Here is a 72,089-nt window from a genome sequence, read left to right as displayed (position 1 = left end):
AAATCAAATGTTGAATTTTGACATGGTGGAAATCCAAACTATTAACAAGTCCCTCATGAATACTGGGGTCGTGGACTTTTTGCGGAGTAATTTCCTAAAAGGAAGTTCTAGACTGTTGTTCTGTAAGCTAGAGCAACGTCAGCTGTAGGTGCGCGATATGTCAATAATGCTTTAGATGCTGCATTCTACGATATATTACAAGCGCCGTTTACAATTCCTAAATTCATGGCTGAATGAATCGCCGTTGCAATAGACCAAGAATTGGTTTATAAACGTACCAGGACGTGGAAAGCGATAGAATTTGTTAAAATATTGTAAAACTCTTCACTTTCTAACCTTTTCTACAGGTGTCCATCTTACCCTTCATGGTGTCCATGTTTCCCATATCAGGTGTCCGTCTTACCCGAACATTTCAAAACTGCACGAAAGAAATCATGTTTTTCATTCATGAAAAAAACGCAAAAATCGATGGAAACTTAAAAGTTTCAACACATTTTCTTATAAAACATGAGTGTAAGATAATGTATGCACATTTTCATGGTCGTTGCACTTATATATCCCTAGATTTTTCCCATTTCCCTTAACGTGTCCGTCTTTACCTACCTTCCCCTACAGAAAAATAGTAAAATCATTTAAGATAGGTATGATAGTTTTCTCTTTTATTTTAATTTTCTCTACCATGAATTGATTGTTTCTAAAACAATAACCAATGTATTTGATTTGTCACATCCACACGTCACGAATTCATTTAAAAAATCTTTTTGTACTTCAAAGAGCAGTGGGGTTCACAAATTTAATTATTGCTTAAGGAAAACAACACATGCAACGAGCTTGCAATCATTTAACTGGTGTAACGAAGAGTTGCTAATTCCACAACTATACCTTTGCCTATCAATCAATTTATTAGATTTTCACCCAAAACACGTAACCCAAAAAGGCAAATTTGATATTAAATCTTCATGATCAAAAGTCCCTCCTCGAATCCAGATAAATCGCTTTAAACGCTGACGCAAAATTAAAGAAAATCCCTCCTAAATAAAAATAACAACCACAAAAACATCTACACACACACATGCTTTCATACACATATTCCAGGAAGGGAGAAGCTTAATCTTATTGCCGGTCGGAAATCAACAAGCTTTTAAAGCGGAGCCGTTTACTTCGGAGCAGCAATTCTCGCACACTGCTGCCATGATTCACATTCCCACGACCGTTTGGAACAAAGAAACACTCACACAGACGTAGCTCTCCTTCAACGCTGCTTTGCACGCAGACGATGAAGCACAAACAATACGATTCGTGGTTTGATGCTGAAAACTGTCACAATTATTTGACGCCCCTCGGAGAGCACCGGTCTTTCCCGTACTGCATAAACGTCAAAACGTCAGCCCCAGCACAGTGCGTGGGGATGGAAGAAAGGATGGAAACGTTTACGAATTTTGCAAGAACGAACAAGCCACCGCGCAAACGGATTGGCAGATTGGAGTGGAGTGGAGCTCGATTTTTCAGAAAGCTCCCGAAATGAGACAATACACAAACTTCTCCTGGGACAATTTGTAACATCGTAAAACAACTCCATCAATCAGGCAGCACAGCACGACCGTGCACGGGTCTGCCGGAATCGTTTGTCCACTGCTTATTCCCTCTCTTGCCATTGCTGTGTGTGTGTGTGTGTGTGTGTGTGTGTTTGTGTGTGTGTGTGTTTGTGCATTAGTTGCCGTTTTATTTAAGCTGAAGTTTTCTGATTGGAGAGCTGAATTTCCTTGGTAGCGGAATTGTAAGGGACAGCAGCAGCAAGTAAAAATGTTTTAATATAGAACGATTCTACCCAACGATAGTTCTTTACTGGCCACAGCAATTGTGCCACCCGGAAAGATAAAACACCAGCCGCATACACACACACACACACCCAATAAAGGTTGCCACTTCAACGGGAAAGCACACTTTACGAGTGGATACGATGGAAAGTGCACCGGGTCTCGCCGTCTCTCGCCAACTCTCCAAGGGGCAAATCCATTTAGTGAGCTTAGGAAATTAGTATTAGTTTGCGGGAACGTACCACTGCGCCCGGATTGTTTTCGCTTGACCCGCTGCAGAACGAACGAACGAACGAATGGGCCACTCAGCGTGCCGCTGTGTCCCAGTGGGGACGCAGGAAGGGGAACAATTGTTTCGACCACGATCGTAACCGTTGTGGACAGCAACCAGCTTGGAAGTAGTTCCGCAAGGGTGGCCTTACTTTCGACTCGCTCAACTTTGTTCAAACGAACGGCTGTGGGAGAAGGTACAAATACTGTGCTTTTGGGGGATGGAATCGAGTGAAGCTTATTTGTAAATAATATAAAGCACTTCCCAGTGTAGGTGAACAATATAATGGCATGAGTATACTGTTGTCATGCTGAATGAAGTTTTGAGGAAAAATAAATTAAAAAGGACCCTTTTTTAAAGGTCCTTTAAAATCGATTTCAACTTTTTGATTTGAATGTCGTACGAGCATGAGCATGTTAGTTGTGTCGTATAAAGCGGTTCGTCGCCTAGCTCGATTGCATGGAAATACAGCACACATTTACACCCTTTTTCTGAATTCTCTTGGGATTACTTTTTCGTGGCAAAATTCCCCCAAAAATTGTGCCATTTCCCAACGCATTCAAAAGCGCTATTCTTTCCCACTAATCCTCAACCACTTAAACATTACCTTTCACAACCAACGATCGTGTATGGCACAGGCTCCTTCGAACCCTGTATACTGCAGTCTACTACAACAGTTGGAAACGAAAAAAAAAAAAACATTGGACACAAAATGACAAAACACACATAAGTACGGTTGCCTGACCCTGGCATCCTCTTTCTTGAAGTGTGCACTAGAAGCGTCGTCCCCGGAACTTGGCTCCCGCAAGGCAACATTTCGGCATTCTTCAACACGCTTCCGCTCTTCTGCTTAATCCAGCTGCTTTCTGTCTATCGGTTGACCACCCCCGGGAACGCTCCTAGACACAAACACACATACGGCTGGGAGGGGACCGTTGGAGTGGTGTCGGTGTGATATACATTACAAAAAGATTCCCGCCCCCCTCCCCCCGTTGCCCACCCTTCCCGGAAGGAGGATAGGGATTATGGGGGAATGGCAAAAGGGGGGGGGGGATAATTTAAATAACAATGGTTACGTTATCCTGTGACCGAGCACACATCCGAGCGCCCTGTAATTTCTTCCTATTTCCCCTAGCCACGACCGTGCTGTAATGCTTAAACTTGAATTGTATGCGGATGACACTTGCTCGCCGTAACGCTCTTAATCGGGCACAGGGAACCGAATAAAGAAAGAGAGCGCAGGACGAAGTAGGAACACAGCGAATGGATAAAAAAAAGTTTAAAGGTTGATTGGAAGGCAACACTTAAGAGGAAGAGAGGAATATCACAAAAGAAATGTATGCCCGAAGGGGGAGAGAGAGAGAGAGAAAGCGTGAAGAATCGTGTGCGCCACACTTGTCCCGGTGAGGGCAGTGGGCGCTTCCCGGTGAGTGATAGAAGTGTCCCTTGGCTTGGAATATATGCAAGCTTATATTTAAATTTTTAGTCCCAACCGTTCAAAGGACGTTAAAAAGTTAAAAAGCTTCGGTAGAATCGATAGGGAGAGGATGGAGCAAAAAAAAAAGAAATGCAAATATGCCGGTACCCGGTTACCGATTATCGGCATACGATTAGCATGGATAGAGCGGCCATTGTCATTCCTACCCGTCCTGCCTGTCTTGCCCTTCCAGGTACGGTGCCTTGCCACCCACACATTTTCCATCGAATGCGGGGCAAAGGGAGAGAGAGTAACGGGGCAAAAAAAGGCACACGCGATCGAGCGAGTCTCGAAGCAAAAGTGCAATCCAAGGCTATGCGAAAGCCAAAAATTGCGAAAAGTGTCCCCAGGAAATGTCAGTAAATTGAAAGGAAAAATAACGGAAACGATCCAGGAAAGGCGACGTTCCGTACACACACACACACACACACACACACACACACACACACTCTTGCAGATACAGCCACACAGAGACACATTGTTAAGGGGGCTGGAAAATAAATCTTTTCCCAATCGAATAGCGAAAGAGCGTTCAGCAGCAGCAGCATCAACAGTGGTTCCATTTTTTGAGTCCAGTTCTACGAAACCGGGAAACATTCACCGCGCGCTGAATGCGACCGAACGGGAGGACGCCTACTCACCGGGGTGGGTGATGCAGGTGATGTGCAACAGGGCAACAGGAAGCTGTCAGCTGCTGGAATGCAGGGCAAATTTTAGATTTTCCTCTCGTGCTTTTTTTTGTTGTTTGGTTTGCGTTCGCTTTCCCACTCGCGTTCCAGGCTGCAGTGAAGCTTTCCGTGAATCATTCCATTGCTTTCGGCGTTACATGCACCATTTCAAGCGATTCGGGTCGTCGCTACTGGTAATACGCATACACTCAAACACGCTCCAATACACACGCACACACATTAGCGCTAACTACGCATACTGTTGCTGTCGCGTACACGTTTGCGCCCATTGCAAACGGTGGAATAGAATGGTGAAACCAATAGCGCGGTGGCAAAGGAGGGAATAAGAGAGAGATGAATAAAAGTATGTATTGTGCGGCCTCGCAGCACCTCGGCACCGGTGCTACACATTGGCGAACTCGTGGAGCTTTGACATGACTTTACCATTTGGACCATGCTGGCGACACACAACACAATGCCTGTGCCGTGGTGGACCGCTCGCAGCGGTCCGCGCTGTACCGCTGCTGGACATTGGTGAAATGTTTTAAACATAAAAGTGTACACAAAACAACAACTTTCTGCACCTCTTCGCATGGTGAGCGGGCGGACGGGTGGGTTGCGTGGTGTGGCATACGAAAAAGTCAAACCACTGGCTAAAACAGAGCGTGAAGCTGGAGGGCAGATGGGGACGGTATTGCCGGTGTGAACAAGGGCGCAGATTCGCGGGCCGATCGTATCCTTGGGTCCGGCGATATTGCTATCTCGGTAAGCGGAATGTACATTAAAGTGGGGAGCATTTGCAGGGTTTGGCAGACGCTTCTGGATACATTTTGCATAAAATGTTGGAATGGTACAAAAATTCAATATTCTCAAATGGAGGTATGTAAGTGATGAAGTGTTTTCATTATGTATTTGTTTCCCCCCAAATCAATACTGATAATATGGTAATTAGTACTAAAATGGTAGTTAGTAGTACTTTCACTGCTTCAAAATTGCCAATATAGAGAAAAATCTGCCAATATCCATGATATTGCGTTAGCAGTTTGTGGTATACTTCAGCTGAATGTATTTGTCGTAAGTTTTTTTTTCATTAAGTAAAGATAAAGATACTTGGAGTATCGGAAACGTGGAGGGGATACTTGGAGTATCTCAATCATTTATTTTCCATCGAAAAAAGCAAATCCGAAAGATGGAGGCTTGGGGTTTATATGAATCGTAGTTGAGAGACGATAAATTTGTTCCCGTTGAGAGAAACTAACCTCGTACATCAATGGCAAATATTTTGAGCCACGAATAAATAACCGCTTTATAAAAAATGTCAAAGTTCATTTTGACAAGCTCTGGGGCATTTTTGTGATAGCTATGAGCTATGAGGAAGATGCTCAGAAGAATACTTGGCCCCGTATGTGTGCATTGACAATGGAGGAGCCGCTATAATGACGAGCTATACGAGATGTACGGCGACCTCACTGTCGTGCAGCGTATCAAGCTCGCCAGGTTCTGGTGTTGTACGCATGGAAACGGACGATCAAGCCCGTAAAGTCTTTTTAGGCCGTCCACAAGGGCTTGGTAGGCCCAAACTGAAAGTGACAAGATGGCGTGGAGGCGTCCGCCATTAAGGCCGGCAGACGAAGGCCCGAGATCGTGTGCGGTTTCGGACGCTCCTGATTCAGGCCAAGACCGCAAAGCGGATGTAGCGCCGGATAAGTAAGTAAGTAAGTAAGTAAGTAAGTAAGTAAGTATGTGTTACGCTGCTTAATAAAAAGGTCAAGTGCTCTCTTTTTGGCCCTTCGAACCGGATTTCTTCATCTTCGTTTCAGCTTAATGTTTGAAAATATTAAAACTGTTGTTACGTGTGTATGTGAGTAGCGTTATTTTTACTTTCTTAGAACTGTCGTTCGCATATGGATTTTCTTAAATCAGTCTGAAAAATTAGTTTGTCTTCTTTGGGATTACTTTTGCTACTTGACCTCACAAGACCCTGTTTTGCGACCGCTGGCGAACTTTTTCCTAAGTGGTCATATTTCTGGTACGCTTGTAGTTTCCCCTTAAGGGTTATCTTTCTGTCTCTGTCTGTCTAACAGCGCCATCGGGTGTTTTCCTATTACACTATTCGAGCTATCCTTGACAGTTCGTTGTTGTCATCAACATTCGCTTGGCTAATCCTAACGAGGTCGATATCGTGCCAACAAAAACAAAGCAATAGCCGGCATCGCAAATAAATGAACTTTTTTTAACAGTCGTTTAAAGTTCATTTTGGTTTAACTGAGTTCATTTGTTGTTCATTCCTGTTAAAATAAAAGATCGTCAAAACAGTTAACGACTGCTCGATATCGCATATAGGCAAACACGGGGAAAAAAATCGAGCAGTATAATTAAACGACTGTTAATTTGTATCGCACACGCTCTTGACAGTCGTTTGTTTAACGACGGCATAGGACCAGTCGTAAAAATTAACAAATGAACTCAATCCGTTCGCGATGCCAAATTGTAGCAATTTTTAACGACTCTGGTTAATTTTTAACGACTGTTAATTTTAAACCATTTCTTTCGCGATGCCAGCTAATGATTTGGTGTTGATTTTCTTGCTTTCATGCGAGGTATTCAAAGTTTCTACTGAGATTTTTCATACACTTCAGTGGTGCATGGGTTAAATCAACGTGCGAAGAAATATAAAATAAGGGAGAAGTAGTCTAGCATTATTGATCAATTATTCGAAAATAAATTAATGCAATGCAAAATAAAGTGTAAGCAAAGCAAAACAGAATAAAAGAGAACGTTCCACTAACCCTGCATTTTAAAACTCAGTGACTCCGAAATACATGCCCAACCCCTGATGTCCCAGTTGTGCTCCGGGGAACCCACAGCAACCATTACCATTACATTTTGACAAACGGCATCACATCCCGGGGCAACAACCTTGACTAGGAGCTGCATTACTTGCCCACCCTGCACCACAAGCTTCACATAAACGGAATGACGTGGAAGAAAAAAAAGCCCCCTCAAAACAAAACACCCCAAAAGGATGCAAATCAGCTACCGCAAAGGTCGATACGGATGCTGCTGTTGCTGCTGCTGCTAGCTGTGCTGTGCGTATCACCGCAAAGCTGCCTGCAGCCTGATCAAATACGCCGCGAACAATTTGTGTGGTAAATGCGCAGACAAACATTGATTCACCAAAATCATACCCGTGCCGAGCCCGAATGTTTGCTTTAATTAAATGCGTGTGCATGGCATTCGCGCTTGGGCGGTTGGCATGGAGGCAAAAATTATCGCGGTCAGTTCATCGGTCAGCATTTGGTCAGCAGGCTTGATTGTGTTCGTGTGTGTGTGTTTGGAGTGTTTTGCCGGTGGAATGTGAGGATATTAGTAAAAAATATCTGTTCCGAGCAGTGGCAATGGCTGTTGCAGATCAAACAGTTGCAGCCTGTATCGAGATACAAGTTCGAGAATGCAAAACTGCATGAAAAAAAGTGCAAGCTCCTCCAAACCCTTCCCGATTTCGGTTTATTAACTATCTGTCACTATGTAGCTACACATTATCCCGGTTTTGTGTGTTTAAGTGATTCAAATGAATATCGCACATGTAAAGCAAATCGATAATGATCGCAAATGAACCGCTGGTCAGGCGTGCGCGGGGGTCAGTTCAACCCCAGCCGTGCGCACTCTACGGTGCGGTGGATGCGCACGGCTGGGCAAGCAAATTGGTTCCTGTTTCCAATTCGGCTTAGCCGTATTATCAAATTAGGACGAGTAAACTTCCGCACAAAGTGAAATTCATTACCGTGCAGCCGTGAAAGCGCTCGGTCGCGCGTCCGTGTGTTTGTGTGTGTGCGTGTGTGTGTGGGGGAGGAGGAACAGGCGCTCGACCGCGCTTTGCTTTGTGCTGGTGTAAACAACAATAAAATGCAGCCATAGCATACGGGCAGCTGGGAGGAGAGAGGTTTTATGAGGGAGGCGGCGGTTTCAATGAAGGACGAAGGACGCTGTGCGCGCGGTTTTCGCTACGCTTCGCTTGGCCTGGCGTAATGCAGCAGTTTGCGCTTCGGTTCGCGGGCAAACTTCATCAGTAAAAGTGATTTGTATGTACTTTGTACCACCGATAGGGTGCAGCTAAATCCCTTCTGTTTGTGAGATGGGTTGGCGGGGGTTGGGGCGTGAAGCTAGGAAATGAAAATGAATGTTTCACCTGCAAGTGTTTGCGCGCGCGAGATCGTTGTCAAGGCCTGGGCCTGGGCGGGCCCGGCTGCATGCATCGAGTGCACTTGAAATGGATGTAACCACATAAGTGCATATGCTAAGCAGCTTGTTAACGATGTGTTGCGAGTGTGTGTGAATGTGTGTGTGTACAATGAGATGTCCCGCTTATCAGCCCGGTCGCATCGCTCTGCCAAGGTGCCAGTTGGCATTATGTTACAAGTGGACATCAAAACACCCATCGAGAGAAGGCAAAGCCCGTTTGCGACATTGTTTGCGATGTGGTGCGATGTAAAGCAGCATCAGCCACAACCCTCTTGGGCTCTCCATTCCATTCCATTCCCAGGATCCATGCCACCGTCCTGGTGGGTGTAAAAATGATACCAAAACGCGGCACGTCGCACATGTTCGTTTGATGTTTGCATTTATTGGCCTTTGTTTCCCACTCACTCACAAGTGGATGTACTGCTTCTTACCATCGCGTCGAATGCACTTTTATGTATACCCCTTTGTTTCTGCATTCCCAACCATTAGATATGGGGTTGGTTGTGGGTGTGTGTATTTTTTCTCTTCCTATAATTGTTTTGCTTCCCTTTAAACAATTACCTCCACAGCGCAACACTCGAATTGTACCAGCTCAACAGTTAATTAATCATCCGTGCGCTCATCGGACAAGTGGATGCCGCTGCTGGTGGATTGCTGGCAGTAATGCAGCGGAAAAGAACGACGACTGGAATGTGTTCCACTTGAGAGCAGATCAATTAATTCAAAGAGGGGGAGAAAGGAGAGAACAGACGTTTGGATGCATTCGGAGGTGGAAGCTTGTTCGGTGCAAGAAACGGGTGCGTTACATTTTATCCGTTTGAACTCATTCTCGGTACGTTGTGATCGATGATGTGTTTGTATGTATGTGTGTTTGTGTTTTTTCTCTCTCTCCTTTGTTCTATTTAAGCCGCTCACAGTGAAGTGGTTGTTGAAAGAAGCTCAAGCAGAAGGTTTTGCAATCACTGCTTAGGAAAGGATTTAGCATCTTTTTTTTGCCCCGGACAATAGCTACTGTAATTAATTTTGCAATGCAATAAAATGCACTTAATTATCGACAAGAAATGGTTGAGCTTTGTTACGAACCGAAGATAGATACTGTTACTCGTCTGCTGACTTGCGAGGAAGTAATGTAAAAAAATTGAAACTTTTAGAATTTGTTTGGCAGAAGGAGATAATTGTTGCAAATTAAACAATACTTCACTTAAAGATAATTCGTGTTGAACGTGCTTTGTTTGGCAAAACTATCTTAGTTTCAGTTAAAAAACGTTATGTACTGCTAAATTTATCGCACGACAGATTTGTAGTATATATACTATATATATACACATGCGTAATTATAGCATGTAACTAGGAGTTAGTGAGATCGGTGTTATGGTTCAAGTTATTGTAAAATAACTGGATATGGTAAGTTCAATAAAAGCAATAATGGTTGAACCACGTAACAAGATTACATTTCAATTTTTATAAAGTGAGAAGGAAACTTGTTCGGTTTGAGATTTGAGGAAGTTGCACCTGTGGAATCATGTCTTGCTTCTACAGCGCTTACCACAACTATATGGACAGCCGTTTTTCGCGATTTGCAGAAAATCCATAAGATATAGATAAAAACAGTCAATCTATGAGTAGTGCAGAATACTATTTCACATCTTCCTATATTTTTTCCAAATTTTTTAGCACATTTTTAGACGACTTATGACGAAGGCGGCAGTAAATGTTTTGGAGGAAGTGCATACGAACACGATATTCAATTGCAACGAGCCTAGAGTATTATTTTTCTGCGAAAAACGACTGTCCATATAGTTGTGGTAGGCGCTGTATCATAAAATCGGAAGAGAAAGGAATTCAAAATCATTAAACTAAATGGGAATCAAACAAAAGCAGGAATGCGTTGTCAGTAGCAGGAAAGTTTTTTTTTATAATTTGCTTCGACAATTTATGGCTCTAGTACTACATATACTAAATGACCCTTGCCACTTAGTTTTAGGTATTAAACTAATATATCCTATTTCCAAGTGCAAACGAGTCCAATATCCTAGTTTTAAAGCTCTTCTTAGTCAAATGAAAGTCAAATGATTTGATATCAGAATCGAACTGTCTGCACATTGTCAATAGAGGGTCATTGTATGAGGTTGTATGAGGCTGAAGTTCACCTATACTCATTGTGCAGAAATGTACGTTGTCTAGCGTCGTTGAGTTCTAGCTGGTGCGTAAATGGGAATATTTTTTAGCAACTCAGGTGCATCAAACTCATGCCTCAAGAGCTTGGCTTCAAACACACTTAGTGCAACTACTTTTCGGCGCTTTTCGAAAGTTTGCAGCCCAAGCAACAAACAGCGCGTGCCGTAGTCAGGCTTATTAAATTAACTTCCTCTCCTAGATTGGCAACGCACCGCATCTATAGTAAATCCACGTTGCACAGATACCATTTTTGTACAGAGCCCTATTGTTTGAAGACACCACACTACACAGCTAATCTCAAGGATGGATCGGACTAGACAATTATAAAATGACTTTAAACAAAGAGAATCTCAGGAATTCAGTAGATTGTCGGATAATTATAGCCAAAATGCACTGTAGAATAATTCAATAAATAGAATCACCGATAACTGCAAAGAAGAAGTAGAATAGTATTGGCAACAATTTATCAAAAAACTTGTAGCTTGTAGCGATAGAAAGCTATCGCTATTTTCATTTCAATTTTTAAACGAATAATTGGCAGACGAACCATCCATCGAACCATTGCATAGCATCAACACAATTTTCAGGAAATCAAGAGTTTCTTAGTAATTTTTCTCGCTGTTACGCTGAGCCATCGTTCACTATATCGACAACACAGTTTCAGATGTAAACCTGCATGAGGATGCCTCTTTTTTATACATGAAACAAAATACACTAGCGAGAATTTATAGCTGTTGCTATTCTAGCACGAAATCAATATATTCCGTTTTGTACAATAGATGCTTTTGGAAGCTGGAAAATTTTCAATGATAAATGGAATGTAAATCCTGAATGTTGCTCCTGCCACCGAACTGCCATGTCCATGACAAGCGATTTTTTAACGATAAACTTTCGTAGTATGCATTCAGTTGTGTTTTTAGTGGAACGTGTGTTCGATTTTGAATGCAATATGCAGTCGTTGAATCGTTTGAATGCAATATGCAACAAGAAATTTGCTTTAAGTGACTACTCTCTCAGGCTACTCCCGTCGTTGCTTTTGAATGGTCCATGGTGCAAACGACAAAAAATTACTTAGAATCAATTTAAACCAAACTTGGAAAAAGCTCTCAAAACACGTTAAGCAGTCTGAAACTCATATCCGGCCGAAACAAAATTAAAATCAGACCACATCAAATTTCCTCCCATTCAGTTTTCCTCTTACAAAAACTACTTTATGCCACTGCAATGCATAATGCACACTGGCATCATATATCGCATTCAGGAATTAATTTTTCCTGCGCATCAAAGTTTTCGTTGGCGAAATGAAGCATTTCGTAACCGTTTGCCAGCACCCGACACGGCTGCCCATGCACCACGAGCCTTACCGCGAGCTGTTTTACATTGTAATAAAGTTGTTCGTTTGAAATACAAAACCCCCCAGCAGCAGCAGTAAAAGCCAGCGAGCAATAGTGAGCTTTTCTCGGTGGCATGGAAGACGGGGAGGAAATCAGATCTGGCGAAAAGGGTGCTTGATCGATGGGACTACTTTCGTGATTGAATTTTTAATATCACTTGCCGTGCACACCCACCTCGGTGCACTCCATTTAACCCCGCTGGGGATGAGCGGGCAACTGCACTTCGCTTGTCCGCTTTGCTGCGTAAACAATATTCTCCCTCCCTGCGTACGTTTCGCACGCGCCACTTTACGCAAAGGCGATACAATTACATCAACTTAACAATAAATTAAACGCAGCATCCGATTTTGCTGCCCTTTTTTGCGCTGTACCGTTGTACCGTTCTGTGCTGCGCTTAATTGTGGGATTGTTTTGTTTAATTTCATTTCGAAAGCGAAAGAGGGAGCGCTTTTCTGTTTTGCTGCTTTTTCTTTTGCGCGCGCGCGCTCGGCTACCCACTTGCGGCAAGCTTGTCATGGATGTGCATTTTCCGGCACCCGTTGCCCGTACGCCCGGCGCGAAAGTTCGTTGAGTCGCTATTGTTCTCGGTGGGTTTTTTGTTGTTGATTTTTATTTTCGGTGTCATCGTCATGTCCATCCGAGCAAGCGCCCCCTTGGGACTGCATTATAGGGAGACTCCATCGCACACACGTGTGTCCACACCGCGTGGATCAGCGATCGGATAGTGTGCGTTCGCCTTTTTTTGCCATTTTGTCGAGCGTTGGGATGCAGTTGATTCGTTCGTTCGAGGGTTCGCTATTCATTTATTTCTTAAACCACCGCGCGCGCTCGTTAACCGTCACAAATCAAGCAGCACAAAAATGGCGCAGAAAGTCGGACCATACTCTCTGGACACAGGCACGAGGCCCGAGGGCGACCGTTCGAACCGGGATGGAATGTAGCTTTTCCTTTTTATTTCTGAAATTTGTTTTCGGTTGTTGGCTGGTTGGAATTTGCCATTTTATCCGTACCCGGTTTCGCTTGTTTGTTTCTGGAACAGTTTTGAATGTTGTGCATTTTTGGAAAACTTTCCCTCGCCAAAAAAGGCCCCTTGTTTTTTTCGTAGAAGCAAAAGGCTAACGAAAGAGGAAAACAGCATAAAACATGCGAGTGCTGTGTGTTGAGGGAAGCGTTTTCTGTTCGAATGCACAACCAGCCAGCAAGCGGCACAGAATGAGTGTGAATGGGAGAGAAGAAAACGAAACGATAAAAAAATGCATACAAATAACAGGAAAAATAAAACAAACTTCAACCCGTATATTGCACCCATACATGCCAGCGGAAAATGGGGAAGGAAGAGGAAAAACTTTTTCCCAAACGGAACAATAAGAATAAATTGAGTAGTTTCACCGAAAAGCGAAACGAATTTCCGACGAATACGGTGACTAATGAATAGTTTGTTCATTAAAAGTAATACGAGTTTTTTCTTCTGGCATTGAGTTCTCGGTAGGAAAGGGAGTAGTCCTGTTGGTGCAGTACAGCCCGTGCATTGCAACAGAAAATGTAGCTCCTACTGCACCATGTGAATTTATACTAGCAGCTACAGGGCAGGACTGAGCACGTATCGGGAGGGAAGGGAAAAGTTTCCCCAAAATCATTGCTAAGATGTGGGTAAGAGGTAAGAGCGAGAATGAGGGAAAAGGAGAGGGCCACTGCTAACCCCTTTTTTTCGAATGTCACTTGATAAAACTCTCTGCAAAACACCGGTAGGCTCCCCCCGGTGCGACAAGCTCTCTCACTTCTAATGGTGATGGGCATGGGACCCAGTTACAGCGAAGAAGAAGGAAAAAAGAGTTTCCCCCTAAATGGATCTATAGACAGTCCAGCTAAGCGGATCGGCCCAGTAACGAACGAAACGAACATGAAACACACAGTCACATCATGCTGAGCCCAAGAGCTCAAGAGAAGGGACCGTTGCAAGCGGAATGGAGAAAATTTGAGAACAATTTTGTGCCTTCAGGATATGCATTTAGGAGGTACACGGCTGTGCGGATTCATGTTCCAGTGCTGTATGGTGTGGTGGAGTGTGGAAGGTTAGGTACATACAGAAGAAGAGAGAGAGAGAAATACAAGCAAAGCTTTCAGACTTTGTGGACAATCAGTTGGTTGGTGTTGCTTACAGAGGTTTGTTTAAAATAAAAGTGTGTCTCGCGCATTGCTGTTGAACGATAAAGTGCTAATCATTGTAATTGAATATGTTGGAATGAATTAATAACAAGCACTTAAAGAAAAAAAATAAATTAAAACAAACTTAAAAATAATTTTCTATCAAAAAACTAATTACTCCTTCCGAACAATAATGTGATGAAAAGTAAAGAGAAACAGATTATTAACTTAATTTTAGACTAAATAGAGCATAGAACTATTATCCTAGTACTGCTCCATATTTTGTTATACAAAATTAATCAATTTACTACTTTTGAACAAAAAAAAAGCGACGAAAACCCTTTTTTACTTGTGGCTATAAGCTAAAGTTGCTAGATTAATTCATGTTTTCAATTTCTTGCTTTCCTAATCAATAAACATTCATTCGCATTATTTAACGTTTGATTTATGTATTCAATTTCGTAATTGCCTACTTCTTATTTTTGCCACAAAACAAAACTGTCGCGTGATTTTCTGTAGATTTTCTTCTTCTTTTTAATCTTACTAAGACAGCCAGGACAACAACCTTAGCATTTGTACAGATCATTCAAGCCCGTTCGACCAGGCTTTGCTTCTGTGAATGACTTTGATTCTTAGAAGAATAAGTCAAACAGCAGGAGGACTGGTCCCGTGGTGCAGTTGTGAAGTAAACTGACCCATCAACTTACCTGTAATGGACTTACATCTTGTATCGATCGAACGCCTGAGACGCATGTTTAATGGATAAAACCAAATAAGTCACAGATTAGTGTGCCTAAGGTCGGGCTTTGCTGACCGATTACCATTGCTGATGTTCCTTGTTCAAGTTGGTCCTTTTAATGCATAGGAATTTAACCTTGACAGACCTCAAAGGACTTTAACTTTAAAGTTTTTGCTTGATACTAACATTTACTTTGATAGCTAAATTGAAACAGAAATGGTAAAAAGAAGGCCAACTTTACTACTTTCCTGTGGAAAGCCAAAAAACCCGTTCAATATTAGTATTTGAAGCAAATCGCACTCGCAAAACCGAACGTCAAACTTTGTCACACAAAAATTCGCAATAAATCAATGCAAATGAGCTATAAACTGGTGCAGCAAGGTCGGAAAAAATACCAAAAATCCATTCCGCCCGAGAAGAAAACCCCCTAAAAAAGGGTATTTCATTTCGCTTATCTTTCAAACGACAACGTTTTTCTCGGACCGTTTGCGGGTGCCGGTCCACACACTATCCCATTCGAAAACTTCCGTGCGACCAGTTTTCATCCGTTCGGAGTGTATGTGTGTGACCCACATAGCACTCCCCTCCCCCCCAACCAACACCTCCCCGAAGTGAGTGAAGAAGCGAGCGGACATTACAGTCCTACGGGGCTCTGATGATTAAGTTGTTTGTACATTATGCTGTGTCGTTCCGTTTACCGGTCCCGGTTCCCAACGAAACGAACGGTCGGATGCTTTCATTGCGCTAGTGGTAGCACCCAACACACCCAACCCTCTCACCCTTACATCCAAAACCCCACGTGCGGGTGTTCTCGTGACTAGAGGGATGATTTTTTTTTCTTTTGTGCTGGACAATTTTTTTCTGCTGTCATTTGTCGTTCCAAGTGTATGTGATATTCGTTTTTCGGTTGTTTTCATTGGGTCATTCCCCCATCTGCTCCCTCTGCTTTCCTTTGTGTCCGCAAAGCTTCTGCCGCAAATTTTCCCACGGACATTCACTCACGTTCTGCATTCCTATCCTTCGCTCGCGCGCTCACTCACACGCTCGCTCTTGATTTATAAATCTCTCCACTCACACTCTTTCTCTCACTGTCTCTCCACCACGGCCCAGGTTGTACAGTTCCAGCTCATCTCTCGCAAGCGCTTTGTCCTGTGCCAAATAGCGCCCAGCTCCCCTCCCTCAATTTCGATTGCTCTCGTTTCTCGTAGAACAGGGACAGTGCTGGGGAGTCACGAACAAACGAGCACGGCGGTATGTTTCGGGAGTTTTGTTTTGCTCGTCACTATCGTTCCCATTTTGCAACGTTCTCCGTGTGGCTTCGTTAGCTCAGATAAAAAGGAAAGAAAGAAAGAAAGAAATTGCACCCAAAAATTGACAGCAGAAAAATTGTCCACTTTTGTGACAGGAAGTAAGCGGGTTCACCATCATCAACACTGAAGCTGACCGAGCTGACGGAGCATAGGATGGGAAAGAGGTCGTTTCTCGTGCCGAGAGTGGAACGTCTTTCCTGCACCGCGCTTCGCGCTCCCGCTATCATGGCTAATGGATCTTGCTCGAGAGCATCGAGGTCCCGCCGTAAAGCGACAAATCTGCTCCGTTAAGGAGTGGACCGTATTTGGCCCGTAAAGCTGGACCGTAGCGACGGCGAACGGTTCCGACGAACCGGGTGGAAAAGATGTACGACCGATGATGCCTGGGAAGTGCCAATGCACGAAGACTCCATCCATTACGTAAGAGCATCCGGACCTAACTCTATGTTTCCCCCTTTGCGTCCGCGCTGATGATGCCGTTACTTGCGCTCGGCTTGACTTATTTAATCGGATATCAGATTCTTATCGTGTTTCGGGTGCCTTGCTTGGCGTGAGTACTGCTACCCAACCTTATGCATGAAACCTTCGACCAGCAGCACGCAAAAACGGCGATGCGGCGAAACGATCATCCTCCCCAAAGGATTATGTGCTTTAGCGTTTCTTATTTTGCTCCTTTTGCCTTCCCTTGAACCATCTTCCATGGGGAGGGGGGGGGGCTCAAACAAGGGGGTTTTCTTTGCAGGTCCGGGAGGTCTCAGGATGTGGACCGTAATAAATCGCCCGGCCTATTGAAATAAATGCAAACATGTTAAAACGGTGATTTACCGTGGCTAAGGCGCGCTGCTGCTGCTGCTGCGTCGCAGTGGCGAAACTACGGCAACTACCAGCTTCCTGTGGCTAGGTCAGGGACGAGCGCTTTGCACCGAGGTGGCATGGTATGGCAAGAGCCCTTTCCGACACAAAAAGGACGAGCGAGAGAGAGAGAGCGCGAGTGAATGAGTGAGACGGCAAAAAACGGAGGATAAAACGCATCGCAAGATGTGGCTCTCGAATTCGGCTCGTTGTAACGCTTTTTCCCAGCCCAAACAGGACCAACCCCAACTCACCTTGGTAGGGCGATGTTTTATGTGAAACAATCCAAACAACCCTTAGAAGTGTCCGCTCTCTCTCTCTCTCGTTTGAGTAGCAATCAAAGAGGGAGAGTAGCAGAGAGCTCGAGCGCATGCGTTTGAGGTTGCCTTTTACGGACAGCTCCACAGTTCGGAGTGCGAATCTCTAAGGAGCCGCTCTTTCGCTCTCTTTTGCTCGCTCTTTCACTGGAGCTTGTGCTCGTGCCTTAGCTGTACCTTTACTAACAGTGAGCGTGCGCTCTCCCCACAACTCACCGCTCACGGCTAACCTTGGTGACCGAGCACGCAAACACACACACACACTCCAATGGCGCTCTCACCGACCGTTCAACGCCTACTGCACGCGCTCACGGGCTCTTCACGGGCGAGCAGCAACAGCAGCAGCAGCAGCAGCGCTGTGCCGAGTGCCGTTTTGGGAGCACACAAAAAAGCGAGGCCCCAGCCGAACTCCCAGCGAGCGCCTTAGCGGCAGCGGGGCACCAGGAATTTCTAGGACTCGCGTGTGCGTGTTAGACGAGTGTTGGCAGCCGTACCGTGCGCACAGTGTAGACCGTGAACCTCCGTAGACACCGTTGGCTCCGTTGCCCCGTTTGGCTCAGCCAGCTTTTCCCCCAGTTCCCAGTTCCGGTGTTTGTCGCGTCCGGATTGCTTGACAAAGAAAAACAACCAGACCACCCGTTTTCCGGCTGGTTTCGGCAGTGTTGCGTGGTTGTAGTCTGGTGCGAAATTCTGCAATTGTGCAACCCGCAGCGCCGTTGAGCGGCCACCCAGCCTGGGGGGTGAAGATGATGTGACCGACCAACGAGCGCTTGGGGGGAGGAGAACGCGAGAGCGACTGGGTGGGTGTGTATATGTGTGTGTGTGTGTGTGTTTTCTTGTTGTGTTTTTTTCTTCCTCTGTCTCTGTACCTATTTGCCCTCCAAGGTGCTTGTGCAGCACACGAACACGAACAACAACAGCGGCTGGGAGTTAGGTTTGGAGGTTGACTCGGAAACAGCAGGACGCGAAAGTGCGGTGGCTCCGTGTAGGTGGCCGACCGTGGCGTGCGTGCTTGTCGTGCGTGGGCCTTTTTTTTGCTGTGTGTGTATTCTTCTCCATTCCCCATCTTCACTATGACTGTACGGCCGTAGCCGGACGGCCATCAGTCATTTAAGAGGATTATCATCGAAGGCACGGTCAGCAGCAGTAGCAGCAGCAGCAGCACACAAAAGCCGACGTAATCGAGCGAACGATTTACCTCGGCACGTATAATTAAACACGTTACGAGGGCAGGCATTGCGGTGTATCTATGCGTCTGTGTGTGTGTGTGTGTGTGTGTGTGTGTGTGTGTGTGTGTGTGTGTGTGTGTGTGTGTGTGTGTGCGTGTTGCAGTGTGTTTGTGTGTGGGTGAAAAACAGTGCAAAAGGGAGGTAAAATATGGATTATCTAAAACACGGTATCCTTCAAGGGCAATGTCTGAGTGTGTGTGCGTGTGGGATTGTGTCATTGTTCACCGGTTGTTGGAAATATTGCCTACCTTTTGGCGCATAGTGTGCTAATGTGTTGTTTACTAAACGCGTTGACAGTGGACAGTGTTGTGTAAATGTTTAGTAATGTTGAATTTCAATTACAAACAAAACCCAGATTGCAGCTGTTTAAGTAAAATTAATTACAGTACTTTGTATTATGATTAAATAGGTTACCAATGTAGGTTACCAAAAACGACCGGGCGTCTCCATCGACTTTTGCCGGGTGATTTTTTTCTTTTTTGTTGTTGTTGCAATTCGCTTGCCATTTTCCCAAGCGCACGTAAACTGAAACCCACCCGAAAAGAATCGATCGTGTGAACCAGAAGAGAAAGAGAGAGAAAAAAAATCCCACACAGCAAACAAGTAGAGGAAAAACGGTAAAAAAATCAACTTTTATATTCGTGCCTGCGTGTGTTCATCGTTTTTTTTTTGTTGGTTGTGTTTTATACAGTGCGTGCAAAAATAGAAAATCGCCCGAGGGCTTAGCGTGTGCGCAAAGAGCAAACAACTCACTAGTACACACACACACACACATGAACACATGCACAAAACAAAAGAAAACAGTTCACAACAGTTTCTCAGAAGGGGGGAAACAAAAAAAGATCCAAAGAAGTGTGTGTGTGTGCGTGTGTTGGTGCGTGTGTCCGGTTAGCGTGGAATGTGAACGATTTTGGTATGCCCCGCTGGGTAACGCAGAGCATAAAATGCACGTTCGTATGGTGGGGAAGGGAGGGTTGTTAAACGAATGCAAATAAAATACCAAAATACCCACAGTAACCGCAAAAACGAAAAGAAAAAAGAAGAACCGAAACCACCCGCCGCTTTATCAAAGCCAGCCAGGGGAGGAAGACACAATGAAGCCGCACGCTGGCTGGTTGCTGCTGCCGGCAGTCGCGTTGACGTCGGCTGCTGCGATGTAAGATCTACTCCGCAAGGCGCAAGGAATACGAAATCAATCGGTGCCTGCAAGGGACGGCTGGGGCTGGTGTATAGCCGGAGGGGTGGAAGGGAAGCTCAGCAGTTTACGACATTCAAACGAGAACCACCCGAAACGAACGCGAACAATCCCCCTTAAAAAAAAAACGAACCAACATCTCCGACAGCTTTCCTTTCGTAGGGGGTCCTTGGTACTCCTGCGCCCTCCCACCCCCCTCCACCCAATGTGAATGTGCGTTACATAATCTGATCTGATCTTCGCCAAACCAAGAGCATGTCTGGTTGTGTGTGTGAGTGTGTGTGAGTGAGAGAGAGAGAGAGCGAGTGTAAGTGAGCGAAAAGGCAAAACACCACGCGGGATGAATATAGGCGATTAAGCATTACGAGAACCTGCAAAGAGAGAACCATAGAGTGAGACAGAGTGCGAGAGAGAGAGAGAGAGAGTGAGAGTGAAAGGCACTGTTTGGGGCGGAAAAGTGAGATGCTCGTTGCGTGTGACGGTGTGTGCGGCATCATCCTTCCGCAGGAGCTTTCGCATACTGACGCAGGCCCAATCTTTGCGTGTGTTGGTCTGCGAAAGCTGAATACTGTATTATGCTCTTCCTTCGCTCGTTTTTTTGCTTACGCTGTTTTCTTGTTTGCTACCCAAACACATCTACAGGAATAGAAAAAAGAGCTCCATTTGTGCGACAGAGTGAGTGAGATAAAGCACAACGGTTTCGTCCCATCGGTGCTGCTTCGTTTGTGTGAGTGTAGTGCGTTAGTGTGTGTGTAGTGATGTGAAAGAAAAAAAAAGCAACGAACCTCGCGGGGCCAGTACGGTACAGTGCATGCAAAATTTAGCAGTGAAAAAAAAAAGTTTAGAAAATCTCAAACAAGGATCCACAAAAAAACACACACACACCCGTCCCAGCACGACCCTTCGTTGTGGCGGTGGAAACGACGGGGCTAATAAAATCGTGTTTTTCATTCTCCCGCCGGTAGAAAACGGTGCGCGCGTGTGTTTGGATAATTTAAGTGCACCGGCCCCGGCCGCAAAACAGTGACAGTGAAAAAGTTCTCGTTGGGCCAGGGCGCGGCAACAAGCGTTCGCTAGCAACATACCGCAGCATACGACATTGCTCCATTCTTCCCATTCTTTGATTGGTGTACGTTGTGCGTCATATTGCAATCTTATATATTAGCACACAGCCATACCAAGCGGATACATCAACATATATGCATATTATCCACCCGGTTTTTGCCAGTTAGTGTTGGAAGCAAAAATAGAAACAAACAGGCAACGGCAAATAAAACCCCGAACAAAAAAGGTAATTGAACAAACCATATTGTGAACGTCATTAAATGGATCCGCGTATGTTTGTGAGCGTGTGCGTGGATGGATAATGCTTTTATGCTGTTATCCTCTTTATCAAACTTTTTTTTCCTCCCTCTCTCCTTACATAATATCCCGTTATACATAATAATTTCATCGACGTAATTCATCATTTTATCTGCCCCAAAAACAGCCAAACCCTTTTAAGCTTTTAGAGATACAGGATTTGTGCTTGGTGCGCAAAAGCCTTTGTAAATTCGGAATGGTGAGATTGGGATAAATCTTTGAAGCAGCGAAGGCTGCACCAGTCCTGCCAGACCTCTGCGTGCTAATTAATGGGAGCGCTGAATAATTAATGGAAAGACAATGTCAAATTGGTGTTCGTGGCGATTGGGGCGTTTTGTATTAGCGCGCACCGAGTGAGTAATTTCACTGTAAGTAAAAATGCGACGAGTGACCGAATAAAGAGCAGCAGGCAGGAATTATTAAAATGCGGCCCCGAACCATCCGGTTAGGAAGGGACATCTTTCTGTGCCGGAAATAATTAAATCCCTCACCCTAAAAAACATTCGGTGCCCGGGCGAGGCGGATGCTGACGTTATCATTTCCTTGCGGGCATGTTTGTTTCCTGTCGGCTTTCGCTCTCTCTCTCTCTCTCTCTTTTTCACACACACACACACACACTGTTTGTCCCTTGTTGGATGGCATTTTTATTCGAAGAATTACGAATTTAACCTTCTGGGTAGGGGTTGGATTTCGCTTCCATCTTAATTGATGTTTGGGTGCGGTCGTTCCGGGAACCGGGTAGCCGCCGTCCCATGTACGGTTCGCCAATCGTTTGAATTCGTTTCTGGAAGTATCGGTTTTGCCATTCCGGCGAGAGACGTATTGCCGAGTCTGTCATTTTGTTCACAGCGTATGAGCATATTTGTTTGGCAGCCGGGGAGCCAATTCCGGGAAGCGGTTCTCGGTAGTTGCAATCGATGGAATCATAATTTAGAAGTTGCTCAGACAACCAGACAAGTTTAAGCGATAGATTATGTTCACAATTGGGTGCAACGGGCCGGTATCGGGTTGCTGATTGTTTGTTTGTTAACACCGTATGAAAGCCAAGGGAACCATTTTCTGCGAAGTGGTATTGCAACAGCGTTGCTGGAAATTGTTGTGCAGGAAAAACTGCCTTTTATTTGCATTGTTTCGTACGATGAACGTATCATGGAAGGTGTTTAATTCACCTAAAGTTAGAGTGAAATCATACAGGGTTTTCGAGGATTATATAGACATGTTCAGCGAGTTTTGTTCAGGCATACACTAGACTCATTCAGCGAGAGATAGAATTGTTCGGAAGTAGGCGTTGACATGTTCAGCGATTCTGTAGTGCTGTCATTTGTTTTGTTTACACCCAGTGCCGCATCGTTTAATTTTTCATTCTTAAATGTCCTAAAAGTAGCAAATAATTATTACCCAGGCGGTTTAATACATGAATTAATTGAAACAAACATATTTTTCAAAAACCGTTTGTTTACATTCTGTTGAGCATGATCCAAGCTGCAGTCCAAGTGGTACGAAAGTGACAGCTCTGCAGTATAATCGAACAAGTCAACGCCTACTTCCGAACAATTCTATAGCTCGCTGAAAGAGTCTGTTATATGCCTGTACAAAACTACAATTCGCTGAAAATGTCTATATAATCCTCGAAAACCCTGTAGGGGAAGGTAGGTAAAGACGGACACGTTAAGGGAAATGGTAAAAATCTAGGGATATATAAATGCAACGACCATGAAAATGTGCATATATTATCTTACACTCATGTTTTATCAGAAAATGTGTTGAAACTTTTAAGTTTCCATCGATTTTTGCGTTGTTTTTCATGAATGAAAAACATGGTTTTTTTCGTGCAGTTTTGAAATGTTCGGGTAAGACGGACACCTGATATGGGAAAGATGGACACCATGAAGGATAAGATGGACACCTGTAGAAAAGGTTAGAAAGTGAAGAGTTTTACAGTATTTTAACAAATTCTATCGCTTTCCACGTCCTGGTACATTTATAAACCAATTCTTGGCCTATTGCAACGACGATTTATTAAGCCGTGGTTTTAGAAATTGTAAACAACGCTTCTAATACATCGTAGAATGCAGCATCTAAAGCATTATTGACATATCGCGCACTTACAGCTGACGTTGCTCCAGCCTACAGAACAACAGTTTAGAACTTCCTTTAAGGAAATTACTCCGCGAAAAGACCACGACCCCAGTATTTATGAGGGACTTGTTAATAGTTTAATCCATTTTCCACCATGTCAAAATTCAACATTTGATTTTTGTAATCCCATAGAATTTCTCATCTATTCCTGAACAATGTCGTATCAATGCCTCATCTTTTTATTGCTTAAAGTTGTCCAAGTTGTGAAAAGATATTGGATTTCGTGAAGCGCCTCATCAGCATCGAGCGAGTAATAGCATAACGAATGGCTACTATTTTGACCGGTGTTTCATTTCTCGCTTATTTCACTACTTTCTCTAGTTACTGATTGATTTATAGCATCGGAATATCCTTATTTAAGGTATTTGAAGAAATATATTCATCACCAATTGATATAAGAAGTAAAATAAACCAATAAATTCGGTGATGGACAACAAAGTGTCCGTCTTTCCCGCTTTGGTGTCAGAATGTTTAAACCATCAGAAAACAATATTTTGTATTGCTTTCATTTTCGTTCTTTCGCCAGTTTTTTCATTAATGATCACGACAACCCATTCATGAAATAAAACTTCCGGAAATATAAACAATACAAGTTGTAGAGCTTAAGATCCGTAGTAGTCAAATTAGATCCACAAGGGTGCACATGATTGAAAATTTATTTTGTTCGTGAATTTAACCATTTATACATATATTATGCCAAAAATGTTCTCAAATGTGTTGTTTTACCTTCAGTTTGGATTCTACATTGTTGAATTATTCGAAAATTACTCTTTTCATGCATTTATGGGATGTGTCCATCTTACCCACAGTGTCCGTCTTTACCTACCTTCCCCTAATGCAGGCAAAACCATCGTTTAAAACAGAAGTAATTGAAATTGCATACATCTAGGCGCTTTCTTCGAATAATCAAATTTGTGAACACAATAAACGACAGGGTTGTTGTAATGGTCATGTTGATTAGGATTTTTGAATGGAAATAAATCATTCCTGGCCAACTGCAAGTTAAGAACCGTTAAGGATAACTGCAAGGATAAAATACCATGTTACAAATTGCATTAAATATAAAATTTATTGATTATATTTTGTTGTGAGAATATGTTACACTAGAAGTTTTTGCATCATGTTTGTTAATTTTACCATAAATTTTAATATGAATATATTTAATAATTTTGTCTTTTGTGCAAACATTATGTAGGGATTGTAGGGAATATTACTTAGAAATCGAAATGATGATTCATTCGTTCGTATTAAATTACTCTCAAAATGATTACCACATCAATTCCAACCAAAGCACCATGTTCATCGATAGTTACAATTAGTTATGAAACGAGCCCAGTATTACATGATAATTGCGCTTTAGATACCATCGTAATCATAACAGCTGAATTGTTCCAATAACAGATTGATACAATTTCAAAGAAAGGTGAGAAGCTATTTGGAGCGGAAAGCTAAAATAGTTACCCAACCCTTCCATTCAAATCACATGATTTGATTTATTTGATCAAAATAATTCTTCGAAGCGATCAAAACCTTGAATGCGCTACCGCACAGTTAATCAAACAATCATGCCCAATAATTAAACACCTCTCATTAATGTCACTCAAGTGAGCCTCTGTATGACGTAGTAACAAATGTCAGTCGTATCAAAATAATTTGAAGTGCAACAGTAAATACTGAAATCAACTTAAAAAAAACATTTACTTTAATTCACTTTACTGCACTATAATCCGTTGAGGATAACTTACAACTGCTCCTGTTTAGAGGGGCTTTACTCTTTTGAAAAACACCACCATCCATGAAACCTTTCTCCTTTCCCGTTGCTAGTTGCACCTGGTTTAAACCAAAGTATGGACAATTTATTGCACCCACCAAAACCACCCAGCTACCGCGGAGGTGCAAAAATAAAACACATAATTCAGCGCCGTGCGCCGTTTGCGGCAGCGCCATTCTGCCTTCTGGTGGAGCTAGGGCGGCGGCGGCGGCCTTTGGCAGGCCACACATCTGTTGCTGTCGAGCGGGCAATAATATGGCGACGAGGGTGTCATGTTTACACCTTCTTTTATGGTTTGACTGCCACCGTAATGCCGCTTTCTAAGGCACCAACTACCCGAGCCTACCGCGTACAACCGCTACGACCTTTTATGATACCAATCTGGCTTCGTTGCTTCTTCTCTCTCGCTGCCTCTTTCTGACGTTAGTGGACGAGTTTATGACTACGGAGGTACTTACAAAGAAAAGGGAATGAAGAGGGGAGGGTTGTTTTATTTTCCTCCTGTTCCCATGTTTCCCATGTCCAACACGCGCACTGATAGTTGACACTGGCATTACGCGTGTGCGGGCACTTTAATGTCAATCTCTCGCCCTTGTATTTGCTTCCCTCTCGGTGAGGACGTTTGTGAGACGTGGTTATTTCTAATTATTTCCTCCCTTATTAAGGCTCCCCCCTCCCCTTCCCCATTACACGCACCATAATGAAAGTCATTCACACTTACTGTTAGTGAGTGCGTGAACGTACGCCGAACCGTCCCACGTTCATCGTTCACGGATTTTCATCGTGTCAGGCTCGTGATTGCTTCGCTCGTTTCGAATCGCAATCGAATTATTCAATTTACTACGATGACGTGAGAGCCTGGATGGGTGGAAGATGGAAAGGAAAGGCATGTACTTCCTTCAAACCGTCATTAGAAGTCAGCTCTGGTTCGCACATCAAAACGCACTGCTTCGTGTGTTTTTTTTTTCTTCTCACCGCTCTCTTCTGTTACGTTTATTTATTTTATGTCACACCCTGTCAGGAAACATGTCTTCAACAAGTCCGGCTCCGTGGTAAACCTCTCAAGGGAGGAAGGAAGGGAGCGGGAGGCTCTGTGGAAAGAGAGTTTTTCCGGGTTTTTCACACAGTGACATACACACATACACACAACAGCTTGACAAGCCTTGCGCCTTTGTGAGTGGCACGTCACAACCGTAAATTCCCCTCGGGGGTAATGATTCTCGACCAGGCAGGCGACTTTCTAAGGGATGAGGTAGAGGAAGGAAGGCAGTGGCCAATAAACGGGCCATCGGGCCTCGGTGTGCTAGTCCAGGGCGTGCTGCGTCATGCGACAAGTGCGTGCGAGCTGTTAGGAATTGGGCATTCAAGAGCCCGGGGAACGATGACGAGCAAAACCGGAAGAAGTTTTGCCTTCGTAGATGGAAAAATAATAATCCAAAGCGTGCCTTTTGCCGGGGAGGGAAAGGCGATAACCAGCCATTGAGTGTACAGATGAATGTATTTTTTACACACCACACACTTCCGCTCTCCACACTTTGGCTTGACTTTCACAGCTGTCACCTTGCTAGGCGCAACTAACACCAGCCACACGACAACCTCGCGCTACAAGTCGTTCTGCAATTTAACCAGCGCATAAACATTCTTCTTCTTGCGCTCCTCCCAGCTGCAATGTCCACGTTTGGCTACATTCGCTCACGATTTATGTTGCGCGGACACAACGGCAAACACCGAACGAAACGACCATGTCAACGAATCCAAGTGCAGCCGGGCCGGGAATCAAAGGGCCAGACATGGCCGTAGGGTGAACGAAGGAGTGGAAAGGGACACAAGATGAAATGCATTTGATTGCGCGAGCGTACAAGGATCGGGCAGGGCAGTAAAGAGGTGCAGCTTCTCCTTCGGACTGTCCCAACTCATCCGGCACAAGTGGCCACTCGAGCAAGGATCCACTCGAGGCGACACGACACAGAAAACTTTACACAATCCATCCGGGTGTCCTCCCTTACCCTCTCTTCTCACATAGAATTTTATGGAGTACACACCGAGCACGATTATGGAGGGTGCTTGTAGTGGGATTTTGCTCCACATACTTTATTTTCTTCTTGTGTTTTTCCCCGTTCTCCCTTTGCGCTCTCTAAGCTCTCGTTTCCCATTTCATCATTTGTTTGAGTGTAAACCATCTCGCAGGGTCACCCCGGGACGGGAATTGTTGGAATGTTTTGACGGCACGGCTGGGGGAAGTGAAGAAAGCTCCCCCGAATAGGGAGGGAAATAGAGAAGGACAAAGATTTGTGTTTCGTTTGTGCGCTGCAACACGCGTAAGGATTCGTCGTAGGGGCTTTTTTTTCGTCGCGCGCGCGCAAGGTGAAATAGTTACCAGCACAACACCTTGAACCGTGACCCTTGACTCAGCTGTATGTGTTTGTGTACTGTGTCTGTCTGTATGTGTGTTCTAACGTTCGTTTGCTGAAAATCGTCTCATAGAGTTATCCTACCATGAGCACAAGGAAATTTGCGTTTCCAATTTATGTCACCCGGTGATTGAGGCCCACTGCGCTCCCTACTGCGCTGCCATCGTTTTGACGCGTATCATACCAACATAAAAAGGTAGAAAAATCGTTTCATAATCTGTGTGAGTGCGTGTTACATTTTTCCACTTACTTGTCTCATTTTTTCTCTACTCACAATGATGATGCTGACAAGTACGTCATTACATGGTAAAAGCAGCAAAAAAAAGTAACACCCTATACGTTTGGACTGGGCAAACATGATAGAAAATAATTTGCTGACACATTTAACCTTTCCGGCAGTTCAAAGTATTTAGCACTTCAAACGGAAGCGTTTGAAGAGTTTTATATTGAAACGTTGTATTTTTTTTGTTGTTGCAGGTGACACGCCACCACATTTGCTGTAGGATTCTGTCCTGTTTGTTTGTGTCATGTTTTGGTCCGAATTCAAGGAATGGTATGTGAAACAGTTTCAAATGAAGCTCTAATTTGTGTAAACTGTTTTTTTTATAGTCATGAGATAAGTTCTCAGTACGCTTAACATGCAGGGTCAAAAGTTTAGTTACATTTATGTTTATCTTTTGGGTTGGATTTTCATAAAAAAAGTTTTGTGAATGCGCTTGGGATGGTGCTAGCTAGTGCGGATTATGGAAGTTTTGCTACATTCAAACGAAGCATTCAAACTAATGTTTACAGTTTGATGAATTCGTTTTGCCAGGTTCTGCAGAGACTTCTGCTTCAGAGACTGCTAGCGAGAGTAGAAAAAGCCACAGACAGTTGCAGGAAAAGCAACGCAGTAAAGATAGATTTGAATGTATTCAAGCATTAGAGTGATTTTCTTTGAAGCTATTCTGATATAACAAATATGTGTTAGTGTGAGATAAAACCACATAAAAATTGTGCAAATTGAAGCAAAGATGCTGGGCTATTTAAGCAATAAGCTCCGATTACTCTGTAAAAACTGTTGAAAGCAGCTTTAATCCTTTTGTTACTACGGTTCCAGCTATCTGTTTATTTTGAGGCTCTTTAACACAGGTTTGTTTTATGGCAACTGTCGGCCGCGTATTTGATTCTTGACAATCAATTAAAAAAATTGGTTTGTCTTTTCTCGATTCTCATTCGCAACTGACTTAATGACGCTTATTCTTAAACAGCTGATCCGTCTTGGCGCTGAGTAACCTCACTTAGCGACCTTCATCGAGCTTTCCCCTAACTGGCCCTATTTTTTCAGCTTAGTCAGCTTGTTTCAATTAGGGTGCGCTCTCTTGGGTGCCTTTTGCATACCATTAGAGCTGTTTTTGACAGCTCGTTGTTTTGTAAATATTATGGCTGCGTAACTCTCATGAGGCCGATACCGTGCCAACAACTTTCACACAAAAATAGTGGTAGTTTAGTAGTAACATTCAACGATACATGAGCTAATGTTCTTGATTACACAACCGATTGGAATTTGTAAATTCTCCAGTGTTATTGGCTCTGATTGGTTCATAACTGAACATTATCAAGAAGCCACTCTGAATCAGGAAATACGCTCTAAAAATACGTTCACAGCAGCACTTAAAAAGCCAAATTGAAAACACATTTTGATGGACGATTCTTAGAAGGATAAAAGAGTCATCCTTGAAATAGGGAAGATAACCGCATGCGGTTCTTGCGTCACACTTTGTGCACTTTGTTCATCACTAATCACACAGGACGACGATTTTCGTAGAAAGGAGACATTAACCTTAGGGTCTTTGGCGCTCACTTTATCTGGCGATTGGGTTTTGGCTAAGAGATTCTCCAAAGAGGGTGTAATGCTATGAACAGATATAAAACACATATGAAAGAGTTATTCCACATTATGCCTAACCGCAGGACTCCACACAGCATACCACGGAGCGCAACATAACAACTGACAGCTGCCAAACGCTTCAGAAAACGCTTCTTTGATGGTAACATGTTTTGAATATCCTTAGTAGGCCGCTCATTGCTCGTAGAAAAGCTACTAACCTACTGCGATGTCCGACAGGTAATGAAACACTTCACCTCCTTCCGCAAGCGTTTATTGAAGCGTTTGGAAGCTGTCAGTTGTTATGTTGCGCTCCGTGTTTTGCTGTGTGGAGTCCTGCGGTAACAAAACACAGTTCGTTTATCTTAAAGAGTAAATAATGTACTAAAATCAAGCTCCAGCACTGCACCAGTAAGTAGTAACGTCCGTTTTGAAATTCAACCCCTAATGCACCTAAAATATTTTATCAAACTATACGTGTTCTCAAAATTTCAGCTTAATATTGTCTTCTTTAACCAACTAAGATTGTTTAAAAGTGAAGAAATACAGATCAACTAAAGTCATATCTCTAGACACCCTTAAATAGATAGTTGTAAATAACTACTAATTCCTTCGACCGAAACCATCAACTAACCTGCCATCCTGCATTACAAGCGCCACATAAAGCACGGCGTAAATAACCAATCAAAACATAATATGGTGTGCCCCGGTGTTCCACCTCTCGGCAATCGTCCATCAAGCAATCAAACTCAATCACTTGGTAAGCCTACCGAATGCCAGCTGTTTCCCTTTTATCTCTTCCTCCTGTCTTTTCCCGTGTCTCCCGCTCAAACCACAACGGTTTGATGTACGGTCTGTAACAAACGGCAATCGATTTGGCGAAGCCGGCATCAAACCACGGAGCTTTCTCGCACTTGGAGCCTTGAAGCACGGCTCTGCTGCTTGGGCTCGATTGATTTTTCACATTAACGATGGCAAGAAGTAGAAGCAAAAAGGCTTATTGCCTCTTTGACGATCCAATTCCACTAAAGCGATACGACACACGTCCATCCCATTCAAATGAGATTACGCTCGTATGCCGGGGTTGGTCAAATTGGCAGCCCAACATTGAAAGCTGACACGCGCGCCCGAGAACATCATCATTCAAATGCAGGCTAGGTCAGCCCTCCCCGGGGCCGAGCAGCAGCAGCAGTCGAACAACTGCACCACGATGCGGCATCTCACTCGGCCGGAGAACAAAACTGTTCCTAATTGAAAATCCTTTTTCCGTACGTGGTAACGCAGTGACGGGCAGAAGGAACTCGGGAAGCCGAAAAGCTTTATTTTTCCCTCCCGAACATACGAAGCGCCCCGGTAGTTTTGCTGCTGGTGACGGGTCTATTTTGGTTCCACCACTCATCCCGTTGAAAGCTGCTCTCTGTTTTGTTGCTTTTGCCTTACACACACACGTGTGTATGTGTGTGTGTGTATTTTTCGCCGGATTCGGGGTGCTTCTTTTTCGCCGAATACCTGACAAGCTTAGCTATGAGCTTTGTGCCAGCACTCTTCCGGTGGCTGCCTCAAGGTAAAGAGATGAAATTGTTTTCGATCTCCTGCAGCCTCCCCAACCCCTCCCAACCGGAACACGCACGCGCCCTGAAGGTGAAAGTTGCGCACAAGCGGTTTGGGCTCCAGGCTTTCGAAACTGCTCGTACCCCGTACAAATATAGCTTTCGGTGAAAATCGCAAACCTCCCGGGTCGCTGTTGTTCAGGTTGCCCGGGCTATCGTGCCTGCCCTGCCGGTGTGTGATGTGAGGTGACAAAATCTAATAATCTAAAGTTGTACACGAAGGCAAACCACTTCCAAACACACACATACACACACACACGCGCCACAAGAAAGGATGAAGGCTTGAAAAATCCGTTGACAGCTTATTAAAAATCGATCCATTCCAGGCACGTCTCGGGATTGGCTTTTTAGCAGCAGCACCAGCTGAGGTTTGATAGTGTTAAGCCGGATCATGTGAATAGCGACACAAGAACAAGAGTCCTCGCACAACATCATTCTACAGCACGCCAAGTTCCCAAACACTCTCCCCAAACCCACCCCTCGTTCATGACCTCAAACTCAAAAGGGAAATGTCTTGTCATTGTGGCGAACTGTGCAACCGCGTACGCGCGTGTTTTGTCGGTTTTCGAGCCGAGCTGCTGAGCTTGATGGGTACGAGTTGCTGACACATTTGTGAAGGCGTCCGTCCGGATACACACAAACACACACCCACACAAACACACACATGTTGTGGGAAGGGTATTGTGAGCGATTGAGGTTGACGGACTCCTTACTAAGCGGGCTTAATTACTCGTGTGGCACTAAACTTCCCCCGACCACGACGCTGTGTCAGACGCGCGAGACGGTCGTCCGTTAGCGTCGTCCCCACACAGATGTCGACAACGACGAGCTTTTACTCCCTTTCGGACACACCTAAAGACAGCTTTGGGGTGCATTCGCCTGGCAGCTTGGCACACAGAGATGACACACACACTCTCTCCCCCCTTGAGCCCTGGCACATAATTATAGTTGAAGATATTTATGATCCAACTCCAACTGGACATGAGCGCCCTGTCACACAACACACAACAAGGCTTAACACACACACACACACACTCACACACACACACACACAGTTCATCCTATTTCCGCTCCTCCGCCGTCTCCTTTTACAATCCACTTTGCTTGGGAAGTCATTTCGGAGAGTTCATGACATGACCATTACATTAACGGGAATTGTGGCCGGAAATGTTTGTTGGCCCGCGCCCGCGTCGGAAGTTCAGCAACGTCCAACGGCATGTTCTGTCGTGAGTTTGATGGTACTTTCGTCGCCACTTTCGGGCACCAATTTGGAGGGGGGGGGCAGCTAAGCAAGGAGGGGAAGTATTGCGCGCGTGCAAGCGGGAGCCAACAACATTCGCCGCGCGTTTATTGCTGTTTGCCAAACATTGATGTGTTTCGGGAGAGCTTTTTTTATTATTTTTATTGAAAGTGTCATGTTCGGAGGTTACTTCTTTTTTCGGTGTGTTGTGTAGAAAGTTTTGATTCAATTGTAATGTTACTTCGGCGGTTGTTGGTGAAATGGCCACCATGCAAGTTGTGCTGTTGCTGAAAGCGTCCTCCTCTTTTTTAATGGTGTTTGGCGATGAGAGCGTGCCATAAACACATCCTGGACAAAGATTAAGCGTGAAGCAAGACGGAAAAAAAACTTGAACTCAAGGACAAAGAAACAATATCTTTGATAGAAAAACAAGATTGCTACTGTGTTCAGGGAATGAGTTTGTGCTACAGTGTGCTCGAATTACAATTAATTGGCGACTTGCTAGATCTTCCAGCGAACGACTCCGAAGCAAATGCAAATAATCATAATCGTTTGTTAAATTAATAATGAGTTTCCTGCACAAAGCCCACGCTTTCCCATTCCCAAATGTTAGCAAGCTCACTGCTTATCTTTGCATCCTGCATGTGATGCCTATTTGCAATGCTCCTGTGCAGTATTTGTCTTTCTTTTCCGGCAAATAACTTTTCCCTAATCTTTTAAAACACATACGCAGCCAACTCCAAACTCTCAAACCTCACTCTATCCGTCCTATCCCGATAAGCCAGGATCCCGGACAGCAGCTACTGCTCTGCTCCGTCACGACAATCATCCTCATCATCTTCCACGCAACGCTCGACAAACGCCTTCCTGGCATAACTTTTAATAAGTTTGTCGGCACTGGCAAACGGGAAAGCATACTCGAAAGCATACTGCAGCGTGCCACCAGAGACAAGTGCAGCTTTCGGAGCGTTTGTGGTGCACCACGTCCTTCTCCCTCCCGAAAACTCTCATCATTACAAGTGCGACCGTCTTGGGACATGCGGGACATGCCCAAGATCTATCCATCTCGGAGCAGAACGGCGGCGTGCCTTTGTGTTGCGGGAAGTATTTATCGTAAACTGAACGTACTCTTTCCGCCTTTGTGTTGGAGTGCTCTAGCCCAAACCCACACCCATTGGCATTGGCATGGGGAAAGTTCTCTTCAGTCGATGCGAATGGGCATTCAAGGGGCTTTCCGGTGCAACATACCGAAGCGGTAGCGCATGCTACCGAAGGCTTGTATTTGCCTTTCCCCTCGGTTGGTTGTTTGTGAGGATGTAAAGATTACGCTAGAAAGTTGCCTGCACTTCACATGGAGTTGCTAACAAGAGTAAAGTGTATGTGTTTGTGTGTGACTTCATTCTCGAGCATAAAACTACAAATCGCAAAACTTCTGAGCTGAAGCATCCCCCAGGTTTCTTAGCTGTTTCTGGAAAACAACTTGATACTCGTCTGAGCCGATCGTCGCATCACCGAGCATGACTTTTTGCTGCTGATTGGTGTGGTTTTTCTGAGCACATCAAACATTAGCTAGCAACGCCGCAGGGCCATCCCAAAAACCCTTCCATCTGACTGTTTTTGTTGCTCCCATGTTGGGTTACTCTCTAAGAAGTGTCTAAGCTTCAACGGACGGCCCGAGTGGACACGGGCAAAAACAATAAATATAAATTGAGCGAACTCAATCCGTCCGGCTCCGGAGTAGGAGGCTGTTCGTTGCTTGTGTCCAATAAGGAGGTGGGTGGAAGGGAAAAAAAACTAGAAGCATCAAAGTGGAAAGCAGTTAGTTAACAACATTCCGATTAAACTCGGATTACGCCGAGTACCGTCATTTGTTTTCTACCATCGGGCCGAGAGGCCCCTCTTAAAATAGCACAAATATCCCACTCCACGGGCAATTGTCATGATGCCGGGTCGGCAGGAGGGCAGGAAACGCAACGCACCACAGCAACCGATACCGAGAATCGGGTGAAGGGTGACAAAAAATGACAGGGCTTAAGGTGGGTTAATAAATTGCTCCAAAAGGCATCGTTCCGCGTGGTCGGCAAAAGTCGGGCGGGCAAGATAGCACGCCGGAACTCTTGCCGTAAGAATTGTTTCTCGGAAAAACTTCACCCAAAAACCGGGACCTGTTCCGGCCCATTGAAGGGTTGGTTTTTTTGTTGCTGTCGAGGAATGGCCCGTGTTTGGTTTTTCCTCCGTCATCCGCTGCTTCTGGTTCGTTGGTTGGCAGATGCAAATGGATCCTCAATTCTGACCATTTCATGGCCGTAGGGTTCGGCTCCTGGACGATATCTTGCACCATTATTTTTTTCCCTCTCTCTCTTCTCTCACTGTGATATCGGTTAAGGGTAAAGTATCTTTTTTGGTCCGTGTCTGTTGCGGTCCAAACCCGCACTCAATCTCGCACCTTCGCAAACACACCCCGAGGGCGCTCGTTTACACCCGAGTGTCGCAATTTCCGGGCCCTCGTTTTCGAAATCGATCGTGCCCCAAAACGGCACCAAAAACAAAACTCACAAAGGCAGACACGGTTCGAAGAAGAAGATGACGATGCTGATGGTGCAGGCGTACGGTTTTGACGTATTTGTTCTTCCGGTGCACCGTGTACACCGGTTTCAGGTGTGAACCGCTTCTGTGTGAAATTCATTTTTCAATCACCTTTACGCCCTCCCCCGGGGAGGCCGAGCAAAGAGAGCTTTTGCACTGCAAGTGATGGCTTCATTTCCTCGTGTTCAAATGCCACACAACTCCCGCATCGCACCGGTTATCGAAAGGTTAAAGGGTGTGCACCGATGAGATCCAATGTCCGGGCCCGGTACGTGACAGTCGGATGACACTGCTATTTATAGTGTTTGACGCTGCTGTTGATGTTGTTGCTGCTGCCCAGTCAGTTAATATACTATTCTGGTGGATTTTCTAGTGCTTCATACACGCTCATAATGCCGCCGCAGGGGGGGAAAGGACATTTTTCTTTTTTTAGGTTTACGGGGAATTTTCTTTTTTGTTCCCGTTTCTTTCTCTCACCCCGTCCACTTACGGTTCGGTTAGGTGAAGGTCAGTGAGATGGCAAACGATGTAATTCGAGATAAGTTTCATGATTTATTGCGCTTTATTGCTCACACCTTTTGCTGCACGTAAGATTCTAGGCATGATTAAACATAGCTACATCGTGTCCAACTAATGGTAAACTTTTCTCTTTTGCTTCTTTTCATTTCAGGTTTTCCCTGTTTATAAGTACATATAGCCAGCAGCAGCGTACATATATATACATACATAGTAGCTTCTACTAATCCAAGTACTATAAATATCATTGTATAGAGTTCGTAGTCCAGCAAACGTAACGGTCCTATATCTAGCCAAAAAGGAATATTCGTTAAAGCGCTTCAAGAAACGACGTTGAGTAGCTTGTTGTCGACTACTTGTTGAAGCTTCAGCCCCCGGGGTGTGAGCAACCAATTTTTTGACTGCTGGTGCTGCTTGTTTGATGTGTGGGCAGCTAGACATACACACACACATCTTCGAAGAAGCATCTAGATCTTATCCATCCAGCGAGGCAAGGTGAAGCAAAAATCAAAGCACCTACGCAATATTTTGTTACACGAAACGGACGGATTTGGGTAGATTCGCTCGAACGAGAGAGAGAGAGAGAGAGAAAGACCCTGCAAGACTAATAAGTGTTAATACCCTCGCAGGCACGTGTGTCAGCATAGAGGGACAGCAAACAGGGAAGCGGTGAAAATTAAATCCTTCTTCAATGAAAACGCTTCCCAGCTCGGAATAGCCCTACGAGTGAACGTGTTACGCACAAGAAATTGGTTTCTTGTAAGCTTGTAAAAAAGCAAACCCCACCCAGCATAGAAAACAAAAAAACAACGCCCAAGTAAGCTCCGGATCAAGGGACGAATCCCCTCCCACACACACACACATACACACCCTTCCCCGGGACAGTTCTGAGCCGTCGCGCGTTGCTTGGGCGTGGTTGGTTGGAAAAAGTTTGCAAAAATTTTGTGGACGAGATCATCGAATTTTGGGTGTAACAAAAAAAGGGGCCTGCAAAAACACTGCAGCAATTCGGTAAGAAGAGGAAGGAAAAAAGGCTGTATAGTGTTAAAACAGAGAGAGAGAGAGAGGAAGAGAGGTTTATTATAGAAAAGAAAAACATTAACAACAAGTTCAAACGATGTAAAAAATAAAGCTGACTGTTAGTACGAACCCGAACGAAACGCGTACTGAATGTTCCAGTAACTCTGCAGCAGCAGCGGCAGCAGGAAGAACGTAAAAAGAAGTGAATTTCCAAGAAGCAGAATCACTAAAGCAAAAGGTAGAAAGTGAAGCAACAACACACACAAACACAACCAACAACAACCAAACAAGGTGAGTAAAATATTAAGAGTTCAATTTGGAAATGAGTTTAAGATGAGCAGGTCCCCCCTTCCGCCATTATCCTCGGCATCCTGTACTCCTACTGTGTCCGGTAATGTGTGCTTATGCTTACACTCTTTCCCATTTTTTCCTCCTTTTTTGTTCGAGGGGATTTGTTGCTTTTTTTCTCGTGTTGCTGTTTCTTGTTTGAGTAAGAGCGGCGAAGCTTACGAAAGTTTCTAATGAATTTAACATGAAAGGAAATCAAGTCAACTGTCCCGCCCGACAGCAAACTTTTCCTTTATGTTGATGTAGATTTTCCTCCACCCCTTCCTGTTTATTTTTTTGTTTTTGTTTTTGTTTGAAATCTCATCTCAACACTCTACGCCTTTTTGCGGGTTGTTTTTTTTTACTTCCTACGCTAAATTCTACGAGAAACATAATTATTTTAGAGTTTAATTTCTGCGCCCAAACGCACGGGGAAAGCTTTTTAGCGCTGTGCTTTTTGCCCCAATCCAAAGGCGGGACGCCCGCGCGATGATCGCGACGATTACCTGCGGTTTGTTTTCAATTTATTTCAAATTACAAAACGCGTTTGCGCTGGCGTGCTGGAATGGGACGCAGCTAGGTATTAAGTAGCCAGCCCGCTTAATGCCACATTAAACGGAGCGCTTGGGTACGAGGTTTGTGGGGCTTTGGGAAATGGGAAAATAAAATACTAAACCGAACGAGGTTTGCTTGTTCAACCTGTCTGTACTCTGGTGTGTGGTGGGAGCATTAATCCTACCCCGTCAGCCAGGCGGGACAGTGTGTTGTGTGGGCGGTTGGAACAAGCGGCGAATAAAATCAAAATCGCCCACCATCACATTGCTGTCGGGCGAAAGCTTTACTCATGGCGTACGTTTTTTTGTTTTGTTTTTCAAAGTGAAAATTTATTCCAACCAATTTCCACCACCAAATCCGTAGTGCGGACTTGGGGGACAGGTTGGGCGTAGTTTTTGGACATCAATTTTCACCTCCAGCTCCAGGGGGGGTGCGGAAAACATCTCCCACCAGGGAGACCTTTCGCTTTCCCTCACACCAAACTGCAAACTGCTCATTATGATTCCATCGTTCCCCAAAGACGATAGTATTCATTCTCGTAATCACAGAGTGGGTGAGAGAGAGAGACACACATACACAAAGGCACAGAGACACAGCATTCTCGAAAAAAAGGGTTTTTTTTATTTCACCCGTCAGTGGGCTAACGTTGGTCGCCGGAATATAAAGTTGACAATTTTACAACGTTTAACCATCCGCGTTTACCGCGCAAACCCTTCCAACCACCTCCCCAAGCCAGCTCGCGCTTACAAAGCGAAACCCGCACACCTTGGGTCAACACCTTTGGGGACGGAGTGCGCTGCTTTTCTTGCTTCCTTTTGTTTTGCGCACCCAAAAAGCTGCGCCTTTAAAAAATGAATATTTATATTCTCGGCACCGTTTAGTCACCGGGCGCAATGGATGAACATGAGCATTTAAACACAACGACACACAGCCACAGACACACACGAACTAAGTCGGTGGAACAATAAAACAGTCGGGCTTTACTAGTACCAAAAATGCGAAATGCTTGTCCACGCGGTACGGGGGAATCCTCCGTTGAGTTTGAAGTTGGGCTTTGGGTCTGGTTTTTTCTTCCCTTCGCTGAAGCGAAGAGCAAACGCTTGCTTTTTTAAATTCATGAAACGGGTCCCCGGTAGCGATGCGGTGAAATGAATGCAGAGCAGCCACACAGGAAAAACGGAGAAAGCGCTGCAGGTGGCAGGTGTTGGAAACTTTTGAATAAATATTGCTATTTTTCATTTCCTTTTTTTTTTTTTGGGGGAGCGTTAGTTGTTCACCGCTCGTCGCCTTGAAACGAAACGCCTTTTGAGCTTGAAGTTTGTGCCACAGTCAACCAGCCAGTCAGTCAGTCAGTCAGTCAGGGCCGACTCCTGTTTCAAGGGGTATCCTTGGAACTAGCGCTGCCAGCGTATGTATTCCTTTGCTTTGCTGGTTTCCCATTTGTTTTGCTCTTGCTCGTTGCGGACAACCACACTTTGTACCGGGGTTTATGTGACGAAGAAGCAATTCGATTCACCGAAAACCCTATCCAAGTCATTCGTGATAGTGTGGCGTTGCCGAATGACGTCCCAGAGCAGCTCCAACCGCATGAGCTGCAGAAGCGCTTTTTCCTGGAACAAAAGCATCCAGCGACGGCGCATCCAAACAAGCCATGAGCCATGAGAAAAAAGCTCATTCACACATTCACTAACTCACATAGCGACGCAACTCACCTTGCGTCCATTGGTTGAAGGGAGGAGGTTGTGATTTTTGTTTTTTTTTTGTTGCCCGTTTGGAGGTCGTGATTCAGATATAACTTCTAGTTTTTTCTCCTAAACGAAATTGCTGGCTTCTTTCCCCACCCAATCCCCCTTCCCCCTCCTGCTGTCTTGTGTGTCCTCAAAATTTGTTACACTTAAAGCGAACCGTGCGAAAGCACTTCATGTGTGAGTGTGAGCGAAAAGGCGACTAGCAAGAGCGGGACCACCCGGGCAAATCATGACCAAACCATTATAATCCGGCCTCCGGGTTTTGGGTCCAGGGGAGGCGATTCGTTGGGAGGTTTTTTTTTTTGTTGCTGCTGCCGCTCCTTTCTGTTCGGTTGGCGGTCGCTTTCCTTTGGTCGCTCGCACGACGCGAAAGCGCTTTTCATTTGATTATAATTTATGGGTGGCAAAAGTTTTCAAAATTGCTTTCGCTCATAAATTGTGCAAAATTACTTTAGGAAAGAGAATCGTCCTAGAAGGAAAAAAAACACTGGAAAGAGAGAAAAAGAAGAGAGCGTTCTCAGCCAGGCAGGAGAACAAAAATCATACAAACGAGTACGCGCACCCCCGGATGAAGGTTGACTTACAAGAATAACCGTTCGCGTAAAGTGGGTAGAAGCGAACACATTTTTGTACAAAATAAAAGCATGCACACACACACACAGCGGAACCTATTCCACACAGTGGCTGCCTTTTTCCTTTTTGCTGTTGTTGTTTTTCGCCGCTGGAAACATGAGCAATTTTGCACAAAGAAACCAACCCAAAAAAAAGAGGGAACGTTTTGTAAGAAAATACGGTCATCAAGTTTTTCCAACCACAGTCGTCCGGGAGGCTTCGTCTTTTCCTGCGAGCCTCTTGTACGTCAACCTCTCTTTCTCCCCATTTTCCAAACTCACACACACAGCAAGGCAGAGTACCCATTGATTACGTTTAACGATGGTTTGCGCCGAAGACGGATTCGCACGCAGCGCCGCCCGGAGGAAAAATGACAAATGAGGGTGAAAAAGTTAAAGTTTTTCCACGAACCCAGCGCTTTCCATCAAACCACGCGTCTGCACCACCACCCCGGTAGGAGGGGCTGCTGAAACGCCACCGTTTTGCGCTGCCTGTGTTTGAGTTTGCGTTGCTTCCCGTTTACGTTCGAGGCTTCGGGCATTGCCGAAAAGGTCAAACTCGAGATCGTTTTCGTGTAGATCGAGTCAGGAAGGGGGGATCAGGAACCTGCGGGTGGGAAAATGGTGGCGCGTCTCCTCCGCACCTGCAGGGTAGGAAGTTGGGTCAAACAAAATTTCCTAATTCGATAGAGTTTACCGAAAAGTCCAAAATAAACACACAGACGCAGTGAGCGAGAATTTAGTTTTCTCTGTGGGCAAAATCGGATCCCTCAACCGGATGCAGGATTAAACTGGTTGGAGGAGGGCACCCGGCCAATCCGGAATAGGGAACATCATGCCCAGGGGTAGCTCGAGTCGGGTCGTGGAGAGAGCAAAGTTTGAGGTCTAGTAGTGCTGCTGGTGCCGTGTCCACAGGCACAGACGCCAGCGCCTCACCGAGCCTGGTGCTCGCTCCCATCCCGTATCAAAAGGACAACTAATGAACTTATATGAATTTTTATCCGACAGCCACAGGCACACAGACTAAAGGAAAAGAGGAGTGACGAGAAGAACAAGGAGTGGTATAAAAAAGAGAGAGAGAAAAAAAGACAACTCCGGTACACAAAGTTGTGAGGGCGGAAAATTGGTTTTTCTGGCTGACCAATTCTGATTCGTCCTCTCTGATCGGTCGAGCCGGGGCCGGTGGCCGGTTGGAACATTTCAGCCCCTGCCGGGTGTGCCGGTATGCTTTACCTTTCTTCCTTTTCTCCTCTTTGCGTTGTATTTTCGTGTGTCGGATAGAGTGAAGCGCATGAGTCGCACAGACAATTTTCACTTTTGCATAATCAACTCGTCCCGTGTTTGCCCGTTTGCCCCGGTTCGGTATTATCGCATACACTTACCCAACGATACAGCGGTTTGAGTCACTGGGCCGGCTGCTGGGCGGATGTTCTTAGGCTGTTCCATTTCTCTTACACTTTCCGGCCTGTCTAACTCGGTTGCGGAGCTACGGTTTCAAGCAAAAGAGCCGGCAATTTTCGGCTCGATGCTGACCAGACCCCCAGTAACGAGCAGAAACGATGGATCAAGTTGAATAGCTGATGAAGTTTATCCACCCGTGTGTGTGCGTGTGTGTGTGTGTGTGTGTGTGTGTGTGTGTGTGTATGTGTTCATCTTCCCAATGAGCCAAAAAGGTTAATGCGCTCTATCGTGGGCCCCAAAAATATGATGATGATGTGAATCAATCTATTGTGTAATAGGTTGCTTGAAATTTGATCTTTTATCGGTGACCAATTCGGTGGAAAACGGCAGAAAAGAAAGGAAGAAAAAAAACTGCACAACGGCGCCAGCATCCGCCGGGTAGGCTAGGGCCGAGCAACATTATTGATTTTCTCCCCTGCCCTGTGGTGGAAATTTTGAGACCCGGGCAAAGGAAACATGGGCCCATCGAAAAGAAGAACAAAGTGTCGCCGAAGCAATTAGGTGACATAAAGTGTGCCGAAATTGAATTTTAATTTGAGCGGGACCCGGGCTCGCAAGCAATGGCGCCGGTGGCCGCCCATTTGCAGCTATCAAACGATTGTCCGTCGTGTAAAGAAGGTTGAGGCTATATCGTTAATGAGCAGCGGTAGCAGCAGCAGCAGCAGCAGCAGCAGCAGCGGGATCGGAAACTGCCGGCGCTGTAATTTAGCTAAAGCGAGCCATTTTCCTGCACCGCAGAAGGAACTTGAAAGCAGCAGCGCCGTTTTTCAACGGTTATGGCAGTAATGTTGCTGTATAAATGAGAGATAGAGAGAGAGTGAGAGAAAGAGAAGGAGGAAAATAATATGAAATCATTATAAGAAAATATCCACCTCACATGGTGGTGGTTCCGCTGTGAATTCCGTTGTGGGCAACGGTTCTTTTTCTTTGCTGTTTTTCACGTCACAAAAGAAGCAAAAGAAAACTCCACCTTCTTGGAGCATTTTTGCCTCGGCGCAAGCAAATTTGCGTTTAAGCAAACACAAAAGAAGTCACAAACAAAGTAGGCCGGTACGGCAAACCACCCACCGAGATGATAAGCTTTCGATAGAGGCAGAAACGCTGGACGCGAGCGCTGTGACGCGAATTTCGAGAAACGCTCGTTGAAGCGTGACGGTGGAAGGAACGAGACCGGCGTCCCCGGTGCTGTAATTTTCCGTTCCCTCCACATTCGAGAGTAGGAGCAGCAGCTTTCTTTGGGAGGCATTTTTTGGCGTTTCGTTAGTCTGCTTTAGGGAGAAGAAGTCAGACGGAGAGCTGTCGTGTTTGTTGTCGTAATAGGAGCGACGTCGATCATCGCTCGGTTGCACTTTTGGTGAGTTTTAGAACATTTTGGTGGCTTTATTTTCCTCTCCCGCCACCTAAATTCCAACTCCTCCGCTCTCTCTCTCTCTCTCTCTCTCTCTCTCTCTCTCTCTCTCTGTCTCTCCTTCTGTAATCACAATGGACTTGATGCAGCGGGCTGGAAACGCTGGTGACCGCCACCCTGTTGGTGGAATGTCTAAATAACCGGAACCATAGCAGGCGAGCGTTGCCCAGAAACAGTTCCCGTAACTACCGGTAGCTTTGAGTCTCTTTGTGTGTGTCTAGAGGCAGAGCAGGTTGCTCACTTCTTTGCTTTCTTTCCTCTAATATAATCAAACAACCTTCTGGAAATGGTTTCCCACAATGTAGAGCCAGCCCGGGACTGCCGCCCGGGAGTTTATCGTGCCACAGATTGCACCCGGGGATGGCTGTGGTTAGATAACACCTATTGTCTATTATCACTTACACAAGCAGTCGGTGTTGGCGTGGCGTCTGTGTCGAAGAACAGTTCTAAATCCCACCCCCCCAAAAAAAAAGCCATAAGCCCACGTAGGCATAACCCTGGGAAAGCTTTGTCACCGACGAGAGGGACCCGCGGGACTGAAAGGTGCAAGTGCGGCCAGGGCAGGTCTGTCATAAGATTTAATCGTGAGCATCTGTTCCGAAGCTTCGGCATGATCGTGTTTCGTGGCTCCAGCACAACTGCATAAAACATTTGGACTCGTGGCGCGCGTGTGTGTGTGTGTGTGTGTGTGTGTGTGATTCCGAGAATGAGCTTTTTCTTCGTTCGTTCTGGTTTTTTTCCTCTCTTCTGCTGCAGAAAATTATTCGCCCCTGTACCACTTGAAGTGAGTTTTGGAGCTCCCCCTTCCAACGCTTTCCGGCCCTGCTGCAGAAGCTGCAGAAAATGGGATTGGATTTCGAGCGCTGGAGGGAGTCGTCCTTTTGGTGATTTGGAAATCGGCCAACTGTGTAATCGGGTTGCAGTCCGATTCGGCCGCTTGGGTTTGTGAGTGTAAGCCTGTCTGCCTGTAAATGCTGTGCCATGATGAACGTACTACCATCACCACCACCACCACCACCACCACAACAAAGGAACTCGGTCCCATTCGCACGCTGAACAATCGACTGTCCCTTATGGGAGGGCCTCAGAAGTTTTGTATTGTTTTTTTTTTACTGGTTCTGACCGCCTTTTTCCTGAGAACGAAAGAATGTCCCGGGCTGCATTTCGTAAAGTTTTATTCCATTTCCCTTTCGCCTCCTTTTCCCTCGTTTAGATGTCCCCCCCTCAAGGGCTGGATTAAAACCCAGTGAGTAATATTTATTTCATGTTGCTGCTTCTTCTCCTCCTAACACACAGGTTCAGTCTTCTATGAATTGTGACACGCCGGTACAGCGCACCGTAGCACGAAGGCCGCACGGAAGATGTCCACTCTGAAGGAACGCAACAAAATGTGCCATTCTAATTTAATATTCATTGTGCTCTTCATTTGTACTGGTAAGTATTGAAACTGTTTTTCCTCTCTCTTTCTCTCTTTTCGTCAAACCCGTTTGAGTGCAGATGCATGTAGGGTTAGTGTGCTTAGGGAGGTGCTTTTTATGGGTCACCGAAAGTAATTGATATTTTAGACAACGGAAGCTGAAGTTAAGCGAGTTGAGCTCGGAGCACTGTGGCCATACGGCACATAGCACTTGCTCTGTGTGGTGCTCTACTGGAAGTGTGGCTTAATTTAAAAGGCCTTTGTTTCATAATTCATTACAATTCGTAGAAACCGGACGAGGTGTTCATTACATTTCAGTAGATACGCTACTCAGACGCTCCCATCTTTGATCGTAATCTGCAGCGTTACATTCTTTGTTTCAATTTAAACAACGTTTCATGATTTTAAACGAAACCATCTTGGCAGGATTTTAAATATTAGTTCATTAATTCGATAGGTCTCGTATGTTTAATCACCTTAAACATGGAACAATCATGAACCCTGTGATGCCCGAGGATTCTAAAGGATTCGATTCTAACTTTGAGAAATCATTTTAATTAAACCCTGGAACGAGATGCATTCGGTCGGAAACTATTTCTGTAAAACGTAATAACTAATGCTCACCCACAACCAGGGCGAAAAAATAACTTCATTTTATGAGGAATTTTGTTCGATTAAAGGTAAAATTGTGCTTCTAAAAGCAACATTCCAACATTAATTAAGCGAACCTGTTTCCGCATTCCATGCCTTCAATGAGCCCCCTGACTGGGGCTCTGGGAAAAGTATTTCAAACTGTTGTAATAATTGCCGAGCTTACCTCGTTCTATCAGCGCTGTGGGAAAAATATTTTTCCATCGAAGCGCGTCACTGTGTGTGTGGGAATCAAATTCATTTGTAAATACCAGCTCCAGGCGGTGGTTTTCGGTGCGCACCAAAAGGGGCACGCCCGTGCGTGAGCTAGCCGTGCCCAGTGTACCAGCGGGTGTAGCAAAAGTCATCGAGCCTGGCACCGTCCAAGGCCTTGGCATGGCTGTGATCAAACTTTTGATTTATGTGAGCATGCGTGCCGGGTGGCCCCTTCCGTACCAGACCCACCGGAGGCACCGTTTATGCAGGAATGGGACATTCCGCTCTCGGTGCTACCCATTCCCAACCTCCCCATCCCCTGTTTGGCTCGTGCGCTATCTACGATAATAACAGCTCATCAGTTTACATCTTCGGCACGGCACGGCGGGCCAAAAGTCATAAATTATGCGCAGCAAAAGACGGGGACGGGGTAAGGCTCCAGCGACAGTTACAGTTCTCATGTAGCTATCGAATGGGAAGTCCCGGAATACTGTAACGAACATCCCCTTCTCCGGCTCGTAACTAGTACAGCCCAACACTAGCCGGAAGTGTCTTTTGTAACATGCACCACTTCGGAAAGGGGAAACTTCTTACAAGAGAGTTAAATCAATACGTCCGTAAAAGGGATGAGTTTGGGGCCCTGTTCGGGGAGTGATTTCCCCAACCTTGAGGAGCGTTATATGTGTTTATTCTTTTAACTGCAGTTTGTCACTGTGGCAAAGCAGTGAGAAAGCCGCCGTGCTGTGAAGGACGATTTTCGCGCTCATTCACAGCGATAAATAAATCAATAGCTGATTTCGTTACTGCTACTGAGCGGCTAGTAAGGGAGGAGTGTATTATGGGATATTTTTCACAGTAACTGCCTGATTTGTGTTATTATCGGAGCAGAAAAAAATAAGCAATGCTCAAAATAGAGACGTCATGTGTGTGTTTTATGCGTATTTTTGTACAAATAATGATGATGGGTTTTGTGTATAGATAAACAGCGTAGCTTATATTTCACTTTTTGCTGTCCAAGTATAGAACAGCCAGAATGGTGCCAAGGTAAGCAGTTAGTCTGTCATTTAGCAGGGCACGCGATCGAACCTTATCTCCAGCTACCATTTGGTTTTGTAGTTTTTCCTGCATCTTTCGCTTAGTAGTAGTAGCATGGGAGTGTTTTGAGCTATAAATTTGATAGTTGTAAGTCTTGTAAGTCAAGCCCTTGGTATTTAAAATAGACGTCAGAAGAGTTAAATTTTCTACACCTAAATTGATAGTTTTGTTCGCTACACAATATTGTGTATTGACGTTTTGTTATCCGGCGCTACAACCGCTTTGCGGTCTTGGCCTGCCTCAGGAGTGTCCGAAACCGCTCACGGTCTCGCGCCTTCGTCTGCCAGTCCGTTATCCCGGCCTTAATGGCGGACGCCTCCACGCCATCTTGCCACCTCAATTTGGGCCTACCACGCCTCCTCTGTCCTTAGGGACGGCCTAAAAAGACTTTACAGGCTGGGTCGTCCGTTTCCATGCGTACAACATGGCCAGCCCACCGGAACCTGGCGAGTTTGATATGCTGCACGACAGTGAGGTCGTCGTACATCTCGTATAGCTCGTCATTATAGCGGCTCCTCCATTGTCCTTCCACACATACGGGGCCAAGTATCCTTCTGAGCATCATCCGCTCGAACGCGGCTAAGAGGGTTTCGTCAGATTTGGACAGTGTCCATGTCTCAGAGGCGTATGTGAGTACCGGAACTATATAGGTACTATATAGTCCCAGCTTCGTCCGTCGCGACAGGTTCTTTGAGGTGAACTGCTTTTTCAGGCTGTAGAATGACCGGTTGGCAGCCAGTATCTTTGCGCGCAACTCAGCTTCCATGCTATTGTCGTTGCTGACCTTTGACCCAAGATAGGTGAATTGTGGGACGACTTCAAAAGTGCGTTCACCTATCTGCACGTCACGCCTACGTAGATTCTGATTATTTATTGGTAGGCATACTGATGTTGCCACCATCAGTTTGGTCTTTGCCTCGTTTATCTGCAATCCGAGGCTCTCTGTCGCCTGCTCGATCCCTTGGTAGTCTTCTGCTACATAGGAGAGCCGCAGACCAATGATGTCTATTTCATCAGCGTATGCCAGGATCTGGGTTGACTTACAGAAGATGGTTCCCGTAGTCTCCACCCACGAGTCACGGATGGCCCTCTCTAGCGCCAGGTTGAATAGGAGACAAGCAAGCCCGTCCCCCTGGCGCAGACCTTTGGTCTACCACAAGGTCCTGAGAGTTTTCCATCCACCCTCACCTGGCATGTGACGTTGGTCATAGTCATTCTAACTAGGCTTATCAGTTTGGCCGGGATTTCAAAAGAGCTCATAGCGTCATACAGATTTACCCTGGCTATGCTATCATATGCGGCTTTGAAGTCGATGAAGAGATGGCATGTGTCGTGTCTGTATTCAGCCTGCTTCTCCAAGATCTGCCGCATGGTGAAAGATTCCAGATTCCAAGATTCTGTAGATAAACTGCCATGTATTTCAACTTGTTTGATTCTTGGTTATTAACATCGTAAAGTGCTTTAATGCTTTTATCTCGTTCCATAACATTTTGTTAACAACTGTATGACTTTTGCATCAAAACAATTGTAGAAATGTTATATTTTGAATGAACTAACCATTTTCGTGTGAGCATAAATTCAGCTTTTGATTACATTTCTTTGGACTTTGTGGAATCTCTAGTGGTACAAAAAACTAGACGGAATTGCAAAACTCCTCAATACCTTTAAAAGTCACGGAAATTGAATGTGATTACACAAATTGATACAATAAACTATGGTGAAATTACGTGAATATTTCATCCCGAAAAGCTCAACTATATAAACACAATGACATTCTAAGCTTCCCTTTCCAAAAGCTTTAACATTGATTGAAGCTATTGTATCGAAGGAGGGTAGAGCACACTGTAGCACCATCGAGTTGACCACACAACCACACAAAAACCCTGATGGTGTCCCTATAACTAACTTAAAACCCACCTATCTTCTCGAGCGTTATCAGCATACATATAGCTTGCAGCACAAAACCACCATCACCATGCCGGTCACCACGGGGTTTGACGTCACATGTGTGCTCGAATGCCGAATTTCATCGCCCAGAGCCGTTTTGGTTTAAAGACTCGCCCTACTTCAATTATCTGGCACTGCAGCAGCTAATCAAACATTTCCGGAGGGCGATCTGCTTCTGCTGCTACTGCTGATTCCATCCGTCCGGATGTGTAGTCAGCCACGTTTCTTTCAACGCTTGTGTGGTTTGGGCAGCAGCGTCATGCAGAGACCGGCCCAGGCCCGGGCACAGTGCCACACACAAAACTGGCAACATCAGCACGGTGGCGGCAATGACGACGACGGCGGAGGCATCCCCATAATGCTAATCATACGTATAAATGAGAGTGACCCTTTTGTTGGCAAATAATGCAAATGAATGTAAATATGTGTTCCGGCCGTCGCTAGAAGCGTGGAAGTTGGTTTGCCCCCCAGGCTTCTTTGCCCCGTCCCTTTTTACCCAGTGACCGCAACGTGCGCTACAAGCGCGCGCGCACGCGTTTGTGTTCATTTTCGCCCGACTGATCACGGCACGGAGCTTTCGACCGTGTGTTAGTGTGTGGACAAAAGCAATAGTGCACCTTACCTTTCTTCCTCGGTTGCTGTGGGAGAACAGGACGGTGGGGGATGCATTTACCGCTTGCCGGTGTAATTCAATTCGATTAGCTACACGTCCAACCGCACGGGAAACCATCGAACTGGAAATGGTAAAAGCGTGGCCAAGCAAACAGCACTACTGACCCCGGTGCACCGCGTGCCTGCCGGTCCGAAATTCTCGGGTCAGCCTCGCAAAGTATAAGGTGGCCACGAAATTTCTGAGCCTCGGTGGTACCCGCGGACGGCCCGAAGCGGAGGAGAGTTGTGGGTAGATAATCTAATTAATTTGATGGTAACTCTTGCGGCTGCGGTTTTGTAGGCTATTGTTAGAGAACTTGGGCGCTCTGGGAGGTAAAGGAGCACAGGAGATGGTTGGGCAGCCTGAAGCGAGGTGGAGGAGTTGGATGGAGAAGAATGCAGCCCTTGGATCAGGAGCGAAACGGATAATGAATAAAAGCAGACATAGGCGACGAACAAACGGGAGAACGTCAGCAACCGGTCATGTGTGACGTTCGCCTCGGCCGTCATTGAACGAAGATGGCGGCAAGGTAGGGGTAGGTTGTGAGCTTGAGTAAAGCGAGGAAAGCGGAGTGGATAATAAACCGAATGCCGTGCCGATGTACTGTGCCGGGTCGAAGGATTAGCTGATGCTAGCTAAATGCGTCTGCCCGATGGTACGGAAAGAATGGACATAAGGATAAGAGGGGGACATCGAAACAATCGCCCGAATCGGGCGGAAGAGCAAGCAGGCCGGCCCAGGGAAGCGCAACGCAGGGCATCCGGTTACTTGTTGAATCAAGATCATGGCGTCGAGATATAGTCCATTTGACGATGTCGCTCTATTGATAGTGTGGCCCACCCCGGGATTACGTGAGAGTGGGAGGACGCTCACATTATGCGAGCGGATCCGATTCGGGTACATGGATGGACATCATCCTACGCACGAAGCGAGATGTAATAGTTTACGGGATGCTTTTTTCTGTGTGTTGTAGTAACTTGTCCTTTAACTGCCTGTGTTGCACCGAAAGGTCAAGCGATAAAAACAAGGCCCCTTAGATTAGTGGTAATCCTTCCGTTTGGATGGTTTTAGTGCGGAATTAATGAACCTGATAAGTACACCTGATGCAAATGGTGATAGCGAGAAAGTTAATGGACGTTATTTAATGTCTATTGCCCGTACACGGTACACTTCGAAAGGTAAAATTTCAAATAAAGTAAAGAATTTATGAAAATAAATAATAAAATTAATAGGAATATGCAACAACTGTAGAAAATCCAGTGAAACAAATGAGCGTTTTAATCTTTATAGAAAAAGAAACACATAAAATAAGTAATGTATGTTGAGTGCCTTACAAAATTACTAAGTCGACTAATTTGTTAAAGCATTTTTATTGTTTTTAATGTTTTATTGCATATTACTGATGAAGTTACAACTTGAAACTCTTTTTTCATTATTTTTGTTTTCTACCTTATTAATAAATTTCATTTTTCATACGCATAAGAGAGAACTTGACTCGTTCCCTAGATGTTTCGTTTAATTTGTGTGGGAAAATGCTTCAAGATCATCAATTTTGCCTTAAAAGTTGTGTAATCAAATTCAAACAAATTAAAGTAAAGTTAGTCAGAAAAACGCAACATTAATGCATACCACCAGGAAGGCAAAGTAATACGAGGACTTTTGTTTAAAAAACAAGATACAGTATGTTGAAAATGCTTCCAACAATATTATTATATATTCGTTAACTGCTTCAGTAATAATCACTTCAGTTTTGATAAGGATCATTTCTCCATCACTTGCAATTTTATGACACACTGGCAATTATCAGACATCCCTAATGTTTCATTCAACTGACTCTACGCGATATCGTACCGTTGCACACTATCAACTCCATGATTTCGTCCATAAATACTTTCCCACACACTCTTCGACGATCTCTTTGCAGTCCGGGAGCAAAACAAGCCATCAGTAAGCTTTGCCTGCCTGTTCGGCTTGATAGCCTCCCTCTTGCTACTCTTCTAATTAACTCCGACCCTCTATTTTACATCCAGCCCAAAGCTCACACCATGACGGCACACCCATCATCCCCAAAAACAAGCCCGCAATCATTACCTTCCAATCGAAGCTCGAAGCTAATCGGCTCGGTGGCACCAAACCAAACAAATAAATCCCCTCCAAAACACACATGCAGTCACACACATGATGGAATGGGCGGCCATTTCATGATCTGTTTTATCGTAATGTTTACGTCAGGGGGCCTTGATACACACACTCACACGACCGTACGCCATAAACCCGAGGACACCAAAACTACTTTGGAAAACAACTTCATCAAATGTTCGCGTCCGTCCAGCAGCGATCCAAGATCATTTCCTGAGTATCTAATCCTGATTCTACCGGCACTCTCCTGTCCACCGCTCCAGCGCATCTTCCTCACCTACCTTACCGCGTACCATGTTAAAAAGGGTCACCACACCCGCACCCGGCCGAACAAAACTGTATTTAATTATGTGGCTCATTTACTTCCTCCCGAGCCCATTCGGTCCAAACCAGTGCGCCTTCCAAAGCTACCATGTGCCGCCGATATGACGACTTTTTTACGACTTTTTTATGAACCTAAACCGCTCCTCCCTCCTGCTTCCATGCTCCTGCAATGATCCGGTGTCAAACGGTGCGGAAAAAACTGGGGGACAGCGTCAGGCGCTCCGAACTAATTTCAAACTAGCAAAAAACAACAAAATCTGGCAAACCCGAAAATAGAACAGAAATAAATAGGATGGGGAGCAGAATGTGATACAACGAATGAGGGAGAAAGGGACAGGGAAAAGAACCGTTGTAGAAAATTTATTATGATGTGCCGGGCCGGCAGAGCGCTGCTTGGTAGCGCGTGTTACATGGCACTGAAACAACGTAACGCTGACGTGAAGTTTTTAGGCTTTTTTTCCTGTTTGCATTTTCTTGTTTGTACGTGTGTCTCTTCTCTTTTTTGTATCTCTCTCTCTCTCTCACACATGCACCGTTTTCCTTTGAACGCTTTCCATTGCAGATTATGTAACGGGCGATATCAGTACATCCTTAGCCTTAAGTAAGTTGAACTCTGGTGCAACATTTTTCGCTGGACCATACCTAGACGGGAGCGGCGTTAGCAATGTAACTACACAAATCGGAACACATGCATATCTGCCGTGCAAGGTAAGCTGGGTAGCTGGGTGTGACCCCGTTTCCAGGGACACTGGGACTCGTTCTCATTATTCAGTTTTACTCCCCTCGTTTTGTCACGAGCCGTGTACATTTTTCCTTCTTTTATTAAAAGGTTTTTTTCTGTAGCACACACATCCTTTATCCTTTCTGCCTGTGATTGTCTTTTTACATACTCTAACAGAAACCTCTATCTCTCTCTTTCTTCCCATTTACTTCACAGGTGAAACAGCTAGGGAACAAATCTGTTTCGTGGGTACGAGTGAGAGATGATCACATTCTCACAGTGGACAGGTGAGCAAAACTCCCCCCTGGCACCCCTCCCGGTTTGATTGATGCGTTTATAATTAGCCTGGCAAGCGGTGCGGGATGATGCTGCTGGCACGGCAGTCGGCGACGAACGTTTACGCCTACTGGCCAGCGTTGCCAACCGTTGCCCGAAATTCGATTTGCACACGTTTCGTGCGCTGCCGTTGTACCCCTTCCCATTAACTCACCCCCAAAAGAATGCTGTCTGCCCGGAAATAGCATTCCGAATTTCGTCGTGGAACGAGATTGCATGCCGGTCCGGGAACCGTGCACACAATTTCAATGGGTGATTGCACCGCGGCGGCCGCTGCGAAAAGCGCCCAGCGAGAGATTATTGACAGGCCTGTTTGCACACTTTGCCGCGGCAAAGCCGTCGGGCAAACAGACACCGCACCGTCTCCGTGTGTCTCCGTGGTTTGCTGACGCTTCGCCGGGCCCACATCAAAAGGCGTGGAAAATACTTTTCCCCCCCTTTCTCCCACTCGCCAACCCCTTTCATCTGCGGTGGGTGGGATTGGTACCGGGGCCCGGGTACCTCCAACGGGCTGGGGATAAAGTCGTGCCGGGTGCTCATTAAGAGCCCACCACCAGCACCACGCACCGAGCACACCCGAGTGGAAAGGACAATTACCTGTTTTTGCCCGCACCAGGCGTCGTACCTTCTCCGTCCCGCAAACCCCTCACCCCTGGGTGCGACAGGGGCCTTTCTGTGACGCTCGCATTCAAGTGCACATTATTAGCGACTTGTTGTATGAACGCATTAACGAAATTATCTTACATCAGCTCTAACGACAACTGCTCCAAAGCATACCACCCGGGCCCGGGTGGTTCTTTCACCGTGCAGCCGGTGAAGCACGGTAATTGTCTGCGTCACCGGGTTGCGGGAAGGAGGGGGTAAATTATCCTTTGAAATTGTCCCCCAACGGCTCGACGGCCCGTGCGTCCTCGCTGTCGGAGGTGCGATTAAAGCGTTCGGTTCGATTGGAACCGCTCGCTGTGCTTTTAAAGCGAAGGCTGCAGTGGAGGCTATTTTTGTGTGCGCACCAAGTTCAATAGCCTATTAATGAAGGTATGGTTTTGTGTTTCTGGTGTTACTTTCTTCAGCATGGGATGAGCAATCGATTCGGTAAATAGTGAGGCAAAGAAAATATTTGCTTTATTCGCTTGTTTCGTTTGATGCAAGTGCCCATGCGGTACAGTTGTTTGTGTATCGCTCAATCGAAATAAATAAAATCAATCAGATCGATTGCTGCTCGAAATTCATGAACTTTGGACATGAAATTTTCCTATTCAAATGTGAATTATTTGGAAGGATTTTTTCCTAAGGATCATTGATATGATTCCTCTTTGAATGATAATAAAGAAAAGTCTTGTGTTTGCATTGCTGAAATTAAATTAAATTCTCTTGCTATTGATCCAGGGATTATTAAAACATTGATATAGAAATATTGGTTTGATGTACATGTTTGACGCCAGCTAAATAAGAAGTCCAGCTATGAAGCACCCGGAGGCGTTTTGTTTATCCAAGCAATTAGAATTGGATCAATCTAAAGCACACGTGTGTACGAGCAGCTGTGCAGTACGCTCCATGTTCCCTTTTTTCTATCGCTTTATCGCCTACCGTTGCCGTATGAATGCCTTTTGGAATTGGAATGATCATCATCATACTTGCATGTCTTGTGAGGATAGTCTTGTGTCCCCTGTTCGACGGGAATTTCTTCTGTCAATCGTTGTAAGCCATACCGGACGGACGGAGACCATAGGGAAACCATTTCTATGGCAGCCCGACACAGCAAACCAGAGTCGCTATCAAGTTGTGCAATGAAATTCAATTTTAATTGAACGGGGAGAGCAGCAAAAAAAACAGAACAGAGAAGGGAAACAGTTTGTCACACTACCATCTCTTTCTATCGTCGTATTTCGCCGAACGATGGTGCTATTGATTTCTTCCACCCGGCTAACCGGACAAGCAAGCGCTCTTGCTCTCGGTGTGCCAGTGCACCAACTTGTGTGTGCTTTCAGCATATTAATTCTGTCGATGATTTTTACATTTCATTTCATTTCACTGCCGTGCACAATATGTGTCCGTCCGCCTGGCTGACGATACTTTACATTCAAACCCAACCCCCCGATGGTGGACATCCAACCGAACCGACACCTGTTTGCACAAACGACCACCACAACCATCCCGTGGGGGGGATACGCTGCACCTGCTGACTCATCCTGAAACGACGCTCGACAACATGGACCACATGGACTGGGTCGGGGGCTTTGTCGCCTGTCGCCTGAATCCCATCCGGGATATATCGGCAAATCAAACAAAACACCCCGCCGAACACACTATACATATATACACCTTCCCGGCCCCGAACGCTTCCTGGGCCCGTGCAGGATGACATTTATAGCCGACGAGCGCTTTCAATCATTCTACGTGGAGAGCAGCGGCGTATGGACGCTGCAGATCAAATACGTGCAGGCCCGTGACGCTGGCATTTACGAGTGTCAGGTGTCGACGGAACCGAAAATCAGCGCCCGAGTACATCTGCATGTCGTTGGTGAGTATGGACATCGATTTTGCCTCGCAGCACATACACATTGGGGGGAATGAGAAATGGAGGGGGGAGGAGAGAGAGAGAGAGAGAGAGAGAGAGCACACTTTACCCTCGTTCGAATAGCAATCGATTCCGCCTGTCACTGGATTGAATCTCTAGTCAGAATGGGAGGCTTAGGTCTTTCGCTGCCAGCATTGATAAGTTCCGTTGACAGAGAGTTGATGAGCAGGCCTATAAATATCGGATTTAAAACAGTTTGAAACGAATAAGGTATTTCTAGAAGAGATAGGTGTATAATAATGGCTGATTAAATGAAATTCTGAAGCTGATATCTGAAGTCTTGGCTATGTAGTCATTTACTTCACGGAAGTATTATATCAGTACCCAAACTCACCAAAATTCCCCATTATGTTAATTATATGCAATCAACTCTCTCAAATCTGCCAGCCGATTGGATTAGAGTCGTTTCATTTCAGAGGTTTTCAGGGAACTTTTTCGAAACCGTAATCTCTCTTATACTGAATCCACTATTCAAATATAAAAATTAACATTTTATGACATTTCCCCTTTTTTCAGTACATTTATCCTCCTGTAATCTGAATTAGATTCAAATTGACAGACAGACTAACTGTGAAATGTGCGTTTACAGCGTATGGTTGAATACTATATATTTCAACGCCTTTAAGTATTTAAGAACCTTTCAACCTCTCTAACTCTAACTCTCCATTATTTCAACAGTTTTCCCATCTTGCAGATTAGATAAAGCTGACTGTATCAGTCTGATTGCAGATAGAGCAGTCAGTATTCAACCATACGTTGTAAATACATAGATATCAGTAGCTGTTACAAACATCAAATACATTTGAATATTATAGTAAGGTGACCAGCTAGACTGAGGAGACTAAAGGTTCACTGTATTTCCTGTTTCAACACGATGTACTTCCTTCCAACATGTCAATAATCTTCACAAACTGCAATAACGCTTCAAGGATTCAAACGATGCATCCGGCCACGTTGGTATCAATATCTTGACCCTCTACAATGAAATTGCTACCTCTTTCAATGTATAGCAGGAAAGCTCTTCGCAAAGCTCACTCGTGTGAACCGTAAGAAAACAGACACTGGACGCTTGATTCATCAAAGAAATGCTCCATCCACAGCCGTTACTGTAGGGAAAACAATCACTTTGAATTATGTGGAAGGTTTAGCAAGCAATCACTCTTTACTTAGTAATGCAGAGCATAAATAATTCACCCCCCCCCCCCCCCCCCCCCCCTTGCAAAACCCAACGCTTGCTCGCAACCAGCTTAAAGCAATACGTCACTTATCAATCAACGCTTCGCACACAAATCAAGCAATTTTCATCGCCAATTGCAAATATTGATTCGTAGCGCTTCGTTGCCCACATGCCGCACAGTCCGTGCCCCAACCAGGACTAGGATTGGGATCGATGTTTGTTTCTTCTTCTGATACCCTTTTACCCACACACACGCACACACATCCATCCACCTGCACGTCCCATGAATCAATAGATTCACAAACCCATCTGCAAATGGGTTTCATACCGTTGCTTCCCGCCACCACAGTCACACACACACACGCATACATTGGGATTTGCGAAACCACAGGTACACCACCGTCTCACCCCTTTGATCGTGTGTCATGTATGTGTCTGCGGGTATGTTTAGGCAAGGGAAGGAGGGCAAACTGGCTTACGTTTTAATTAAATTTAGTAGTCAGGTAGCGGGTAGCGGTCCGACTCGGACTCGGAGCGCCGGTCGGTCGACACTGTCTCTTCAAATTCATTTTCTTGCAGGTTGATTACTTTCGCTCCGCAAACAACTTTTGCATTAATCTTCGACCAGCCGGCGATGGAAATTGAAACCAAGCAAAACCACTGTCTCTAGAAAACCGCTCCGCTGCGCTACGGTGGTGCGGTTTCTGCGGTTTTTGTGGCCAGCTTCGACAGAAGGACAGCAAAGCGAACCAATGCGGCTTTGTTTGTGTGTGGGCTTTGTATGCGAGTACGGCACTGCTGGCTGGCTGGCTGGCCTCGATTGTGTGATATTATTTTATTGCATTTGCAACTCGAACCTCGTACTCGGACTCGGGTGAAGTTCATCATGTTTTGTCCGATTCGATTTTGTGCTGGTTTGTTTCACTCCATAAAAGCCAGTAGATTAGAAGTACATACAAACACACACACACAAAAAACCCCCCTTTATGATGACTGTATATCCTATCCGGTAGCCTAATGCCCGCTTTCCTAGCTTCGAGAACAACAGGACGATGACATGATGACTCTTGAGCTGCGTCCGGTATCGAACCGGACGGGCGCCGTCCGTTCAGTTTGCTGAAAGCGATGGCCTCCACTTGATGGCGGTCGAATAATGGCCGCCCGTGCTGTGCTGCTGGCTGCTGAATGATTAAAGCCAACCGAGACCTCCCCAAATCGACGTGTCCATGGCAACGTGGTGCTGCTGCTGCTGCTGCTTCCGGGAAGGCCGACGAAAGTTGTGCGTTGATTTTTCGATAGCACCGCACACACGGTGGCTCCGGAAAGCGCCTCCCAGCCTGATAACGGTTGACGGATACCTTGCTCTTTCATCCACACACACACATTAACAGGGGGTCGTATTCAATATTCATCACACTATCTGCGTGCCCGGAACACAGCGACACAGCAGCCAGCTTTGCGGGAAGGGATGCCACTCCACACACACACACACACACTCCACTGCTCGGTTGGGTGGACTCGTCAAAAAGTAATACAGGGCGCTGTCAAAAACAGCACAAAGTACAACTTTTCACAACCCCGGATGTTACACGAACAAGCATGCACGTGTACTCGAACGAGAGAGACAGAGATGATGGAGTGTGTGTGTGTGTAAGGGGAAGGTTAGGATGTACACCATATGTTGACCGGGAAGTGGGAAATTTTGAGAATGTACCATTCAACCCCGGTAGAGATAGCTACTAGCTGCAGAGTCCTTACTTTTTAATGTCCTACCATACCACTCCGCAAGGCTTTTGTACCATGCTAGCCATAAATCGATTGACTACAAGACACTTATTACAGGTACCGCTTTACCGGGTTCTTGTACGGTTTGAAACAAAGCCAAACAATACACGCACACAAAAAAGGGGAAACAACAGAAAGGCTCTATCGCTCGCCCAAACACACCTTGGGAAGTCTACTCCGGACCGATCCAGATAAATAACTTCCCCCTTGGCTTGGTTTCCGGCGAACGCGTCCGTGCCGGTAGCTGAAGTAACTTGAGCAGGCGCGGCACATCGGGTGGCAAAGTTTTGGTTTGCCCGTGTTCTTAATTAAATGCCAACAGTTGCACGGGCGAACATACTTACCCGGATTACACTATCGAGGTTCTCTGCTGGGCTTGTGCCATCGTTCCACTCCAACCTCAGAAAACCAAACACCGGAAAGAAGTCTAACATAACCCCACTACACACATACACACACGGACATGTGAGTAGATCTACACACACACATACAACAATGAACACAGAACCGCAGGATGACGGTACGGTTTGGGTCTTGCGATCTGATTTCTCCTGTGACCATCATTAGTGATTCGATGCACGAAGTAAATAACAGACCTCCCCCCCCCCCCCCCCACTGAATGGAGGCCCGGTGGAAACGGTCCGCAAAGAAGCGCTAGCGAGCAACCGTCCCATTTCCACAATGATGTTCCCGAGCACCTCAGCGAGCCTCATGGTGAATTCATGCCGTTCGGATCGGTGGCGCAGCCCGCGTACGTGGTTTTATTTTTCATACGGGCACAAGGTACGGCACACATACACACACAGAAGCCGGGATGTGCACGCGTACGTGGAGATCGCTGGCCGGATGTTGTTGCCTCCACAGTTATTAGAGCGCTGGTAAGACCACACCGCATGTGTGCGCTCCTGAACGTCGGACCGTACCGTAGCGTACAGGCACAGTTGCTGCTGTTTGTACTGCCGCCGACCAAAAGCCGCCCAAACCAAGAGCCACCGTGTACACTACATTAAGCCACAAATTAATGAATCCCGATGCCGATCGAGCCGACGCAACCACCAGCGCAAGTCCGTCCATTTTTCCCCCTCAAAAACCTACTTCCCGCGCAATAAACATGAGCTTTCCGCTGCGAGAAAGGCCTGTCATAATCATACGCGTAGGCGCAGCGGGCAGTTGATGCACTACCAACCCCCGGTTTTTTTTGTTTTGGTTTTCCGTGCGCAAACCTTTACTCGCAATAAAGTACGGTTACAAACTGTGTGGCACAAAAACAAATGCAGTGTGCGGTACGCCGGTAAGGGCCGCCCCCTGCGATGCCGATAATCCTTTTCGCGTGCATTATTATTGTTAGCTTTGCGGCTACGCCTGCCGCTGCCTGGTGCGCAATTTGGCGAAAAAGGCGCTTCCGCTGAAGAGGAGGTTTGTGGCTTGAATTACAGCCGACTACTTTTTGAGTTTTTGAGATTTTCCGCGTTCCTGGCTGGTTTGTTATTGATATTTAGTGTGCAAAATTCGGTGTAACTTTTGTTTTTGTTTTGTTCCACCAAGCTAAAACACCAGATGCGGATTGAAAGGGGTGCACGTACGAGCCATGTTCAACGCTGTGTATCTAATACCAGGAATGGATTAATGTATAAAAAAAAACCAATTTGAGTCCGCACCTGCAAAAAAAGGTTAGGTACTTTGATCGAAAGTTCCAAGGCGTTTTCGGCTATACAGCTCAACTTGCAAGCAAAAGCAGCCCAATTTGGTTTACGCGCGTCACCATGGTGTCCCTTTTCGCACGCCTGCTTTACCGGGAAAACAATTTTGTTTTTTTTTCCAATGAACAAAAAAAAAACAAGCTCCATCGTTTGGGCCCACTTTTACCAAACCAACAGTTTGGCGACTTTTCCCTCGTTTACCACAAAGAGTTGTTGTTTGCTGCTGCTGCTGCTGCTGCTGCACCATGCCGTTCTTCATTCGCCCAACTAACGCAAAAGTCGTTCAGTAATTCAAACGAAATATTTCGCACAATAATACAGAACCGGGTTTCACCAACCCCTGCCACTCTCGGTTAGTCAACCGGAACCACCGTCCTTTGTACGCGGCAAAAACTCGGCAAATTCGCCACCGAAACTAACGAAATTTATCGGAAAGCTACCGAGCATCCCGCTCATTCACCCGGTGGCCGATCCTTACGCAAAACTTGTACCATATTCAAATTTACAATTTCCATACCCAACTTTAGCAGCCTTTGGCTCGGGCTCTGTTCGGCGAACTAGCGGATTAAACCCGCTCCACCGCTACTACCACCAGCAGCAGCAGCAACAACAACTTCAAAGATGACCGGTTGCGGAAAGTTTTCTGGCCAATACTGGAGAGAAGGAGGAATGAGGTTGAGGCAGCCACCCAGCAACCCAAAAGAGGGGAACCTTAGTAGAAGTTTACAAACTTTCTTTTTCATCACAATTGCTCACCGCCAAGATGGTGAACCCGGTCGGTTGGTTTGGATGGGTGGTGGTGGTGGAAAACTACGCAGCCTCCATGTGCGGACGGGATGGCTAACAAGCGTTTCACATAATCTTTTATTCTTTTTGGGAGGCCACTTCTTGCCAAACATTCGTCATAATTTTGGCCTTTGCGGGAGTTTGGCGTACAAAGGGTGCTTCGTATGTGTGTGTGTGTGTGTGTGTGGTTGTATTTTTTCTTTCTCTTTCTCTCTCTCTCTTCGGTGGCCAAGTTCACAGGCATCCAGCACTTTTCTTGCCAAGTTAGTCGGCGAAAGTTTGATGATGGCCGTGGGAAAGTTTTGGTTAAGTAGTGCGCTGAAGCCGTAATCAGCCGCGCTTTTGGCTTTTGGGGGAGAAAAAGAGTTTCCCCAACAGTATGGTGCTGGTGGAAAGTTTGTTGTAAAAATGTGTGAAGGATGTTATAGTTGGAAAAATGTTTGATTATAATGTGGCCTCAGCTAGCTGCACTTACTACTAAAGTGAACGATAGTTTCCATCCAAAAAGCAATACTTATAAACTGTAAAACTTTTCCAATCATGAAGAAACATGTATCTATGGAATAAATACAATATACATCTCAATAACAACTCTTTGAATAGCTTTTGCTTAACAAACTTTTTTTTTATTAAATAGAAACGTGTGCCTTTTGAGGGATATTAATAGTGTAATTAAGGGATAATTTTACAGAGTTTTTCAAATTATTCGTTTATTCAAATGAAAAGTATAAAATGTTTCCTTCGATTTTAAAGAATAAAGTTTTGAATTGTATTAAAATATAGAAATAAATATAAAAGAAACTATTTTGAAAAGATTCAAGTACAGTAAGAATTCAATATTTAAACGATTTTTAGTTAAATGCGTCAGAGTTGGCTGACAGTTCAATTAAAAAGTATGCGTTTGTATGTACACTCCGGTCTTTAAGAATTCACAAAAATCTCACGGTCTGCTGGGTTTATTGTATGGTAAAACAAGCCAACTAAAAAGCACAAATTCAATAGGTGGAAGGGAATTGAAGTTCAATTAGTGCGTTCAGACTGTAGTTCGATCGAAGAGGAACGGTAGTTGCTGTTACCTAGCATTCTGCTCAGTAATGTGTAAAATATGACATAATGTTCTAACAAACATTGGAGCAAACTATCCGTTAAGTCAGTTTAAGTGTTGACAACCGCTTCAATCGTTGCCGCTTCGATCGAGCTTTTGAATTGTCAGTTTTAATCTAAAAAGTATACATTCAAGCATCCAAACATGTAAAATATCACAAAGCATGAGCTGAGAAAAGCTCTTTCTCTCAACTTGGACTCACAATTTGAACAAAAGAGGTTCTATTTCTTGTATAATTCAAATTTTGCTGATCCTTTAAAATAAATTCCGAAGCCATTTGCTACCACATTGCAACATTTCCCACCAACCCACCAAAACAAATGCACGTACCGATGGTTGACCAATCTGGCCACTTTCTGACCTTAATTGATAGTGGGTCTTATTGTGTATGGGAAAGAAAAACAGCAACCCTCCTCCTGCGACAATCCTCTGCAATCTCCACCAAGCGGTGCATGTCGAACGCGCTTGTCCGACATAAAACACTTCACATAAAACAATCATCGAGCGCCAGCTCGTAACACAGCGGCAAACAACCTTCCAACGGCACTCGACAATAGTTCAACGAACGGCGCCGCGCCGCGTTTGAAGTGCTCGGTATGGAGCGAAGCGGGGGCAAAATACGAACATAAAAGGGCCAACGTGCCCCGGCGTCCAACACAGCGAAACGCTCGATTATGTTAAGTTGTCCGTCGTTATGAGCAATTCCCCGCTAGCTCCCGCCGCCCGCTTGCCTAGTCTAATGCAGCGTTTTATTTTTCACCTTTTTATTTCCCCCACCGATGGGGGCGCCGATGCTGACGGGGGAAAACAACAGACATCGGGTGGGAGATGCGATAAAATGCGGCCAGATTTTGCTACGCGCCGGCACGCAGCACTATCCGAACGATGGCGGCCTACGACACTTCGATGAATGAAGCTGTTTTTACCCAGTGCACGCGTACGCGCTTTTTAGCTGTTCGGTCGGTTGTGCAGAGTGCAGTAGTTGTGCTGTATATAGCGACGATAATTTGCTGCAAATGTGTAAACGCGCTCGCGTAAGCACTTGTCGCGCAAAGTGGATCCGAGCGCGGCAAACGCCCCACCATTTGCGCACACAAACACATCCCACTAGATGACCTTTTTTTTAGACCCGTCCTAGCCACCTTTCGTCTCTGCAATCTGTACCTCACTCCCTCTACACACACACACCCCCACACACAAACACACAAAAGCTAAAGTGTCGTTCAATGTAAAACAGTTCGCCTGAAATGGATGTGCGCCATTCGGTCGTTGGTCTCCTACCTTGGCGTTGGGTTGGAGAAGGGGAAGGCCATACCAGCCACTTGATCGGGGCAGCGATACCAGGGGAGTGGCAGGAAGATTGCAGCAGGTTTTATGAGCTGTTGCAAGCACTTCACAAGTACCTACTGGCCAAATGGTTCCTCACCCGGCGCGGTGTGGCGTTTGGTGGTTTCATCCTTGTAACGACCGATTGTGCTGCGCTACGTGGATGATTTATTCACGGCAGATTATATTGCATTAATGGGCTTCTTCCACTGCCTTCCAGTGCTTCCCCTCCTCAGACTGCTGGTGATGAGGAAAGGAAGGAAGGAGCGGCGCACAAGAATCGAAATCCATGCATCGTATAACAAATCGCATTCGGGTTTGCGCGTTTGCAAGCGACCTATTGCAAAGACCTGTTGTGTGGTGCGGTCTAGGCAAGGGCACACACACACACTGGCACATCCACACAAAAACGCGCGGGGCACGATTGGGCCACCGACGCCACCGATTGACGATAAATAAAACCGTCCCGGCAATCGGTAAAGCACTCACAGGGATTAGCAGAGGCTTTTACAGTAAATTTAGAACCATTAAAACCGCAAACCTGGCCAACTTCCTTACCCACTGGTGTGCCGTGTGCCAAACCGATAAACGATCAACGAATAAAAAAAAAAAACAGATACATCCCAGGGACCCTGTTACTGCAGCCGCGGGAAGAACAAACCGGACACTGGCACACAAAACGAACCAACGCCAATGCCGGGGCCCTGTCGATCGGGTCGTAACGGCAGACGGGCTTGCGATTGGCTTAAAAGCACCATAAATTTCCAGCCCAACAGCCAGCCAGCCAGTGGGGCTTTTATTTTTGTGACTGTGGCCCCGTAAGAAGCGTAGCTGTGAAGGATTTCGCGTTCGTTTATGGTTTCTGTTTTTGTTTTTCGCCCACCCCAGGTACTTCTTCGTCGCTTCTTCGTAGAATTTATGCTTTTATTTGGAGCTTTATCCCCACACATTGCTCTAGCGGCATCACACAAACACAGACTTACTTCCTCTCCGATTCTAGCCCCCCACGAAAGCCTCTGAAAGCCAAAGGACCCAGCGTTGTCGTCGTCGTGTGTCGTGCCGAGGGCAATTTCGGTGGAAAATTTGCCGAAAATTGACACAACTTTAGATCGTCGAAATTGAGTGGAATGAAAATTTACTGCCCGCTTAGCCCGTTGTCGTGTGGGGCGGCGGAGAGTCGAGATAGAGCGGGCCCGTCCCGGCTGCCCAGTTGAAGGTAGGGTTTGGATGTTGATTGCCCACTTCGGTTTGGTTGCCCGTCCTCACAATTCGGCCGTTGTTAGAAGCTAGAAGCGGCCCAGCCTACAGTTGAACGAGCAAATAAGTTTCCCTTTATTGTGCAACTTTATTTAAGCCTAGGTGTAGATATATCTTTCCTTCCCCCTCGTGCTCTCTCTCTCTCTCTTGCTCTTGACTCGTTTTCCCCGGTTTTTTTTCCTTTTGGATACGAATTGATCCGGTTGAACCATTTGTTTGGCTCGATTGCTTTCCTCCCCCCGGGTTCGTGTCACCTTCATCGTCATTCGAGGCGGAAGATTAAGTGTAACCATCTTGCTTTCTGTCGCTTCCAGTGCCAAGAACCGAGCTTATAGGTGACTCCGATCGCTACGTCAAGGCCGGCAGTGCCGTCATCCTGCGATGTGTGGTCCGGGGCGCCCTCGAGCCACCCTCCTACATCATCTGGTACCACGGTACGCAGCAGATCTTCACCGAGAGCCGGCGCGGCTGGAAGACGCAGCTGGACCGCGGTGCACCCGATCTCGATGGGGACATCCACAGTACGGTAAGTTTGCGCCATTGCGTTTGCATTGCGATGGGGACCATTTGTGTTGTGTCAGAGTTTTTTCGACGCTTCGTCTCGAAAGTTGACTGCAGGCTGTTGTGTATGAGATAAATAATGGTTCCTAGTTTTACTACCAACTAAGTAAGTTGAAATGTAGACAATCTATTGCATTATATAACTTTAATTTAACACCTTAACCGGATGCCTATATGATATATTGTGTTCGCTCTTTGGTCGTGTGCATTCAACTCGAAAAAAAAAACAATTTAAGTCAATTGAATCATTCTTTCTCGATCACCCTACCTGTTCATTCAAATGGTTTTGATTTTAGACCAGCGGCTACAGAATTACAAAGCAATAAAGGTCATATCAAGCTTTTCAACGTGAACGACTGGGCGCCTCCATGATAGCGCGATGGAGGCGCATAAAGAGTCGAGGTTCATTGAATATAACCTTCATTTTCTTACTTGTTTTTTCATGTTTAAAAAAGGTCCGGAAAAGGTTATAAATATGTGTGATATCTTTCAGTAAAATAATATGTTTTTATTACACAAGATTCAATGACAATCATATAGTTTTCGCTGAACGTTGCCGGAAAAAGCACACTTTTTGAAAGATAAATGTGAATGTTTGCCTCATGAGCAGACTATTTTTGCGCCTGAAGCTTTGGGGCAAGTCATGCTTACTTTAGAGCATTTTATAAAAGCTATTAGTATAAATTGTTAAATTAAAAGTTTTAGTGTCAACATAAATTAACTAAGCTTAGAGCACATAGGAAACTAAAGCATCCGTATTAACGAAATTCTTTAAGAAGTAGACAGTAATAAGAGATGTCAATGAAAAGAGAGTAGCAAGAATTTGAGCTCTAAATGCAAAAATTACGACACACTGTCCAACAATTACTGTCAAGATTATTTTTATTGTTCAGTTAAACCATGAAACTAGAACCAGAGTAACATTACTAGTAAAGAAAATAAAACATATAACCGTTGCAAAAAATAACTGCAAGTTTATTAACAATAAAACAAGTTGACAAAGTTCCATACAGGGTTTTCTAGGAATACTCATAGCTGTGGGAAACTGTATTAACTCTTTCTTCCATGAAATGAACTTATTGCAATGTGAATTGGACTCCCCATAGCACTCTTGTTGGACTAATCCAATAGGAATTTCCAATGAGCCCGTCCGAAAAGGGTGTCATAGAGTCGAATTTTCAACATATGAAGTTCACTTCCAATAAGAAAGAATCTAGGAAGTGTCCCACAACTATGAGAACCCCTGGAAAACCCTGTAAAACAGACGCCACACACAGTAGACAGTATCGGAACGTTGTTAAAAACTGATCATAAATCAATTGGGACCAGTTAGCAACCTTCCCAGACCCTCCGTTTCCCTTCACTACGCGTCAATAACATTGTCCTGTTTTCACTCTTTCACCTGCACTTCCACCTCTCCGCAGATTGGCTCGCTGATAATAGAATCGACGAGAAAGAAGGACTCCGGAAATTACTCCTGCAGCCCATCCAACAGTCCACCGATCACTGTCTCACTGCACGTTATCAACGGTAGGTTAACGACAGAGAGGCCAGCCTGCAAAACCAGACAAAACGGTGTGCGATGTACGTGTGTGCGCGCTTGTGTGTGTATGTGCTCCCTTGCAAAAAGGTGACTTTACAAACGGGATGGGACGCTCCTCCCAACGGTACCAACGCACACCTCAGCACACACACACACCAACCACCGCACATCGCACAACTATTTTCCATTTACATAGCTGCCCGATATTGATCTGCTTGTTTGTGATTTCGTTTCCGCGTATTCCCGTGGGCATGGGCTGTGTTGCCTCCATCGCTGACAATCGCTCGATGCAATGAACCCCTTTTGTGGCGCCCACAGGAGAATCGTCTGCATCCGCTGTCACGTCATCGGCAAGATCGCTGTTTGATGGTAAGCATAATTGAATTCTCATTACTGTTGTTTATAGAGCGATGGCTGGAGAGCTGGCGGGGGGAGGGGAAGGGGGGACGGGTTCGGGGCACCACCCTAAGGGCCATGTTCACCCGTGGCAGATGACTTGTGGTGCGCTGGCAACGCTTTATACAGCGCTCAGTGCTGCATAAATCATGAACTCGCGTGTGCTGCTATTGACACCCGGGGGTCTCCCTACACATGGCGAACCATTCGTCCCGTAAAGTAGCCCGTACGATAGCAATGGGATGTCAATTGAAATTGGAAATGAGAAGCCATCGGCGGCGGGCGAGGAGGATCATCATCGTAGGGCGATGCCTCGAAGGGGAGATGCAGCAGCATATGCATGTGCTTTGCAGCTGTGACAGCAGCGAGATCGGTAAAATGCTGCCCCGGTCCCAGCTGGTGTAGCGAGTGTAGAGCGCGTTCGCGCTGTCGATATCAAGCGCAGATATTGCCTTTTGTTTTGCTGCACGCTTCGCAAACGGTCCGCGGAGGCGCAGCATTCAATATTTGCTTGATTATTATCGCCCGGCTTCAGTGCATTAGAGCCGTGGGACCTGGTTTGCAATAAGCTCTGCGCACGGAATTATGACCAAAGAATCCAATTTTGTGCACGACAGCACATTGAATTTAAGGCCATACAAAACAAACATAAAACGGTTGATTTAAATGCTCGTACGGCTCGCCGTACAAAGCAGCGTACATTCTTATTATTCAACTGTCGTGCCGGGAAATTCCATTTTGGGGAGTTTTTAGAGCCAGCCATCGGAAAAGGCACAATTACGTATGCAATCAACATTGTGTTCCAATCGCGGTGCAATTCAATTTAAATTCATCAACTAAGAGGGGCACCGGTGTTTAGCAAATCAAACACTCCAAGCTACTCCAGTTGTGCTTTCCACAACAACATCAACAACCGCAACAACCGAAAAAAAACTGCTCACTAATCTGCTTTGTTTGTGATTCTAACTGGCATGGTGATTTTTTCCCATTTCTTTTTTCCTCTTTTTTCCTCTTTCTTTCTTCGTTTCATCTCCACAGACAGCATATCGATGTTCAAGCAGCGCAATCTACAGATTCTACTCCGGCATAGGTCATTTGTTATGCTACTTGTATTGGTTATCTATGCTCAGCTAAGCTGTCATGTGAACTATAGTCTTTAAGCATAAAGTTAGACGTATTAAGGCAGATTTAGAGCAGCAGCAGCAGCAGCAGCAGCAACAAGCAACAAAGGGGGGAGAAACGGGAGGGAAGAAATGGGAAACGCAAGCGTTCGCAAAAGATAAACAAAAAACAGGGGGCAAGCAAAAAGCTCACTTATCCACAGGCAAAAAAAAAAAGAGGAAAAGAAAAACAAACAAAAATCAAAGCAAATGAGAGAGAAAGGAGTTAAAAAAAGTACACAAGACGCGACGCAAACGTAATGATAAGTTATAATACAACCAAAACAAAACAAAAACTAAGAAAAAAAAATACCGAACAAGTAAAAGGTAATTCGAAAATCATCCACGTCCATTCTCTATCGCTAAATACACACACTTAAAGTGGTAAGGTAAGAAGACCGGCAGACTACCGGCCCCCATCCCGGTTGCTGCTAAACCGAACGGGGTCGAGAGGTGAAAATTTTGCTCACATATAAAGAACAAAAAAAAAACAAACGGTGAAACTCGAATCTCGAATCATTACACACAAGACACAACACAGACACAGGAGAATAAGGAGAAGAAAAAAAATACAACGGTTAAATGAAGCTCATTCTCGACTGATAAGAAGGCGGCTGCAAGAAAAAAAATGAGGGATGAGAAAAAAGAGCCAAGTGAAAATGTTTCAGTAGAGTTTTGTTAGGGAATGGTTTGGAATGCCAGGAATGACGGAAGGAGCACACATAACAAAAACAAACAACAAACACAAGCACACACACACATACGCAGGGAAAGCTCTAAAGACGGATGGGCTAATCGTGACGAAACAGGAACGTGTTTTTCCCGCCAAGCGAACAAGTGGCAAAGTTCAAACGAGTGGAAAGCTGCTGCTGGTCAAACGCTGAAGCAAGGGCAGACCACAGGGACTGACACGCAGTACGCACGTTGTAAGCAGGTGGCAGCGCACCTGCAGATTGTTTGTTGATTTTGTTTCGTATTTTTTTGTTTCTTTGCGGTTGTGGTAGCGCGTAAGATGCTTCAAGTTAGCCTCTAGCTCCCTCTCTTCGTTTCTCTTTCTCGCATCACAAAACGGTTTCCATGTGGGTTGGAATTGGCCTGTTTTTTTTTTTTTGTTGTTGGTGTGGCCTATGTGGTCACTGGAGTTCAAGACAGACCATCCAGCGCTGCTCGTCGATTTTGGGTTATTTATGCTGTTTTTCGTCCTCAACCGTGTGTTACAAACGGTAGCAAAGAAAAACACACCCACAAAAACATTCCAATAGGCATTTCATGCGTGTGGGAGTGAGTTTTTTTTGACGAGAACACACCCACTTCGAACGGACAGCCCACAGCAGCATCCAGCGCCAATTTGGTTAAGCAAGTCCCCCGGAAACTTTACTCCATCAATGTCAATGTTTTTCTGCTCTGCAAGGAAGATGAAATTTTCGTACCACTTGTGTTTTTTTTGTTTTGGGTCACCGCCGGCCCCTCCTTGTGTGCTTTGTTCGGTTCAGTTTTTTGCTCCCAAGGAAGTTTTATGCTCTAGTTTTGGGCTTGGCGCAAACAGAGTGTGTCACTGTGTGGGTGAGAGCGTACGCTATTCGATCATGTCGTTAGCGTCGGCTGCTTCATGATGAAGCAGGTGATGATGATGATGAGGGAGAGCATATTTTCGTTTCACCAGTGGGCACGGCACGGTTTGAAAATATGATGTAGTCGTGTTTTGTTGTTATCGGACCCACTCGGCGAGTCACAGAGCGTGGAAACAACTTTTCCACTATCGATCACTGCTGGAACACGTGCGCAGAACGAGAAAAAACGTGGCGTCTTTGTTGAAGAGCGTTGTAGAAAGAAGAAAGAGGAAGATATTGCCTGTGAAAACTATACACAAACAAACAAACACAAGACTTCACACAAATATCGCTCACCCAACGAAAAGTGTGAAATAACAGGAGACAGGAAAACAGGTACATAGAGCATACAGCAAAAAGATAAAAACACACACACACACACACACACACACTCACATACGGTAAAAACAGAAAATCATCGTTAGCAAAACAGTCCTACTGATACGTTAATATAAATAATCATTTTATTGAACCCAACAGAACAAGAAGGAGCGTGGGGAACAGAAGAGCGAAAAAAAAAACAAAGCGAAGAACTGAACAAATTGAACAAAGCATCTACTAAAACACACACACTCGAACTAACTAGAATATCCAAGAGCGTAACGCAAAGTGGTGTAAGTTAATTGACAAACGAAAGCGAACAAAACGTGCAGTCACAAATTCACAGTCACATGTTATACTCTACTACGAGCGATAGTAAGAAACTGAGACGGAGGGAGACGGAAGGAGACGCCAAGTAATAACTATTAAAATAAACGATAAACGGACAGAGGCAAACCAAACAATGGGACGAGCGAAGAAGAACGCAAACAGTAAACAAAACATACCAGAAAAGCAAAAAATTAACCACCCCCTCCCTAATACCACTACCGGTGCGTGGAAGAGGAAGCAGAATACGAAACGGAAACAGTTCTGTTTCCGCTGTCATGTAAAATGTTATAACTTACTTATACTACTACAACAAGTTGCCAGTGCAATGTGTGTGTGTATGTGCAGGAGGGAGTGTGGAAAGGGGTGGGGCAGTAAGATTGCAAACACACAACATGTAACAGTGACACAGCCACATCAAACAGACGTACAAAAGAAGCTACAACTACTACACAACGCCATCCCATTAAAACGAAACAAAAAAAACGAACACACAACAGAAACTCACACGCGCATACACGTATGTAACACAGTTCATGCGGCCACGCAGCAGAGTAAATCAGTATTTGAGGATCAGGATCAGCGAAACAAAGCGTTCAATTTTAAATCCGGAATGGTACACGGCACAAGGAAAACGGTAAACGATCCTTCGAATGTATGGTAAGTGAGTGATTGTGAGGCAAGCAAAGAGGATCACTTACTACCCCCGGAAAGGAGCATCATCGCCATCATCAACTTCATCGCAGTCGTGGCCAACGCTCAACACTGGACTGTCCGGAAATGCAGAAGGTAAGCATGCATCGCCTAAACAAACGAAGCCAACCGAATGGCGTCCAAAACAAACAAACAAAAATCGAAAAAGAGAGGAAGAAAAAGAAAGAAAGAGAAAGAGTAAAAGGAACGAACAACGGTTGCCATAAAGGATGCAGATTAATGTTTCAGCAAGTATGTAAAGCAAAGGTAAACGTATCAAATAAAAAGGCAAAAAACGGGAAAAAACAAAACACAACATAAACAAAGAAACACAAACAAAAAAAACACAAACACACATACCAAACGAAAATAAAAAGGAAACACAAACCACAGAAGGAAAAAGAAACACAAAACCACAACTCATCGACACGCAAAACACGGAGAGAATAAAAACCAAACAGAAGAAGAAAAAAAGCGAAAGAAGAGAAGAGAGAAAAAAATAAGAAAACACATGGAAAAAAGTGGAAAAGAAAATATTGTAGTTATATATTAGTTAGGTAATTCATGAAAAATTATATTGTACATATTTTTATATTTTAATCCTCAGTTGAATAAAAAACCAAACATATTTTTTTTAATGAAAACGGCTCCGCCCCAGTGTTGAGCTCTATTTCCCCGAAACCATCGAGCTGTAAGTGTGTAGTGTGCAAGCGTTAACACCTCCTTCAAGAGCGCCTGTAAGTATATGGTGTTGCAAAGTGTTTTCATACTTTCGCGCCATGAATGTATAATCAAGCCAATGAGCACCAGTCCACTTTTGTTGCCTCTTCCCTTCTTATGTTGTCTGTTTTTATTTCTCTGCCATTGTTTTGTTGTATGGGTCCTGCAAGCGCGCGCGCGGTCCTGCCCAACCATCATCTAGCGCACGTTCGCGTGCGAAATATTTCACGCCTCGACTGGTTGACCAAGAGCTTTTCCTCGCTCCCTTTTCGCTCTATCCTATCCTCCCCTTCAACTGTATGCGATCGAGTGCCATTTCACGCCTAGACCACACGCCTGGCAGTTCCTTGTGCCCCATTTTCATTATTCCCACGGTGTGCCGGGCTCATCATTTGCACTAATTGCCTGGCGCGGAAGCAGCGGCGTCGGTGTGATTTATACGCTGCAGTGCATCCGAATACGGAAAACAAGATGCAACGTGGCAGCAACAATAGCAATATTAAAAAAAAACAACACACACACACACTCACAAGCAGAAACATCCGTTATGACGGACGAGAAGCCATGTTTTTTTTGCCATCTTGCCAACTCGCCCCTTTGCCCATTATGTTCATCAACTTGCGCAGCGTGTGCCATTGTACCAGTGGGTTGGAGCGCTATTTTTGCTGTCAACTTTTCCACAAACTTTCACGTGTTCATTTTTATTATCATTTTGCACTCTTTCTCTTTCTCCCTGTTTCTTTGTCTTCTTTGACTATCTTATCTCGGTTGTATCTTTTCGCTGGAAGCGGTAACATTGCATCATCTCGACTGCCGACAGAAAGGGAAAATTTGACTTTTTATTTCTCTCTCTCTCTCTCTCTCTCTCTCTCTCTCTCTCTCTCTCTCTCTCTCTCTCTCTCTTTGCTCTGTTTTTTGGTACCATTTTTGCATATTTTTATGTTTTATCAACCATCTTTGCACCCAGCTCGGTACAAGCCGGTATGGTGATGGGCGAGTTTTGCATTTCGGCTCCCATCCCCCAATTGCGCAAACCACAAAACGCAAAATGCCAAAAAGTGGAGTGGTACGGTACCAAAAAAGCCAGCAACACGCGCACAC

General features: G+C 45.2%; 1 protein-coding gene across 2 annotated transcripts; it reads left to right on the top strand.

Annotated features, from left to right (window-relative positions):
- Positions 1-17,791: 17,791 nt before the first annotated feature.
- Positions 17,792-70,680, top strand: LOC120956935 (zwei Ig domain protein zig-8-like). Of its 2 annotated transcripts, none has more exons than XM_040378768.2 (11): positions 17,792-18,210; positions 20,477-21,125; positions 35,491-36,647; positions 43,763-43,900; positions 51,449-51,594; positions 51,824-51,894; positions 54,301-54,464; positions 63,972-64,183; positions 65,643-65,748; positions 66,080-66,130; positions 67,196-70,680. In XM_040378768.2, exons 4-11 carry the CDS (start codon positions 43,828-43,830, stop codon positions 67,315-67,317), a joined length of 945 nt encoding a protein of 314 aa, XP_040234702.1. In that variant the 5' UTR covers positions 17,792-18,210; positions 20,477-21,125; positions 35,491-36,647; positions 43,763-43,827; the 3' UTR covers positions 67,318-70,680. The 2 variants fall into 2 exon arrangements, with proteins under 2 accessions (XP_040234702.1, XP_040234700.1); XM_040378766.2 differs by having other exon boundaries at positions 17,792-18,214.
- Positions 70,681-72,089: the final 1,409 nt, after the last annotated feature.

The sequence above is a fragment of the Anopheles coluzzii genome, chromosome 3, assembly GCF_943734685.1.
Source record: "Anopheles coluzzii chromosome 3, AcolN3, whole genome shotgun sequence".
NCBI lineage: Eukaryota > Metazoa > Arthropoda > Insecta > Diptera > Culicidae > Anopheles > Anopheles coluzzii.
Note: the sequence above shows the minus strand (reverse complement) of the source record. Positions and strands in the feature narration are given on the sequence as shown.

Excerpts from the sequence above, each read along its gene's own strand:
- LOC120956935 (XM_040378768.2), top strand. The coding sequence starts at position 43,828 with ATGTCCACTCTGAAGGAACGCAACAAAATGTGCCATTCTAATTTAATA. Across the intron at positions 43,901-51,448 it reads TGTGCTCTTCATTTGTACTG|ATTATGTAACGGGCGATATC; the intron begins GTAAGTATTGAA and ends TTTCCATTGCAG. Across the intron at positions 51,895-54,300 it reads CACATTCTCACAGTGGACAG|GATGACATTTATAGCCGACG; the intron begins GTGAGCAAAACT and ends GGGCCCGTGCAG.